The sequence below is a fragment of the Fopius arisanus genome, unplaced genomic scaffold (assembly GCF_000806365.1).
Source record: "Fopius arisanus strain USDA-PBARC FA_bdor unplaced genomic scaffold, ASM80636v1 scaffold00119, whole genome shotgun sequence".
Classification (NCBI taxonomy): domain Eukaryota; kingdom Metazoa; phylum Arthropoda; class Insecta; order Hymenoptera; family Braconidae; genus Fopius; species Fopius arisanus.
In genome coordinates this window covers 151,961-224,049 of record NW_011887858.1, presented here as the reverse complement: position 1 = coordinate 224,049, position 72,089 = coordinate 151,961, and the positions used below count along the sequence as shown (strand labels likewise).

The 72,089-nt window shown below is 41.4% G+C and overlaps 1 protein-coding gene and 2 long non-coding RNA genes across 6 annotated transcripts in view; 2 read left to right on the top strand and 1 right to left on the bottom strand.

The window, feature by feature from the left end:
- Window positions 1-4,420: 4,420 nt before the first annotated feature.
- LOC105271696 (uncharacterized) lies at window positions 4,421-5,859 on the top strand. Its single transcript, XR_892670.1, has 3 exons — window positions 4,421-4,676; window positions 5,154-5,293; window positions 5,375-5,859. It is a non-coding gene; the product is annotated as an uncharacterized lncRNA (long non-coding RNA).
- Window positions 5,860-37,672: 31,813 nt separating this feature from the next.
- LOC105271697 (uncharacterized) lies at window positions 37,673-40,508 on the top strand. Its single transcript, XR_892671.1, has 3 exons — window positions 37,673-37,781; window positions 37,900-37,997; window positions 40,175-40,508. It is a non-coding gene; the product is annotated as an uncharacterized lncRNA (long non-coding RNA).
- A 30,760-nt stretch (window positions 40,509-71,268) lies between these two features.
- Window positions 71,269-72,089, bottom strand: part of Abd-B (Abdominal B) — a 10,629-nt gene continuing 9,808 nt past the window's right edge. For all 4 annotated transcript variants that reach the window (XM_011313410.1, XM_011313408.1, XM_011313409.1 and 1 more), the window contains one exon: window positions 71,269-72,089. This exon is cut by the window's right edge. The gene's annotated coding sequence lies outside the window, so the exon portion shown is untranslated.

Sequence of the window (72,089 nt, the reverse complement as noted above, 5' to 3'; positions counted from 1 at the left end):
ACTGTCCCAAGTCATTTAATTCATTGAAATTAGTGTATACAAGTGAGAAGATTGAATCGCATCCGGCAATTAACCTCACCAGTGTCGGGTTACTCGGAAAAAAAAAAATCAGGCATGTGTGTGCAAACGTAAATAACAGGCGTGGATGTCCATTTCGAATTTTACCGCATTCGTTGGGGTCACGATAAATGAACAAAACAATTCCAGGTACATAAAAATCATTTTTACAGAGTCTTGAACTTGGCGATTGGAGAATCAAACTGGTGTTGTTGTTGTTTTTTTTTTATGGAATTTTTATATTCGATCGATGAGGAAGAGAGAATTGCTGAATCGATATCCTCATAGACGAGTCGTTTCCAGTCATTCATAACGGCGCATAATCCCTGGGGAATCGCGACGCCATGTTGTAAAATGTGGAGTAAATCGGGATATTTGTCTTGCCCACGCAAACCCGAAGACATGGAAAGGTGCATGGGTTAAACCGGATACTGCGTTACGGAATAAGATATTATAATCTCACCAGGAGTCATAAATATTATTGCGGTGACGCTGCATTACCCGTGCTCGTAAAGAGCTGAACGTGTTGCCCGGAGGGTTAAATCGTGGAGCAACCCCGGTGGTGGGGTACGGTATAGTGACATTTTAGGAAGCCACCTCCGGGCCTTATTACGCCCGTAAATATCATTGATATCCGCGTTCATGTACTCGTAATCGCTCTGGTACCCGCTATATACATCGCAAGCCGTGCTCCTAAGTACAGTCTACCCAAGAGAAGCATCACCAGAGGATCACGGACTATTTAATAGACTTTATTGTGAGGAGATGTCAGTGTTAAAAATAATATTGCCCAAGCAACATTGTGGGGGTGTACACACAGCGTCTCGAGATAATGAAATTTACGATCCACCTAATTAGGAAGAGAGGAGAAAAATTCTTTCTTTAACGACTTTTATCTCCAACTTCTTTCAAACCCCAATAAATTTTTCTCATCCATGGTAAATTTCAACATTGTTATAAATAATTTCCATATTTACGTTTTTCCAATGGAATATATATAGGTATTCATTGAAATATCCATGGGCACACACGGTCATCGCTATTTAACATGGCGCAGTCACGATGGCGCAGCTTTTTTGCCTATTCTGCCGTGAAATTAGACTGCGGCTCGTCGTCCGCCCAACTCGACTACTTTTTTTTTCTCTCCCTTTCATTCCACCACCTCCCTCGGTTTCTCCCTCCCTTTATCGCCCCCTCCCATTTACCCCCCCACTCGAGCTTTCCCCTTACTGTTCACCCCCTCCATCATGACCAAACTATATCTCCATCTTTCTCAGTTGCACGTACTGCTCTTCGTACATTTCCCCCTCCACAACTCGACTCGAATACATATTTTACAGACATTCATGATGGCCGCCGCGCATCTGTGCGGACCTGTCTGCTCCCCCTCCCTCCCCATGCCGCCCTTCCCCTTCGCGCCATTACATTTTCCATCCCCATCCCCATCCCGTCCCCGTCGGTGCTTCTTCTACTTTTTTTTTTTCTCTCTTTCATTTTCCGCATGTTTTCTTTTTTTTTCTCCAATGTATAGGCTATAGTACACATGAGGGCGTGTAATGCTCAGTACGTGACACCATGAGGCCGTGGTCCAGGGAAAAACGGGACTCTTTTTTTTTTTTCAGGAATTTACACGGGGATATAGAATAGCGGATTGGATGATTCAACTCGTACCACTTTTCTCAGGCTATTTTCCGGGGAGTTACCTGATCGAATACGATGAAAAGAAAAGCGTCTTTTCTATCTCCCGCGAGAGACATATTTTTTCGATAACGATATTGGGGAGATGTGTCCACTTGTACTTTTATTTTATTCAAAATTTCGTGCTCAACTATTCGATGAGACAATTTCGTACAACTTCCTAGATGCATTAATTATTGAAGACATGCTGATGTATGAAGGCCTCATGATTGCATTAGGGCGTAGTGACCGCAGGTGCCAGGACTGTGGCCTCGGGACACCTACAAGTACCTACAAGTACCAACAAGTACCGCCCCATTCTCCAGACAAAAGTACGTAATCTATCTGTGTATAATGCGACCAAAATTACCCAGGTAATTCCATAATGAGGGGGCCCCCAGTCTCGGTACAGAGTGTGCCCCATAGATTATTGCTGGTGAGTTTTTCTTTGTGGAGGCAGGTATGTCGAGGATAATGATTTTATACTTTGTCGGTGCGTGGGTAGCGATTTTGCTCGGTACCACGTACCTTTCCTTGCACTCCACGCAGTCATTATAATAATTATCAATGCCATTTTACTCTGGACCCGATGCCGACGGCCCCAGCAAGGACGTACTTGCCTCCTTCCCCACCTCCTCTCGTGCCCCCTCCGCCCCACCCCACCCTTTCGCCCCGCGATTCTGAATATGTACGTGGAAGCACACACGGGTGCTTTACGACTCCTTGTCACGGACGTTACGTGCCAACTTTACTGCCAACCATTTTATAGGCCAACTTGCCTCGCACAGGACTGCGTCACTCTTCAGGACCAGAATCTCCAGCTATGGCCGTTCATCCTCAACTCTTCAGGATTTTTATATCCACCCAATTCTCGCTCTCTCCAAGCTAAGTCCACTGTAATCCCTGCGTAATGAACTAGAAAGGCGGTGATGATGGTTTCTCACCGTTGAAAAACGACAAGTACCGGGGCATTGAGAAGTTTGGTGGAGACATGGCAGTTGGAGTTTTTCCGAATTAACGGAAAGTTTTTTTTAAAAAAAGTACCTGGACCCTTTTTCATTACTGTATCTGCTGTCGATGCTCGGGCCAAAGTCGAGAATTGTCGAATTGTCGAAGGAGTCGTAAAAACTCAGGTGCCTTTTTTTTTTTTCACTTTATTAGTCGTCCTAAATGCCCTGGTACCGAAGAGCTTGTAGGGTTGCTTGGCCAATGGCTTTATGCAGGGGATTATAAAAAATAGAAGTGCTCAGGGAATTTCCACCATTTTTCGATGACTCTATGTTTCCAGGGATTTTATTAAATTATTTTACAACTTACTCACGGCAATTGCTGTTGGAGAATTTTTTTTTAGTAAGCAGAAATGTTTTTGTTGCTTTCAGATGGTGTTTTAATGTGGAAACGTCTTCAGTTGTCTGACCGTCGGATCCAAGAGGATGATTCTATCACTGGGAGCCAGTGATTCCTCCGGCTGCCTCCAGGTGGCATCAGCCACCAAGCGATTCAGTTTCACTGATGAATATATTCCATATGGGTTTAATGATCGGGTTATCAACTCAGCTAGGTCACGAGATAAGAGGTCAACACTTGGCTCAACTACAAATGCAATTTTTCTGGAAAATTAAATATAAATGAATAATTGATTTAAACTCGTCATCCAATTTCTTTTTTCAAGGCTATCGCGTCTGAAACGAGATTCCGATAATCAGCATTCAAGACAGTGTGTTGGGATTAAAATAGCTGTAGCAATTCTCGTGACCCAACGAGCTCTAAAATCATAAAATCATGTTTTCACGACACGTTGAAAAAAAGCGAGCACGACCCGTTGAGATCTTGTCCTATACCAACAATTTCAAGCCTACAACTCAATAAAATGTAAGACACCTAATTATCCCATTCATCCACACTGATAATATCGTTGACTCTCTTCCCCTCAGATTGGAGAATAAAATGATGATGTGGAGGTAGTGGAGCAGCTCGCAAACCAGCCAATAATTTCATTGGATAAGAAGGAAAAAAAAAAGTAAGCATAACAAGGGAGTGAAAAAAAAGTAAAAAAAAAGGAGAATTGTGTCCAGTTTTATCCTGCAACCCTCGGGTACAACAGATTCCCCGGATTACCCCGAGCGACTCTCCCTCCCTTCGCCCTCGTGGCAATAAAAGCTCAGATCGTTCCCCCGAGTTGTTTCATGGCGACGGCGCACGGTGGCGCCAGGTTCCTGCCATCACTTCAACATCTGCACACACATACACCAACACCCGAGTGACAAAAGCCACCTCCAGGTTGATGTGAGCACCCACAGGGGGTGGATATGAAAGGAGTTACGAGTGAGAGAGGCAGTGGCAGACGTGGCTGCGCATGATTCCAGGAGCACGAGGCAGGAGGGGTAGCCGATGATCCTGCGCACAGCAGAAAACAGCCCCTCTACTTCTCATTTTCATCCCCCGCACGTTTGCCATGCCCGGGGGTAGGTTTTTTTTTTTTTTAATTCGGGGGTGCATGCTAGACAAGCAGCAAACCCAGGTCAGATCGTCTCCGCGTGGCACTCAGCTACAAACTCCCTCGTCTCAAACAACCACCGGGTCTCATCACCTCCTGTTTTTCCTGGTGATCATCAACCGATTTCTTTTTCACTGTCGAGAGGATATCATCCGCGTTCGTGGCGAGTGTGACGGTGGCTGAATACTAACGCATCCGTAACTCCACTGGTCTGGCCAGCACAGCGACTGTCCTCCCAGTCGGACACCAACCGCGGAGCTGAACACGTTGCACCATCCAATCGTATTATTTCATGTCTCGAGGCTGTCATCATCACAATGAGAGAAAGCATCATCTCATGACCAGCATCATGGCTCTCGATAAACCATCGCCGCATCCGACTTAATTCCACCAACGGAGGGAGAGACTCAGGGTGTTGAGGATAGTGGGGGAGAGGACAACTGAGGTTAGTACGATTTTTCCATTGAATTTACAGTGACATTCGCATGAATTGGTGATATTTAGGATGTGTTTGTGGTGGTTGTCGGCGGGAGTATCGATCGCTTGTCACTCGATAGGCTCATAATTTAAAGGTGGAGAATCCCCCGGACGACAACCGGTCGTAGGGTCCCATTGGTCTCTCGGGGGGTCGAGAGGGAGGAGGAGGAGGAGGGGGGGCATTGCCACGATCGCTTGTCTCTTTGTCTCTTGTCCTCCAATATTCTCCAATCTCCTTCGATATCCTCTCCTCTTCCCTCTCCTCATTTCTTCAATTTCTCTTCAGCATCTCTTCTTTTGTTCCACTATCACTGACCGCTCATTGATTCTCGGTTATTTCTGCATGATAATCCCCCTCCAATGGGCCCTTGTCACCAGTGCAGGGGACGCATGTTCCTAACACCATGGTGTCGTTAATAACAGGGAGATTGATTTATGTCCGCAGGCAGATGTGCCAGGCTTTGGGCTTGAGGAATAGCCGAGGGCTTCTGCACGTGCTGAACCATCACGAGAATTGACTCGGTCATTCACCCAACTCGACATTCAGCAAATGATGCTGCAGTCTGCACCCAAATAAAATGACCGGTAATTAACTTATTTCAGTCTAGACAATTGTTTGTAGCTGTTTGCAAGTATCACTCACTTGATTTGGCTGGTTGTTTTTAGGTCAGCTGGGAGATGATGATTCGTTGGAGTTGAACGAATTGTGGATGACATTGGCGAGTGATGTGGAACCCCCTGTACGTATACTGAATGTATCCTGAGTGTAATCCTGTCCGGTATACCTTCAGTATACGTAACAGGAGGCTACACCGTTCTACGATGATCTTCGCTGGAGCAACTAACCTATTTATTAGATCTAAATACTTTTTATCATTGGGTTATGTAAGATCGATTGTAAGTGATTGTAATAATCCTTGGCTTAGATTATTAGACATTTATTTTGTTAACCTTATCGGAGATTATTATCGGTTCGTAAGGTGTGCCATTAAATATGTGAGATATTACTATCAATGGTATTTTTGTTGAGCTCTTTTCATCGGATTGGCAAATATATTCTTCTTGAAATGTCGTTGCGCCGGTTGTTGCAATATTTGTATGATCAGTGGGTACTGAATTATCATGGAATAAATGAAATTATATTTATGGAGTGGCTGTCTTTTGAAATATACTTTCACACTCAATTTTATCAATTAGAAAAAATAATATAATAATAAACTTAAATGCCCCCATGGCATTAATTAATCGGAATTGTAGCAAGTTGAAATAAATAATTTTTGTTAATTAAACTTCGTCTAGAAATAGAAAGAAATAATAATTTTATCAGGAACAAATCCGCCATCGTTCTGAGTTTTACAAAGGGGGAGAAGGGGTGAAGGTAGAGAGGTAGAGTGAAACTTTCTCTCGAACTTTCTCAAGAAGGGTTGCGGTCACTGCTGGACTTCTTTTACAGCCGACATGTTGAAAGGGTTTGGTGAAAGTTCTGCTGGGTGCAATAAAAAGCGAAATTTTTTTGGAAAGCCCCTCAAAAGGGTTTACTGCCTGGAAAATACAACGGGGTAGGGGTAGAATTTCACTTTTCACCCAAAGAGTTGGTCAGTTTTTTTTCACCTCTCGGTGGAGCATCACCGGGACCTCCGAGATTAGTCAGTTTAACGTTTAGTGTGAGGTAAGTCAACTTTATGTGGTGTTATAAAACGGTTTATTGGGATGATAAAGTTGATGAGGGATTAAGAGGTAAAGTTACTTGGGGAGGGATATCCTCACCCTGTTGACTTGAAATCACTTAGTCGTCCTTCCGGTATATTTGATACGTATTAATAATTTAAAAACAATTTCACTCTTCGAGAGAATAAAAAATCATTTCAAATTTATCTGCCGCGTACGAGAATTTCGAAATTAGCAAAACGGAGATTTACCGTGACAGCCACAAATCACGTGAAATGACGCGAAATCATGTGGAATCATGTGAAACTCAGTTCCTATTTATTCCTCAGCGTAGTAATAAATTTTGAATGTCGAAATTCCCTGAAATTCCAGTGCAACTGTCAAAGCTGTCAACAACACCCGAATTAGCGAAATATAAAATGGCAAAAAGACAAAAGAAAATAGTTTAGCGGGTCGTAAGTTTATCCAATACCGGGGAAAACTTGGATTGGCGAGTGGTGATAGTAAAGTTCGCGGGGTAGATGTCTCTGGAGTCGAAACGTGTCAGTGACACTGGATGCTGGGGTTGGTGATGGTGGAGTGGTGGGACAGGAGGAAAAAGAGAAAACACTGGGATGCTGGGTGAGAGAGCGGTGAAAGGGATGGAGAGAGATAGATATTTGGGTGGCGAATGGTGCGGGTGAGAGGGAGACAGTGATATCGGTCTATCCAGCCAATGGGACTGCACGCCAGGTTGAGTGGCACAACCCCTGGGACAACATGGCCGCCACGTGGAAAAGGGAGATTTACCGAGGGTTTGGTTGGGTCAGTGCTATCGAACCAGCGGTGGGACAATGGGATAATGCGGGTGGAAAGGGGGTGGCAAGGGGGTGGTCTTGCTTTGTCAGCCATCATGGGAAGCTGCGGTGCCACGAGATGTGACTGCAAACTACCCACTGGATCAGAACCATTTATCATCTATTTACCTAAGCCTGATAGAACTAATCTCATAGTACATCGCCGCCAAATGGAACCCCAGGAGGCACGTATTAAACTTTTCACCGCGGTGTCATGTCTTTTTTTTTTTTTTTTAATTGAAAATTATCGGCTTGACGGGCGGGGAAATTCAACTGTTAAAAATATGATTTTGCATACAGTAGTTAAATTTAAAGGGACAATAATGGCGGCAGGTAGGGTAATGGGATGCTGCAAGTTTAATGACTCACTTGAGACAAATTTATGGATTGACTTAATCTCAAGTTTTGATGAAAAGGAGGGCCTGTGTATCTGTCGGCGACGTTTTTGTTCAATTGATTTTCGACATTCCACCGATTCCAACATTTTCTAGGGCTAATGCTTTCTCTTCGGTTTATCTCCCATTCTAGAGAGACAAGATAATTGATGGGTTTCTTGAACGCCCTCCGTATCAGTGGAGCTTTCAGATTTTCTTTTATTACTCTCGCAAGTACCTCAACTATCAACGGAAAAAGTGGATTTATGAAGAAAAATGGAAATAATAATTCTGGTGATTTTTTTCTACTGTTTTTCACGGGATCCCCCACGTATTGGTGGCCTCGCGTGCTCATCGATTAATTACGCACTAGTTTCCACCAAAATATCGAGCTCATCACTCCCCAGGCACGAAAAAAAAGACAAATTCCAATTACTCCTTGCGGAATGTTGCGCGGAAGCTAAATAGGGAAAAAGTTTTGCGGAGGGGAGCTCGAACCGCAATAAAGTGGGTCTGGAAAAAAATTCGGGGGGGTTCATTTAGTCATAACTGCACCCCCAAAACAGTAATAAACCCAGTCGGAAAGCCGGAGTTCCTGGGTAAGGGTTATTGAAGAGGTAAAAATATTCTTGTACATCTGCGAGTGACAGGGAAATCCCGATTGTAAAGTCATTTCAAGTCCATAATATTTTATGAATATTGCAGAAAGCAGTGCCAAAAAAATGCCCTTTGCTGAAAAAAAAAGGGACCGGGAGTCAGCGAATAGCCGTTTAAATACTCATTCCAGTGCAAATCTCGGTACTTTCTTGCATTGAAAAAAATCATGTTTGAATTTTTAGATTTACTCCTAATGAAAAAAAATGGTTGTCGTACGGGACAATTTTCCGCTAAAACTGCGATAAAATATTTTAAATTGTTGCATTTCACGTTCTCGGTTTACGATTGATTAAAAAAATCATTTATCCATCATTTATGGTGTTACATCGATGGGTTTTTAGATAGAAACAAATAGAATTATTCCATTAACATAAATTTTCACTTCAATTTGAATATCCAAGTGCGGGTCGCACTAACGTGGCAGTTCTGTCATTTCTCGAATTGTAAAGTTCGGAATATTTTATGAACGGGATAAATAATAGTTACACTCGTTCGTAAAGATGGAGAATTAATCTAAATTCCTTGCAATGCCGGCATTTATGAGCATTATTGGGTTTAATAAAATTCATTGCTCGGGTTTGTGATTGTCGAATGGTACATCTGCACCGAATTATCTGGATTTCGCTGAGGATTTTTTTCATCTCCTCCGACAATTCAATTCCCAATTGTTCATAATAATCATAATTTATTAACAATAAAACTCACATCATGATCGGCTGGCTAGCGGTCCGGCAGTCCAGTAGTAATCTGTAACAAAAAACCAAGAAATTAATAACAAAATTTTTTTTTTAGTGAAAAATAATCAAAAATTGATTTTTAAAGGAATTTTGAGAATTTCGACGTGTTTTTTTCGGGAATTTTTAAATTTTATGCCAGTGGAAAGGGTGCGACCCCCGGAGAGTGACAGGAGAAATTCAAAGGATTTTCTCTCTGGGATACACAACTCGAGGAGAAAGTTGCGGCGTGACTCGGCGTTGAAGGGTTTAGGAGAAAGTCTCTCATTTATAGCTCCTGTTGTAAAAGTGCCTGAAAGGGTTTTTCTGGAGGATTCCAAAGCCCAGGGTATCTTTTCCGTCGCTCTGGGCTTTCACTACCCAGCAGTCGACTTTCCCGGGTCGGCGGAATCATTCTCACCTGAAACGTGAGTTTTTTTTTCAAAATTTTTGTGTCCACCAAAAATTCAAAAAGCGATTGCTTCCAATAAATCGGCGATTGGTGCAGCCCCGCGGTCAATCAGTGGTCAATCATAATTATCAACCGCAAACCCATTAAAAAAAAACCTCAAATTTCACTCCATTTTTTGCGGTAAAAATCTCATTGTCATTTTTAATCCGAATTATCGGAATAAAACTACGAGCATCCACAAAAACCATTTCGCAACTCTCCCCATTCGCTCTGGGATAAAAATAAAAAATAATAATAATAAAGAGAGAGTAAATGAGAGAGAAAAAGGGAAAAAAACATGGTAATTGATTTAGAACTCCATCCATTCAATAATATACGGTCCACATTAATGCAGAAAAAGCCAATATCCTCTCGAACGAGGAGAAAAAAAAATGGCGAATCCCCGAGGTAGAATGAAAATACCACGATTTTACGGTAAAAACGTGTGGAAGCCAGTTTGTGTCCCGCCCTACGAGGGTTATTTGCATAGTCGGCCCGTCCTTTATCGCGGATTGCATTTAAAATCCCTCTCCAGGCACTTTTGCACTTTTGCATCGCAATGGCGGCCTTCTTGGTCCATGTGTAAATTGGCAGGCTCTGGGATTCTTGGCATCGGCCACCTCAATGTCGGGGCAGTTAAAATGAACGCCTTATGAGGCACGTACCGTTGCCAACTTTAATGCCGCCCAACTCTTTCGAAAATCCGATAAGCCCAAGGGCTCTCCTCCAAACTTATTTAATGGCCGATTTTTTGCAACATTTTATTCAATTTCAGGGGGATCTCGTCTCATGTCAACAGAATGACAAAAAAAAATAAACGTAATTGTTGTTACTGGCTTGTTTTTTAATATCGGATTAAAATCTAGATTTTCATTTATTCTATCCATTTGAGGATCAAATAAGAATCGTACTCAATATGCGACACGGAAGAAACCTACGAGAGGAAAATTTATGTGACCAGATTATATGAGGCTGTAAAAGTGAATTAAACTCGTTTTATATCGTGCTCCGGTATAATTTATTTATGAGAAAGACCACTGGTATCTATTATTCTTTCTCTCACCATTGATATCAGGGTAATATTGCCGTGTCCACCAATCGTCCAAGAAATTACAAGTGCAAAATGCGAAGAGAAAAAGAAAAGACATTTTTATTTCTGCAGTTCATAACGCAGGGTTTTATGCGCGAGAGTTATGAAAGGGAAAACCAGTTGTTATCAGGGAGAGTGAAAGAAAAAAATAACGGGAATTAATATTTGGTAAAGTACGACTCGGTGTAGTTCATTAATTCTCCACACGGATTTCTGATAAACATCTTCGGGGGAACGACATGTGACACGTGGTTGCAAAATGGTAATTAATTGCCAGTAAAAGATGCCAATGTCCACCATCACGCCATATTTATTTTAATATTCAGCGGACGTTAAATTGTAAAAATTGTTATATCCATTTTATCGAACGCTGCTCGATAAAGTGGATGAAGAGCCAGAGATGCGTCGATTATCGAAAAACGTGTACAGATTTTATTCCATCGCTTCACTGGATAATCTCAAAATTTTACGGGAATAAATACTCTGATTGACACCATCTTCTCGGCTCGCCTCTCATTATTCCGGATAAAGTGGAATTATATTTTTTGTTTTCTTCGGTGGGAGGATGCGACACTTGAAATTATTCACCTCGTTATTAATTATTTTATTGTGGACTCCATCGGAAAATAATATTCATCCCACCATCAGGGAAAAATCACCGATGATTATTGTTTAATTAGTTTTCATCTTCTTGCGTTCGAGAGTGATTGATCGGCAATTATCCCGGGAAGATGAGTTTCAAGTGATAGAAATTAATTTAATACCGCCATTAGCGTCGTTAACCGATTTTTCATATTTTTCCATTGAGAATTAAATTGAAGAATGAATATTCTCCAAGAGTCACGGGAATACTGACATTTATAAACTCGATCGAGTGGATTTTATCGTTTTCAAGATAAAAAATCGGGAGAGCGCAATTTTTTTTTCACAAAATCTCACTCTAATTTATTGCAATTGCTTTTGAAAATGCATGCACTTGTGTTTGTCACTGGGAGAAAGCTCTACACAGTGGGGGATGTAACGGGTTGGTAATACCGAGAATGGAAGCACCGGCCATTTCCTAGACCTAGACATCCACTTTCGCCACCCCTGGAATACAGTATAAACCGACATGAAACTCCCCGTTTAGATTTATTGCAACAACTCCAGCAGAACCATCGACACTTTGACGATTTGTTTTTTTTTTTCACCCTTAAATCTCTAGACGTGCCTGTTTACAGAATTCTCCCTCATATCTTCAGGCTGTACGTTTTTCATATTCCGCCAGCAACCCTTTATTTTTATAATGCAATTCACAACAGGATGCGTTTATCAATTGTCCGGCTTTTCCGGGAGTTAATGGTGCACGTTCCAGGATGGCTGTGAAAAAATCCAAGGATGGATTCTGAGATATTCTTGGTGCGTACCCGACGGTCCACGACACCTGATATCATCTGCGTCGTCTGGTTCATATTGATTGGATGCACGACGCCATTCGATTCAATCAGACAAGAATAAATAATATTATATAATTCCCCATCGGAAATGTGACCTTTTCCAAATTTCCAATTTCCTTTTCCAAATGAAAAAAAAAATATAGAAAATGGCGCAGTCCCGCGATGCAATAAAAATTTTTGGTTTGATAAGGGATTTCAGGGGCGAATGGAAGATGGAGAATGGGGGAAAATCGAAAAGCGAGGGGGATGAAGGTGAATCAGGTAGAAATATGAGTGGCCATTTGCAGGAGCCATCAGACATTTTTACCCGATCTCTTTTTCCGCGGGTTACCAGCCCCTGTGTGTGGGAAAATATTCTGTGTACGCTTTCTCCTAGTTGTGTCGTCGAAATGAATGTGAAAGCAGCCAGCCCTGGAATAATCCAACGGGGAAATTGGATTGCCGGGGGAGACAGGGTGGTATCAGACGATGTTAGCATCCAGGGTAGTCCAGGAGGGCTGATAAGACTCAGTGCCGGGTCGTGCCATTTTAAACGTACAACTTTGCGTGCCCGGCATGCACTTTCGGGTATAATGTATGAGCGCTGGAATGGGATTTACAAATTTGCACAGGTTCCAGTGGAAAATTACGTGAAATCTGCTAATTAATTCGGAAATTTATAAAATCTCTCGTGATTCCTTCGGTTCCAAATTTTTTTTAGATTTTTCCATAATCGTTAATATGATTTATGACACCTAGGGAAGGAAATCGACTTTTTTCGAGAATAGAATTTTCCCGCAGATGATATTCCAGCTGTGAAAACAGTGAAAAAAGCGAAAATAATTTTTCCCCGCCCAGCCCAGGGGCTAACCCATGACTTTCGGGGGAGGCAACAATTTTTTTATTTAAAAAATTGAGTTTTTCCTTCGACTGACTATTGATTCCCCAAAATATTACCTGAAAAGGGTGAAAAATGTGCCCATGAGCTCAGGCATGGAAAAGAATGACGAGCCTGCATTATCCCGGAGACATTGGAATGGTGAAAGCTGCGGGTTCCCTGGGATGGCTGGAAAATGGCCTCGGAAAATACTGGAATCCTGTAACGATGAGGGAGTAATGGGTGCAGACGCAGCTGCAACTCTTTCGAATTGTCGATGAGAAGGGGATGAGGGTGGATAAAAGGGGTATGGAGGGTGTAGGCAAGTGAGTGAAGGAAAAACGGATGAATTGGCACGCCTTCCAGAGTGCCTTCCAGCTACCCTGCCTATACTATTCTGGAATATCGGCGTAATGGCGGTGGCCAGAGATGCTCGTGTGTGCGGTTTAGGGGCTACAAGAGGGACAGGTCGATTCGGCTGGTTCGCGAGGGGATGACGACAGAGGCGCCGCCACTTTAACCCTCTCCATCCCCCTCATCCACTCCTTCAACGATCGATACCAACCTCCGGTCGACACCCCTGCCAGACTACTCCCTGCAGCTACCCAACTAAATCCTAAATCTCTTTGTCTCTCGCCATTTGCCGAATTTATCCAAAATCATTCGACATGTTCACCCCCTACCACCCATCACTTACGTAATTACACGTCTACCAGAAAAATTTTCATTTCATCGGTAGACTATTATTTTTTTTTTGCAGAATAAAAAAATCTGGGATATTACAGAATTTTCTGGTGTTTTCCAAGGAAAATGGGGGTGTTTCTTTTTTCAGGGAATTCTAAATTTTTAATGGGAAATGAAATTATGCAGGAATTCGTCCCGGAAAATTCAGACTTCCCGGAAATGGATATGATTTTTATTTTTACACGATCATTGGGTTGGATGGACGCAGTGAGATCCATTACCGAATCAATTCCGAAACGCCTCGAGAGGTAATAAAAGAAAATTCAAGTGGCACAAGCCATCGATTCGTGACGCCACACTCCGATGCACTATTTCCAATTTTTCTTGTCTACACGGTTAACCCATTGATAAAAATAAAAAAAAAAAGCGTTGAATTATCATGGAACCCTGGGTGGAGGAGGTAGAATTTATCTGTTTAGTTTGCATGGATTCAATATCGTGGTTTAGCATAGTAAGCGAAATCGCCCACCCTGTCTCAACAGGCCTCGCCTCATTTTCCCTCCCTCTTCCCCCAGAAACAACCGCAAATGGATGCTTGCCTACCACCCACACTATTCAGCAATAAAGACGAGTCTGGTTGAAGAGAGTTGAGAGAAATTATGCGGGATGAATCCCAGACACTAGATCACCACGAAACCTATTCAATTCAAGCCCACGAACGGTCTATCAACCAACTATTAACAATTTATTATAAAATTATGGACTTTTTATTATTTTTAATTACAGAAAAATTCGAGGGATCTGAAAAGGAGCAGGCATCTGCACTCGATTGCCTAAACACTTCATAAATATCAGTAAAAAGAACCCGACGTCTCATCACCCGAACTTCCACGAATTTTTACAAGTCTAGACTTCACACGTCACTAACACGTCACAAAGTCAGGATTAATGCGGGCCAAATTGAAGTGATTCTGGGAAATCTATTAATAAAATGCTCAACATTCGCGATAACCGTTATTTCATCGAAATTTTAACGGCGAAGTGGAAAAACATTTGCTACATCGTACCGTATTAAGTCTCTTTTTGGCAAGTAATCATTATTCTGTTATTCTTTGTGCTTCAGGACCCGACAGATTGAAGACGAGATACAACTTCACATATGTTCTGGGAGGATGTATTACAAGCTGTAAGAGGGTACGTGAGTACCGATGTAAATCAAGTGCCGAGTATAAATAGACGAAACATATTATGGAATGAGGAACTGCAGTCATATTCTGGCATTCCGAGGGGGAGACCGCAGTTAAAACATACGTCCTGTTCTTTTCATCTTCGATCCAATGACTTCTCGACTTTCTATTAATTTTTTTTTTTACAGAACAGAAAAGGAATTGCTGGAAAACTAGCTTCTGGAAAAATAATGGAATATTTTTTCCTCATTTTCAACAAATTTCGGGAAACATTTTCAGAAAAGAAAATAATTTTTATTTTGGAAAAGGTTTTGAATAAATTTTTAAAAATTTGAATAGGAAAATTTTTTTTATAATTTGGATGGCGTATTTTTTGAGAATATTTAAAAATGAAAAAAGTAAAAAAACAACAGTATAATTAAAAGAACAAATTATATTCTCAAAAATTTCTATAAAATTATTGAAAAAATATTTCGATTACAAATTTTTTTTACCCAGAAAATTCCGGAAAATTGGAGTTTTCACGGATTTTTATGTATGGACTATTGGAAGGGCGCAGGTAATATTGAACCAACCTGCTCGATTCAGGTAATCTCAGTGAGATGGAAACCACCTCCACACCACCTCCCACTCAGCTCCATTGGTGGAGATGAAAATACGAATAGCAGAAGTGGAAATGGCGTAAATTAACACGAGTTTTCAGTGATATACGTGAAAGCTTCTTACGAACATGGGGTGGGTGTTCATGACGATTGGCATTGCCACACGGAAAATTAACTCGTCCTCGAACCACTTAGGCGATGGTGTCGTAACAGGACCCTGGACATTTCCTTGAGTGATATCATCTCGCAATTGTCACTGCATTTGGCTTTAACATTTTTTCCCCTCACGTTTATCGCATTAAAATAACTATTGGTAATGTAAAACCAGCAGGAAGTCATTGTTTGTCCCCGTCTGTGTAAAATTACTCTTTTTTTTAACCGTTTATTTGAATTTTATTGTGGATATTTTGCCGCTGAGGTAATTGCCAGTGGACATTATTTAATTCTGGAATTATTCGATTGCATAATCGATAAACTATTACAGGTATTTTCTCGGAACCCGAGGAAATTTCTTGCTCGAGATATATTTCAGTGTGAACAATTACGCTGACTATTAAATTAATAATACGGTTGTACCGTACCCCAAGGAGACAAATCCTTGGCATCTTTTCAGTGGGAGAACGAGGGGGAGAATGACGGCCATTTTCATTTTCCTAATAACCTTTTTCCGTGTTAATTATCATGAAAGCCTGTCCTAAACACAATGCCCCGTATAAAAGATTTAACTCATAGGCAATCGTTTTATCCCGGTTTAAGGTATCCACTCGGTAATTTAACAGCGCCATAAACGACGACTGTATACCCCCGAGCTCACGTGCGCATTCAAGTATCGAGTTACGCCGACGATCATCAAATTGTCCTCTTACCCACAAAATCCGAGGGACAAATCGTGATCTCGCGTTAGTCAGTGAAATCCCAAGCTCCAAAGATACCCTCGGTTCTCCGATTTTCCCTGAACCACTGAAAATTACTCAAGAAATTTTTGGCGCCCAGATCCAATCACCAGAAAAAAAAAATTGTAAGAAAACGAATGGAAAAGGTGATTGAGGATGCAGAGATGGAGGGGTAACACATGCTAGCCGATCGGTTGGTGGAAAATAAATTGAAACTCCTGGTGAATGCGGAGGAAACCGGCCCTACTTCTTTATTCCATTCGTTTGATTTTCTGGGGAGGGGCAAAATAGCCGAGGGACCTCCCGAGATAAAAGGAATAATATAAATCCCTTGAGACAGTGAAGTTAGACAAGAAAACGACAACATACCGAGCAGTGGATTCCATTGACGGGAATTTCTCCACTAAATAACCAATTCTCCGGGTAAAAGGGGTCTCGGTAAACACACACATTGAAATGCTTAGATGATTTTGCAAGCCCGAATGCTCGTTGGAATTCAGAGGCCATCGGGTCCGGTTGGTTTTCCCCCCACCATCGATATTTCTCGACATTTTTTTTTTTTTTTTACAAAAACTGGTACATCCTTTAGTTTATTTTATTGAATACACCCGCGGGTTTCTCCCTCCATGCCAATAAACTCGGTAACGCGATTATCTGGATCCTTGAATTTGCAAGCAAGCCTGGAATTTGAGCAATGAAAAATACACAACATCGTCCTTTTTACGTTTTGTCTGGTTACTCGGATAGCCAGTTGACATGAAACGTAGATTAAGGTAATGGTCCTGCTGGATTTTTTTTAAAAGAACATTCTTACGAGACATCCCTAGCGCGAGATTTTTCGAATGAATTATTCCTCTCCAACTCTCGTTTCAGATAAGAGTAACGAATTTTCTTATCGGTTTATCGAGACTATAAAAAGCCGAGAGTTTAGAAATGCTACAATCTAAAGGAACACCTGATTTTGTATTTTTAATGGTCAATCTAGTAATAAAATTTAACACCATGTATCCTCTTCCTAAATCCCGGCAATTGGAAATGAAAAAAAAAATTGTTTCTCAGAAATAAAAGATTCGGCTTTTCTCCATTCGAAATATTGAACGCCATTGACGTTCAGGGATTCTGGAGATGGTGAACACTTGGGAAGCATCTCCAGGGAGCACCAAGGGAGTTGATAAAACGGAATGAAAAATCCTGCAGAAATCCCTGATCCGCGTTTTGGGGTGCAGCGACATCTCTCGAATGATGAAGGAACCCGATAGTCAAACGAGCAACTAAAATTCCCGCCAATGCGCAGACCCCGCCCATTTCATGATGGCCGCGTTGCTGAGGCATGGGATTGGTGGAGAGGCCAGCGGCCATCATGGCAGCCATCATGGTTATGCATAATGAGAGCCATGATGGCCGCCGAGGTAGCCAATCAGCTGGAGGGGCGGTAACCATTTCGAAGCCCGGGAATTTGAAAATTAACATGATGGGAGGGGTCAAGAGCACGTTTTAGACGAGGCCACGCCCCCTTTTCAACACCCCCTCCCCCACTGATTCACTCAATTATCCATCAATTCTTCAAATTAAAAATCATATCAATGATAATTGCGATAATTAGTGGTAATTGATGTGGTAATGAGTGGCGATGAGGCAGTATCATTACGATGACAATTCTATGTCTTCAATCAGCTGATTGAAAGACCTCTTGAACTTGATTAGCATCATCGTAAATCAACAGCTCATCAATCCATAAAAAGTAAAGGATTCAAATGCCCAGGTAATGACGTGAGAAATTGTGCCACTTAAAAAAAAATACTGGCAGAGGGGATATCGTGGGGGGGAAGGTCGCCGTAAGGCTGTACATTGGTGGTCTAGGCCCCCGCGTAAAAATTTTTATGATCACGGCCAATAAAGTGACGTAACAAACCGTCAAGTGGTCTGTAGGTGGATGTTTTCGTGACGTAAGCGAGCGGAAGTCGCGCATAAATGCCACGCAAACTGATAGACCTGTGGTGAAGGGGGATGGAAGGGGGGGAGGGGGGGGCTTTTTGCAAGACAGGGGGGTACGAGGAAGACCTGGGGGTTTCCCGAGGGGCGGAAGGGGGAGGGAGTGTTGAGGGGGCATAAGGGGGAGAGACGAGAGTTGGTCGATGGTTTACGGCATTCCGGTGATGGTCGTAGTGGTGTAGTAGTGCCGTTGAGCCCATAAAAATGTAACGAGCCTGTAAACGTTCGTTTATATTGCCTCGCTTTTACGCCCGTCTGGATTGGGGTAGGTCGTGTGTCTCTGCCATCAACCTGACTGACTTGTCACGACACCCATCAGACACCTCGTGGACAAGTTCATGGGAATTTTCATGAATGAACCCGGATACCAAGGACATAATCAGCCCTTTAAATACACCTCCAGTCACCATTTAATTAAACAGTGATTCTATGTTATTTCAACACCAACTGAATAAATAAATGAAATGCCCTATATCCTCTCCAATAATTGACTGAAATAATTGTTTTCCAACGCGTAATTACGATTTATGAAATAATAAGCTATTATTTGTTCTCTCCCACTCTCCGTCACTACAAATCATGTCCGCGATATCGAGTGTCCGATAACAACCGTCCTATTTACCAAAACAATTACTCAATTTTAAATAATAATTCCACCGCGTGATGGTAAACTCAACGCGACTTTTTCATCCCGCTACACATTCCTGCACGTAAAATTGCACTTTACGAGTATTACGCAATGGTAACGGTCTCCCTCGGTATTATATAGCGTCATTCGACACACGACCTTGGCATGATTTCTTGAGAAGTAGCTGGGATTCGCGTATGTATATACGTTGAACCTTCAGGTGCGGGGAAAAACCCGTAAATCCCAGCATCACCGTGGCCAACATTCATAGCAGAGGTGGCACGCGTGCCAGAGAAAAGATAACCCCTGGGCTGTGTACTATGTGGCTGTCTGGGCATTTTACCAACACTTAAAACTTTATTGGCCATCGTAAAAGCGGACAGTCAGCCCCATTCGGGGGTGATCCTATACGTGTGTGGATTACGTGTCGTATGGAGTCAACAGTGCATTGAGATTGCAGCTTCTGTTACATCTGACTTGCTATTATATTTTCTCATTCGTACACCTCCCTCATCTCCCTCATCTCCCTCATCTCCCTCATCTCTCCCATTTGGCATTCCAACAATCAAGTCGTCTCCATTAAAAATTCACAATTTCTCAATAAAAGAAACTAAAAATGTATTGCCCCCTCAATGAGTGAATACAACGCGTTTTAAACGCGCCATAAACATCACCATTACGTCTAAACGTCAGACGATTGTGGTAGGTTGAAAGCAGCAGTAAAATGACATCACTTGAAGGCCAATAATTTAAAACGATTGCGTGCTTGGAATCATCACAAAACCAGAACGTTTAAAGAGTGCGTACAGCAGTTATACTTCCAGGTATCGTAAAACTTTGGCACGTGTGTATTCACTCTTTTTACGCTGGGTATTTTCATTCATTCTGAATGGTGAAATCATTGCACCGACGATGAGTTGAGGTGTAATCCTGAATGAAGGTACCACCCTCGCTGGAACCAGTGTGGACACCGACTTTATTAGCCACATCAATGTCATCATCGGGGTCATCGGGTGAACCATCCACCACAGGCATAACACCCACCAATTCTCACAAAATCGATGTCTGGGGACTGTCTCACTAAACCGGGATACTTTCCACCGCTCGTAAAACCGACACTCTCCTGTAATCATTCATTTTCATCTCTCCTCCTCTCTCTCTCACACTAGATTAAATACATGTGGCTTTCATTCATGCACAGCAGAGGATAAATTCTAACAGCGAGACCTGTTCCTTTCATTCAACATGACATTTCAAATCACACCGAAAAAATACAGGAAAAATATCCGAAAAACATCCAAAACATCAATATATCCGCGATTCCGCGTCATTTCCTTTTTTAGATCCACCGTAAAATCGTGGGATATTTTTTTTGCCTCAGTGGGAATGGAAAAGAAATGGTTATTTCCGTTTCTTTATCATCGATTGGATGGGAACGTACAGTCACCTGAATCGCCTCAATTATCCGAGGAAAAAAATCATGGCGGAGAGAATGAGGAAATTGGGGGGGGACAGAGGGGGAGGAGAGGAAGGGGTCGAGCCACTCCTGAGGCGCAACCGTCGATAATGGCATCTGGCTGGATGATTGGACTGGGAATGCTGCCCCTTTGGATAATCTAACCTCCATTTATTTCTGACCCCCGTGTGAATTATTCCGGCATTTTTCCACCGTTACTTTTTATTTTCTTCCCCCCCCCCCACCTTTCAGTCTCACAGCGAAAAGCATCATTATGCCCCGCAAACATCGCCCAGCATCCATATTAATTTTGGATTGGTGGAGGGAGCTTGGGTTTTCAACCTGGGGATATCGTCGAAGGGGGAATAAACACAGGATTATACCCGACCGAGGGAACACACACGGCTCGATGTCCACGCCCTCCCCTCGATACACTCCGGTATTTTGCCACTTCTTTTTTTCATTCTTTCCCTCTTTCCCTCTTCTCGTTTCTCTCTTTTTCATGAGAACAGAGTTTCGAAACAGCACACGGATGCCCTCGAGGAAAATACTGTACTCCACTGTGCGTAGGCTGAACTCACCGTCGCGCCACATGAAGGCTCATAAATATTCCCTTCCGTTTAAACCCATAAAGAAACCGCTCGCGGCTCGCAAGGGTTAAGACTCCAGCTCCTCTCCTCGGTTTTACTCTTTTTATTTCCAACCGAGGAGAAAAAAAAAAACGGACAGCCCAGTCGCTCGTATAAACGGCTGAAGGACACTGGACCCGAGGCCTCTCCCTTATCCTCCCTTTGACGACGAAAAAAGGGTTGGCACCGTATTTTATTTATTTTTTTCTTTTCTCATTTTCCATTCCCACATTTTTGTGCGTCTCTCGTGAAAATCGTGTGGGAACACTTTCCAAAAATTCACAGTCATTAAAATTTTTTCAATCGATTTAGAGGGCGACAGGCAGTAGATTAATTGCCCTTGGTATGGGCGATAGTGGTCAGGGTGCGGGATAGCCCGCATAAACTGTTGGCAATTGATACACCGGTATCACCGTTATTCAGGTCTCATCTGTTTCTGAATAGCTCGAGTAATAATTTCATGGGGCAAATGCATGGAAGCTTATCCATCGACATGACGGGCCGCCCGCAGACGAGCAACGAGACGCGAAGGGCATACGTGACTGCCTTCATTGACTTTACGAGCCAGTAAAACGGGGCTTTATAGTTTGTGGGGTCGTTTGCGTCTCATGGCGTGTGGATACTCCCGAGGACTATCCAACGCCGACTATCTGACACGTTCAAGAAGACTCATTGATCATGTATCTGTGGCATGACGAGTTGACAATTGAGTGTAAACACTCGGCTCTTGTTCATCATCTCATTTTTTACCACCACCTCATTACCCCTCCATTACCCCTCCATTACCCCTCCATTACCCCTTGATTACTCCTTCATTATCAATTCGATGTTTAAAAATTACTTTTCAATTAATCTCGTTACCCACATGAAAAAAATATATTTATTTTTCAGAAAAAAAAATGATATCTCAGTTATAATTTGAGAATTACATATTTTTCCATGTGGATGATCTTCCGTTGGAGATTTTTCACTTCTCCTGGCTGGATTTAACGACCGGAGTAAATGACCTTCCGACCGAGACCTTGACTCCACCACTGGACGACCAAACTCTTCTACTACCCCTTTCTAGTTATAAAGCAATAAAATGCCGCAAAGGGTTGGTCGTAACGTCGCACCTCTTTCAATTTACCCCTGTTTGTCCTTCATTTAATCACCTAGCTTCCAAGGATTTTCAGTTAACGAGTTTTTCAAATAAACGGAAAAACTGCCAGTTCAGCTCGGACCTTGCGACGCGATGCCTCGGGTATTTTCAAGTATTTTGGTGTGTTCGGTGGGTTTTAATGATAAAAGTCATCGTTTCCACAGAAATTACGTGAGTCGTTCAATTTTGGAGTTGAGCCAAGGGGATATTATGATACCCCTTGATATTCAGTGGTTCCGTTATTTGGAGGCGAAAACTTTTGGGGCTCCTATCGGAGTTACTCGGTTATGAGAGATTGTCGAGTGAGATAAATATGATGGAACCAATATTCAGTGGAGTTTTTTCATTTATTTAATTCGTCAATTAGAATTTTTCACGAATTTTTTTAATCGCTCTCGTTTAATATCCAAATATCATGGAAATGTGACCGCCATTTCTGCGCGACGGCTAGTCAACATGTGGCGGCATAGCTCGAGCTCACGAACAACAAAATGAGCGGCAAGGTAATACCGCTCAGCTGTTCCACTCGTTCTATTTTTTTCTTCTTGATTATCCAACTATTTATTTTTTTCCTCACGAAAGTGTCGGCTAATCCTGTGAAAATCATTCGCTCCGATCCTTCAAAATAAATAGCTCTCGGGAGTGAAAAAGGGAGATGACGAAAAAAAAAAAATCCACTTTATTCTCCCCCATTTCTTGCGTTATGAAATTTTCAAGTATACTTCATCCGAAAGTTTCTCCACGTGTGGCTGTGAAAAATATCAGTATTCCTGGGGGGAATCCGAGAGGGAAAAAAAAAGGTCGACATACCGTCGTTTTCCCTCCAGAGAAAATGACAAACTTCTTCCTCTTTATTCTCCTCACCTCTTTCCACACGATCAAGAGGACATGGTTTTTCAATCAACCCTTTCAACTCCCGAGACAGTCTCCCAGCTTTTATTATCCCCTCCGCACAGTTCAATCAATCCCCCAGCTCTTTGTCTCGTTGAATTCTCCTCGGAATCCCAAGCTCAGAATACGAATCACCGAATTATCATTAAACAAATGGCAATTGCATCTCAAATTAATTCCCATACTCCCGACAAAAACATATTTTCCTAAATTTACGGTGACAAAATGTAAATATCGCGTCATTCGATCAAATAATACAGCGATAAAAAAATTTAATACCCCCATCAACCCCTACAATTCAATTATCCCTAATTGAACCTGTAGAAAAAAAAAAACTGCAATTTGTTTCACGCCTCTTCATAATCATATCCAACAAAATATCATTTCCATTACCCCGAGAGCCTGCAAACCCGTTTGCAATTCGAGATAAATTAGCGATTGTAAAGTGCACAAATTTATTCTCATTAGTTGGCGTGGCCTCCATCTGCATAAATTCTCCGAGTCATTAAAAATTGAGACATAAGACTACAATCAATAGAATTTCTTCCCCACTCCCAAAGCCGCCATACTCTTCTTTTAAAAAAAATCCCATCGATATAAATCTCCTATTGACAACCACCGAATGTTCTCCAACTGCAGTACTAGCATAATGAAGGACGAATAAATAAAAATGGAGTCTGCATAAATTATATTTACGAATGAAACCGGATTGGAGGTGCATCAGGGGCTCGTCCTGTCGGTAATAGTCCGTGTCTCGCCATCTAATCGCCAAATGTATTTCTCCTCGATATACCAAAACTCCAGTGAAATATCTCCAACACGCAGACCTCGACTCGGCAGTTTAAAAAAAATTCAACGTCACACAAATTCCACTGCACATGTTGCATTGGTGCATTATATTCATTATATTATAATGGCAGTGGGAGCTGGTGAAAATGTATGGTATGGAGTTGAGCTTGCCCGCCGGCTAATTAGGACCTGATTGCCACTCCACCCTTTTGCCTCTGTCTGCATTCAAACCAACACACCAACCGACTCTTTCTCTTGAATAATTTCACTCCCCTTCGTGTCTTGAAATATCTTTTTTTATCCCGGTTATTCCTGGGCTCAGAGAGCCCCAGCCCCGCCCAGTTCTCTCAAGATTCGATCTCGAATTATACACGCGAGCCGAATCCCCGAATTTTGGCTGCCGAGACTCGATAAAAATTACAAGTGGAAAAGTCAAGTGAAGTCGATAATTATAATCCATAAATAATGACAAATAATTATTAAATAAATCATTTATTAGAAGTGACTCGTCGAATAATTTTTTTTTGTAATAGAAAAATCTTTTTACCTAGTTCTGTCGAAATGGAAATAAATTCCAGGGCATTGAGAGGCGTATGGAGAACAAAAGAGCCTTCAGAATGAATTATAACAACAATCTGGACCCCGTTCCACATCGAGAGGATTATCGTGCTGCAAAGTGCACTGAAGGCCGAGGATAATCGATCGAATGTTCAGAGATGAATTACGACAGCACTCAACCCACCCCGAGACACTGACTCCAAATGCTATCACTTCAACTGCTGACTCACATATGCATTCGAGTGAGTGACGATCCCCAGCAAATGTGCAAATGTATAAATGTTAAATAACATTTTCCATGTATTGCCAAATTTTTATTTATTCCTAGGGGTAGAGCAGTGGTGCTGATGCTAGAGGGAAATGTACGAGGAAATACGCGAGATTTACGACTGCGGGGAGCAGAACGAGGGGAATAACTCGTGGAATCCTTCATTCGTCCGAGATTCTGGATTCTGGATTTCAAGATTTTTCAATCAAAGATTTTTCAAGTTGAACCCTTTTTTGTTATCCGTGTTGGATCTTCTGATAATTTTTCAACTAAAATTCAACACGAAATATGAAATTCACGGGAATAATCTCGACTGTTTTTAACTGGAGATATTTACGATCCTAGGACGGGGTCATAACCAGTGAAATGCACTTACTCGAGCCTCGAATACCATCGGCCTCAATCCCGCGTTTATCTCGAGTCAAACGCATGCCGGGTCTCTATCTCCTCGACATTACTCGCAATAATCCCCAAGCCGAAGAATGTCAATTTTCCTCGCCAATTTATCGCAATATTACACTCAATTTATACCAATAACGTAATAAAATCATCGAATTCACTTTGTATATGCAAATTGTTTATGTAAATTGACGATTGCACTGGCCATTCTTTCCATGTTTTTCTTTTTCTTTCTCTGAGTGGAAAAAACTATTCAAAATCCAATGAACATTTTTATCATTCATCCAGTGATGAATAAAAATTGTGGCATTAACATTTGTTTGAGGAATGTTAGTTTGAGCGATGAAAAAGTATTATCAGCGGTGATAAAGAGTCTGCAAAAGCCAAGTTTGTAATGACTACCCCATGTTGAATCGAATAAGTTGGAAATAGTCTCGTCTAGATATATTCTAGTGGTCCCCGTACGTTTATCCATGTAATAGTCTACCCGTAAGTGGAGTTCCGGTTACCCTGGAAAATGGGATGGCACTTTTAGCTCTGGAAATATCAGAGCTTTGGGTAGAACACTCGGGATATCACTGCGACGTTAAAACTTTTCTCATCTTTCGTTAATCTGAAAAAATAGACGAGTTTTGAGAGTTTAATGGACCAACCAAGGACGACGATATCGTCCCCCCAGGTATCAGCATCCGGGCATTCAGTTGACGAATTGCTCGTCGGTACAAGACACTCGAGACAAAATTTACTCTAGTGTTTTGACAACTGTGCACTTGCACGCCTGATAATAACAACTCGACAACTCACGTTTAACGTCTGTTAATTACACCAAAATGCTTTCAGCTGTTGTGACAAAAATTTAATGATTAAATTATTGGATTTTCTTGGAAGTGGCGTGCCATGTCACCGGTATATCACAGCCAAATGGATGATTCCTGAGATTGCGTGGCATGATGGAATTTGTCAATGATGAAAGTTTTCACGAGCTTGCGACAATCGTCCAATTGACGGAGATGGAACGAGAGGAGCGCCAGGTGTGCGATACCCTTTTTTCTTTTTAACATCAACGAAACCTAGACGAAATGCAGTTTCACTCGAGTTTTGGGATTTCCCCTGATATCGCAATCAAGCGACGGCTGTACCTCAGGGTGGAACATGGCGTGAATTATGGGGAGATTCAATGGACGACATCTGCGCGCGCAATCCCCTCCTCCCCATTTCCCTTATTTTTTCGATTAATCAAAATAAAACTCCCACATTTCCCTAAAATGAAAATTTTCTTCAATTTTCCATTTTATGAAATTTTAGGACAATTGAATTTCCGGGTTTGCGCGTTTAGAAAAAAAAAACGGTTGAAGGGAATGTTTTTTTGTCGCTTTGAACCTTAAAAAAAAATCCTAAAACGGTCAATTGCCCTGACCCTCAAGTTTATAACCCTTTAGCCGTGGTCATCCACTGGCTATTCGGTGCCAGACGTGGGGGGTGTCCCCTGGCACAGCTCACCTTGACAATAAACCTCGCTGGAAGGGTTTTCCGAGCCGAGCCTACAGCGGTGCAATAAATCGATTGTAAATGCCCGTAGTAAAGTGCCGGAGCGAAAGACTTGGCAAAACATTGTAGAAAGGTATTCCCTTTTTTGTCCCTTTTTTTCCATCACCCAGTGAAAAGGGGTGAGTCCCATTTTTACTGTTATCTAGTCATCCCCGAGGTCGAGAAAACCACGAAACTCGCAGGTGAGGACAGTCCACTCTCTCAAGGTCTCCGAACAACTTCAACGTGCTCTCAAGGAAAATTTCCTCAAGGTAAGTCCTTTTTTATCCGTCCACAATTAGTATTCCCGATCAATTCCCGTGGACTACATGCCCAACTTCCGGAAATCCTCCAAAAAATTCCAATTTATATTCACCAAAAAAATTACGGAGTCTCGTAATTACTCGACGCGAGTAATTGCAATAAAAATTGTACTTTAAATCGCATTAAAAATATACCCGGAGATAACACAGCGATGATTGCGCTAATTTATCAGGAATGATCCGGTGGGAAATTGAAAAAACCGCGGGGAGCGATTTGAGTCTATTTTCACATTAACATTACTCCCAGGATTATTACAGACTTGTCGTCTGATAATAACAATTTCTCTTGCGTTTAAATAGCGCGTGTCTACCTCTTTTTCCTTGGGGCATCTCCCAGAGGTCGAGTTTTCCACGATTTACCTCATACTCGAGTACTCGCAAAATGGTATCTGTACGCGCGGCAAACACCAAAAGGGTATCCTACGGTGAGACAGAAACATCATCGTCGGGTGTATGTACAGTATATGTACTGGTACTCACTGTAATATAACCCGGAGTTTATTACAACCTTCGCCGTGTCGGCAATCGAGCCCCGTAGCATTATATCCACTGCAATATGGCGGGAGGGAGATGCTGCCAGAGAAATAGAATTCAAGAGATGTCTTCGGATATTTCTTTCTATACCATTTCTAAAAATATCCATTTCTCCAAAATTACTCGCCATTCTTTGAAGATTAAAATAAAATTGAGGAAAATTCAACCCAATTTTCCTCACTTTCATTAATTTTAAGTGCTAATTAAACGGAAATTTACTGCCTCTATAAATTTCTCGAAACACGAATTTTCCAGAAATTGAAGGAAAATTGAGAGAAAATGTTTCAACGCGTGTTACTGAAATTGAGATTCAGCCTCTTTTGAAATTTTCAACTCTCACGATAAAAATGGAGAAATGTCTCGGAATAATCTCGACTGAAATAGTCGAGTCATCCAGACAACTGTCCCATCAAATCCTTATCCTCGAGTAGAAAAAACCAAAGCCAAATGATCACAGCATCGGAAATCCCACCCCAAAAGATGGAAAAAAAGGAAAACTTTTGTTATCGTGAATAGCCTTGGAAACTATCTGAAACCGAATGGAGATATCTCATTCCGGGATGCCCCGCGAATTCAAAGGGAACACCAAAGGTTCAATTTCATCTCGAATTTCATTCAATGACGCAGCATAATCCCAATGTTTTTCCTTCCCTCACCGCCATATTTTCATTTTTCGCCTGAGTGTGTACCCACTCTGTAACAACATCCGGATATCACGAGGGTGAGGTATCGAGGGGTCGAACTTAAGATGGCGTCATGACAAACGAAATGGGGTCGCCCACACACACGTATCCTCAATTCCACTTTCACGGTTCTTCATTTTCTCTCGGCACTTCCATCCAAGCGAAAGAAAAACTTATTTTCAAGTTGCTGCTTCATTTCCACTGTTTTCCCCGGATTATACTTCAATTTATTTTATCATACGTCAAAAGTTCAAGGAAAAATGGAAGAGCTCCCAACAAGATAAGATTCTCTCCCAGAGAATCGAATTATTCATAAATAAATTGTAATTTTAAAACTCAAACATTTTTAAAAAAGATTTTCAAGTGATAAAATGGAGGAAAGCTCTTTAAAATGGACTCATGATATTTCAGAATGAATAGTACATTCACGGAAAAATGTAGAGGACGCGGGAAGTACCTGATGCATTAGAGATTCTACATGCCGGAATTTGTGAGAGAGTATGAGGGTATAGTGATGAGGTTTTTGCTGGTAAAGCGAAGGAGGAAATAGTGTGCTGCATCAGCCGTTGGCATGCACAACCCCTTGGAATTTCCCCTACCACCGAAGATAGTTTACCCTGTTCACCGTGTTGCAATGAAATCGCCCACCCCCTGGGAGGAGGGGAATAGCATCCGGAGGGAAGAGATGATTTTAGCATAGAGCTACAACACAGACGGGAGGAAACGAGCCACCCAATTGGGGTGGAACAGGGCGAAGAGGAGGGAGAGAGGGTTGGGGAGGTAGTGGATGAGGGTTGAAGCCGTTACGAAAACTACCCTCTCGCGGATACCTTTCTATAGCGACTATTTCTCTATTTACCTCCTCCACCTGTATATTTTACCTCGCGTTAGAGTCATTTGCACGGTATACTCTCGCGATAGAGCCCCAGGATTAAAACTGGCAAAAGGGAGGATTCCGTTCTACCTGAGATGTAATGATGGGTGGAGGGGTGGAGGGATGAAGGGATGGCGTGAATACTCACAACATCTGCCAATTTATTTTCTGAAAATTGAATTTCACGGGATTATTCACACCAAAAATATTCTGTCGCGAAAGTACATTTTCTATTTCAATTTTAAATACTCTATTATTTTTTTATTATTCTCAAGAAATTCGGTGGAATATTTGATTTTAAAATAAATTGAAATCCGTAAAATTTTCTTTGAATTATGGTTGTCGCTGAAAATTCTGGAATATTTCGATCTCATATGATTTTTAAATGAAATTTACCTCGTGAAAAATGTAAACAACGCATATATTTTTTTTTCTGATACGGAATTTCATCTGAGAATATTTGATCCGTCTCGATACCAGATGGAACAGAATATCCGTGAATTTTCCAAGGTACGACATGGCATATGGTCCCAGAATGTGTCTGCCGAATTGAATAACTTATTCCGTTGCCTCGTACATTTTTCGAGGAGGAGGAAGGGATCCAAACGACGAACAGGACGAAAAAGTCGGTACCGAGGGAGAGAATGACGTATTTGGATGCTGGAAGTGTATCTGTACCCCGTCATACAGGGCGGGAGGGGGTGGAGAGGGAGAGGAGGAAAAATACATGAAATATCCGGAGACATATTCGTAGGCGTCTCCGTACTCTCCCCCGGGTAAACTCTATTTTTCCGTATGTGCCGTTGGCGAAAAAAAAAAAATACAGCCCTCATTTTTTCCCCAGGCAGTTGGCTGTTTTCTTCTCAAACAGACTCTATATTTGATGAGTGCAATTGTAAACTTTTCTTTGAAATATATTTCCCTTCATTCCAACCCAAGTAGGCGGTTTTTCCTGCGGGGGAAAAATTCTGAGGAGATGCGGCCACAGCATGCGAGAATTATTTGTTATTCAAACCCTCGATGTTGAAAATAATTTTGATTTTCTCTCGATTTTTCACGCGACAAGGACAAATAATTGATATTGACATTTCCGGACGGGAATCGAGGGGGAATACCTGATTTTTTTTTTTAAGTAACTGACAATAGAATTTTTTTGAGGGCGTGTTCGGTGGATTTGGCGTCTCACACGTTGAAACCAACATCAAACCAAGGTCTTTGTCATTTCTGGCCACAGGAGAGACTCGCAAATATCCAGAGCTCCTTGTCCCCCCGAAAAAACTTTATATATCCGACCGTAAAATACGGTATAGCAAAGGGGGCGGAGAGGATAAGGTGAGAAAAACGTGGGCGCAAGAGCCAGCGAATGCCGTCGGAACGCGCCGCGCATTTCTGATGGGAGAGTCCCAGCTGTTGGGATTATTTAAGCCGATGAAAAATTCTCCTGCGGAATATTCACCAGCATCTGCACTCTGTACACAACAAATATCCGTTATTTCACGGTGGAAAAGAAAAAAAAAATACAACTTGGTTATTTCGTTCCACAGCATCCTTTCCACAATTCTCTCGATTTCGTTTTCTTTTTTAGTTTTCGTTTCTCTTTGCTACGGAGAGAACAAAAAAATGGCATTACCCCGGTCTGTTTCCTCCCCCCACTTGCCCTCTCCTTCTTCGACAACTGCCTTCATCAACTACCCAGGCACCAGGTGATTTTCGACGTACCCTACGATGAGATTGTATGCCTTTTGATTTTGTTATTCCACTCGTTTACGGATACAGCGCTGTAAAGGGCTATAAAATAAAAAGGGAAACGCCCGTGAGGGGGAGAAAAAGCCGTGCCGTAAAGGACCATCGTCTTAACGGGTTTAATTAGGGGTAAACTGCCTGAACCTAGTCGTTCTGATCCTACTTAAGGAGGTGTTGTAAAAATTTTACAATACTTTCGTTTTTCATCGCACCAGGGAGTTATAAATTCTCGAAATAAACTGACAGCTTGGAAAAATCTCACCCCCATCAGCTTCCCCCTTTTCCACTACTTCCTTTCTGAAGAAAAGCCGCGGAATTCGATATTGAATTATCCAAATGACGGTTTGAGGAATGAGGGATGGATGGGGTGGATTTTTTTGGGGGTGAAAATTTGCTGAGTGAGTGAGTTGGTAGTGAAATTTTTTGGGGGCGTGCAGAGTGAATTTTCGGGAGGATGCCATTCGAGCATTCGCTGGACCACTCCGAAAAGGCCATTTACCTGAGTAACCGACTGGAGTCGCCATCTACCAGAGAATCATTGAACTTTATCATCAGGACCTGCCCTCCAGGGACGTAGAGTGGCGCACTAGTCCCGGTTATTCCCCTTATTTCATTTGTTGCCCTGTTACAATCGTACCTTTGAAAATTCAAATGAATAATCCTGTTATTTAAGAGCTGAGACTCACTCGGAAATCAGCCGACGACTTATCTGATACGAGTGGGTGTCCTTGTCAATGGAATGAAGTCCTCAAGTTTATTCGAGTCACCGTAATCGTAAGTGGTCAATTGATATTCAAATGCTACAATCGATTGGTTTTCTCGTCCCCTCGATTGACCGCGAGACAGCAACAGTATCAAAATGAAAAATCAAATAAAAATCCAGCGGTGTTGAGACTTGGCGCTGTTAAATATTGGATTTATGGAGATGCGAGACTGTGGTGGTGGCACCCGATGGCTTTTCGAATATCAAGATAAGATTACTACGGCGTGACGTTAATAAAGTGAAGAGTTTACGATTGAAATTTTATTCCGGGGGTATTATAATACTGTCACTGCGCAATTTCTAATTAGCGATCATGCGGTCAAGTCATCAAGTCGTCAAGTCATTATCCAGGGATAATCATTTTTTTCGGGGGAAGCGAATTTCTGTTGCATTGATAAAAATACTGGACTAGGTGTCATTTAGAATTGGTGTAACCTCCGGGGAGATCGATACAATGTCGCGGGTGAGAGGGGAGGTATACCCCACCTCTCACCCGTCGCCATTATCATCCCCCCACTCCTCTCTCAGTTATTCTCCCGCCTCGCTGTCTAACCCCTCAGACGGTGGACCAACTGCCAATTGAATGGCCATCCTCATGGCAGATGGCGCCAACCGTACCGACAGCTCCCAAGTCATCCTCCAATCCCCTGATCAATATTCTCCCCTTTTCTCATTTATTTTTATAAAAAATTATCACCATATCCTTATCTACCCCTTCACTTTCACTCGGGGTTCAGTGAACTCCAGGCAACATTTTATTATCCCGCGAAAATTAAAATTCATACGATTTTTTTTTTTCCTTGAAAAATTCAATTTCAGGGATTTTTTTTTGTGGAAATTTTACCATATCCCTTAGTTCCACAGATTTTTAAAACTTTAATACTGGCTCGTCAAAATCTAGTCATACTGGTTTACTGCATTACATAATTACACAATATTGAGTAAAAGTCGTGCGATAAATGATAATTTTTCGAATAATTGGATAAATAATTTTTCCTAATGCGTTGTCTCCAATTTTTCTCTTTCTATATTGAATATTGCGTAGTATTTTCACAGAAATGAAAAGAATTAACCGACAGAATGGGGTCCCGGAGTTCTCGGGAAAATACTGATGCATCTGGTTGCATAATATAATCATTCACTGTCACGTTCACATTCTAGAAAGTTATGCATAGCGCATTGTTAAGTTGGTTATCGAAACACCTATCATCCGGCTTCATGTAGTATGCAATTGCGTATGTACCAGGAACATCTTCTATTGAGATGAAACGATTTTTTTTTTCTATTCATATTGTCGAGTTAAAAATCACATGCGTATTCTATCCACGGGAGGGAGATTTCCATGGAGATAAGAATTAACTCGAGAGGAAGAAACTGTAGTGATTGGAAATATTTTGCAGCCCGAGTGCCTCGGGGAGATCCCATCTATCTGGTGAGAGCATACAAGGGCTCTATGGTGCAGATGTCAACAATTTATGCATGGGAGCGAGCCATTTCCTCGGTCTAGTGATATCGAACCATATATGAGACCACTCGTAAACTCCGCGGTATTTTCTCTATTTTTTTACTCCACTTTTCCCCTTTTTTTAGCTTTTTTCATCGATTTATTATGCAAAAGGATGATTCCAGAGGTCGGAAGGTTTGGGAAAGTGGAAAAATCGTGAAAATTCCTGTCAATTCAATTATTGTAGTCCAATTATTGGAAATAATAAAATGTCAGCCCAGGGGCTGAGCATGATTACGATTTTTGGGGGAGAATAATTTTTTTTCAATTTCATATTTTTCATCTAGAAATTATTTGATAGAAAAAAAAATTAATCCTCGAGTGTAACACCGGCTCTCGTCCAATACTATTACATAAAACAATCTTGAAAGACTGATCACATAAAATGAAAGGGAAAAACTTGTCGAATGCCAAATAAATTTAAGAATCTGACGAACGCTATTCGGATTTCACTGGATATGAAAAATTTATGAGAAACGCATCTATAATATGAAGCTGCAAGAATGTAGCCGATCAAGTGATTTTTTAATGCTGTCATTATCCATTTGAAATACTCGATTGATGGAAAAAAAATTTTAAATTACACGTGGACGTACAGGATACCTCAGTGATCAGAAATCAGACAAAGAAATGCCGACTGGCTCTTGCATCTGGAATTACCATACGGATTATCCCGGAGAATAAATTTTTTTTTCGGTTACTTCAGAATTATTTCCGTTAAAATTCCCAACATCAGAATTCCCATTCAACGTTCATTTCACATTATCATTCAAACTTCTGAAGTTTAGGACGTCCCACGCGCCTTTTTCTCAGACACTCAAAATCGACTTAAATAAATAAAAAAGTAAAATAAATATAAAAAAAAAAATGGTGGTTCTGCTTAATTAAATCGAAACGCTCCAACAATATTTCCCCCGAAATCCCCGATAAATTTCTTCATTATTCAAGTGAGAATCCCAAGAGATGAAAGTAACTCTTCATTACACCCATTGATTAATCCCCAGATTTAGCGATGGCTGGGTGGAAAATATCACCCAAGGACACGATTTCCATTTTCTTTCCCCGGGATCTGGTGTAGCTGGCCCTCTTCCTCCCACCCTATTCAATTTACGGAATATCTCTCTCTGTCATTTGGCCTCGTTCTCTCACCGGGAATTTTCTTGGTCCTGTCGTTGCCTCCCACCCACCGCTCCTACGACAAAATACAACGTTTTGGCGAGAGAAGTCCTGAGGAAAGGATCCCGGAGGGCTCCGGCCAATCAGAGGCCACGCTTTTCTCCGGCTGCCGATCAATGTAAAGCCCTTCGTACCGATGTGCCACCGGGGATAGTATGTAAGGTGAATTATATACACACAGAGCCACCTTTACCGGAATTCGGATAGAACGACGACGAGGAGAAAAGAGGAGAAAGAGGAGAAAGAGGAGAAATAGGAGAGGAGAGAGTTCTCAGTCCGCCATTTATGCTCCCTCGCCCTGGCATATGTAACCCAGAAGCTCTCGGATTCATCAAACTACCCAAAATCCACCATGGAAATTAACCCTTGGATCCTCATGCCCAAGACCCCTTAACCTACAGCTTGTGCTCTCCTATTTTCCAGCTTCATGGCAAATTGGAGAGGAAAATCGGTTGAGATCGATCTCACTGACAAGAATACCCACCCGATTAACTTGTTCTCGTCGCTTCATTGATAATTGACTAAAGACGAACCGTGGGAGAGAATTTTTCCACGGCGATTTTACAACCACTTACCTTTCCTCGGGAAAATTGAATTCTTCGGGCTGTATGAAAAGTTGGAAAATTGCATTGCAAGGATTATCCTTTCTTATCATCAAAATACAACTCTCGGATCTTTCATTTTGAAAAATTCATTTCTGTCATTCCATTCTACGAGTTGTCCACAGAAAATATTTTCTCATTTTATTTTCTCGTGTTTACGATAATCTCTGGGTATTTTCAATGAGCACAACCCAGTGTTTAACTTTTCAATCGCCGGAAAATATTTTTCCGGAATTATTGTAACGATTGGAGTGAACTAGATTTTTTGGTGCGCGAGTTCTCGTGCTATTTACAACCGAATGTCTGAGGTTCGTACGTCAGCAACTTTTTCGGAGGGAAATTCTGATAGAGACATTCTTCGGGCGCCCTGTATCCGGAAATTTTTCGGATGAATGAGCCAGAGCTCATTCTCATAATCCATTGATTCGATCCATCGGTTCAATGATAAGAATGCACTATCTAATTCCCTGGGACATGTCCATCGGGTTTTTCCTCCACGAATATATCGCAGAGGAATTTTTATTCATTTCAATTACAAGCGCGCTATTGTCTCGACATAATTAATGGCGGAAAGATTATTTTTTAATGAAAAATACTTGAAATAATTGTTTTTATTGGTTGAAATTTTTTCTCTCTCGACGAATTCCTCGGGGATACATTCCGATACTTGGGATGAACGTCTTAAACATTTTTTCTACTCACCCATTCACCGCCGGACCGCCATTGCCGCAGATGTCTGGAGCTTCTGTAACAATAAGAAGAGAAAACCGTTAGATTGCCCCAGGAGGTTCACAATTTTCTCGAGGCTGTACCACAAAAAATATTTAAACTACAAAAAATTCACTCTGAAATTCAGTGACATAAAACGATTTCAATGAGATCATTAAATCACTGAAATAATTGTTTTCCATGAACTTGCATTTCCTGGGATTATATTCGATTTCATTACGATTCATGAAATAATTTCACCAGTTAAAATTCCTCTCGGAATGAACATTGGATCTGATTACAACAGGGTAACACCTCGTAGATTCAGACGAGACGAGGCTGTAGACACCCGTACGAAACCTTTACCGCTCACAACGCATGATGAAAATTTACGATTGCGATCATACCCTAAACTCGTATCGATCCCAAAAACAATCTCCGTAAACTCCAATAATACCTTGAACATCGAGCCAGCGACTCTCATATTTTTTTGTTTTCAATTTGCCAAAAGGGGTTATCAATAAATAAAGCGCCATTCGTTGGAGAATTCCAGACGTAAATCTGAAGTACTTGCTGGGATATTTTTATGTTGCCTAGGGAGACTAAGAAACTAATAAGCTTGAAAGGGATTTTCCCCGCCCAAATAAGCCCTCAATATATATCTCCCTTTATTTTTTCTTTTATCCTGAATTTAATTGGAAAGCCGAGATATCACTGATATGATTTCTCATCAACATCCGTTTACCTGTCGTGCACGTTTGCACGTATCTCCAGGGGATCAGTAGTGCCGACGAATTTACGAGATATTTTCGGTCTCCACTCGCATACATGAACGGGAAAAAAATACTCTTTCCACTTTGGAAAGGTAAAAGTCATTTCGCTGAATCTATCCGCTACCATTTTTCGTAAATAGCGTAAAGGAAAAGTATGTATCTATCTAATCCCGGTTTGTCGTCCCTTTGGCAATTCAGGGGCAGACCTCACTCCACCTACTTTTACCTGCACCCCGCCTAGAGAAAGCTGATCGCACAAAAGGGACAATACCCCGGTGGCTGATGGAAATCCACCCCCGGGGGAAGAACGTGCTCCCCAGAACAGCCACTCTATTGGCTCCCATCGTGACGCCATCATTTTTCCTTATTCCTCTCCCACTCCCTTATCGTCTAAATAAAATTCCCTTTTTTTTCCATTAATCGCCATTTCAATAAAAGCAATTTTTTTATAATAAATTCCCAAACAACGCAATTTTTTATTCGATAAATAGTAATTACGTAAAAATTATTCAACTGAAGTTTAAAGTTTGTGGATTGAAGGAAACTTGAAGGCTCCCCTCAAACATGAAGAAACTTTTTTTTTCGATGGTTTCAATGTCAAGATCTCACGCGGGAAAAGAACAGATATACAATGTTGTTTTGAGCGGATTTAAATGCAAAAATAAATACTGGCATCCGCTATTTTTACCGCAGCGATACAGATAAATTATTGCAAATGAACCAGCCCGGCATGGGATGCAGACTGAAATAAAAGTGGACATATACATGTCCAAGAGATAATAAAATGATGAAGGCGTAAAAATATCGAGGGACTAGACATTTCAGCGAGACAGAAAATGAATTTGAATTGGCTCAATGAAAATAAGAGAATGATCTTGCCTTCGTCACCCATGGATTCCCCCGTTCCCTCAACGACGAGAGAAAAATTATTTTGACGTATTCTCACTGGCAATACGATATTCTTCATAGTTTATGTAACGAGGCGTACCGAGTCGTTACGTAGAAAAAAGATGACCCATAGATTTTACCCGGGGTAACTTATAAATGTTTTTTTTTTCCTCAACTGTTTCTCTCAGGAAAAACATGACCATTCGAGATACAGTAACTCCAACCTTTTTCCACCTCTAAAATCCTTTACTCAGAGTATTCCCCTGGAATTTCCACGGGTATCTCCAAAAAATCAATGAGGCAGGTACCGAAAAAGGCATAAAACCATAAAAAAAGGGTGAAACCACCGTCTCTGAGGTGCCCAACAATAAACGAATCGAAATTCAACACTTCTCACCAGGAAGTCCCGTCGAGAGAATACCGAGACAAAACTGACCCATCGGGGGATGCGGTAGCTCCCGGAAACACCGACAAAAATAGAGCAAAAAAAAATATGAGCGGTCCCTCCTGGTTACCTGACCGCCGTCATTCGAATCACTGCGACAACGAAAAAAAAAAAAAAAAGGGAAAATGCCTCGCAAAATGCGCGATACCGTTAGGTCGATTGCCTTTTCCTTCCCCTCGAGGCTTTTTTCTTTGCTTCCGTAGTTTTTGCGCGGCTACCGGCCGATACGGATCGCACGTCGAAAAACTCTTACTCTAAGCCTCATATTACCCTTTCATGTACGCAACAACATAAAAAAAAAAAAACGCCAACTCTGTCCCTGAAAATTCCGAGTAAGAACAATTTTCATTAATTGAAAATGCAGTGTCCTCTGTAATGACTAGGTTCTCTGGTGAAATGGGGATGATTGTTCTATCAATTAATGAGGGATTATCTTGTTTTAATTTTCAGCTTACCCTGGAGATGGTGGCGAACCAGGTGATTCCTTGGCAATACCCCAACAACTCACTGCACACCTCCACTACGAATTGAACCTCTTGTACATTCAGGTATGAAATTTATTTCACGAGTCTAGTTTATTACTCCGTGATACGGGTTATAAAGATTTGTTCCCTCTGTTTCCCTCAGTCCTTCAACCCTCGGCCCCTCATTGGGGAAAAAGTTTGAAACTAGAGCAGTAATAACACGTATCACTCAAGCACTGATTCAATCTCGATAAAATAATGAAACCCGTGTCCCACATTAGTTTGAGGTTATTGTTTCCCTCGGAATTCAAACACTTGAGCTCCGATAGCGATTTGATTGATCGGAGTTTGATTGGTTTCGATTTTTCGGGAGTCTACTGTACTCTGAGAGGAAAATAAAAGAGAAATTAATATCGGGAGAGGAATTTCGTATCGGCAGTCGTGCCATTTGCAATATCAATGGACGCGATTGAATTGAAATGTCGTTTCTTATCGATAACACCGCTACCCAATTAAATTCACAGGAAATGATGAAAATTAACCTCGTTTCAAAATGGCTGTTGCGATTTTTAATAGAACAGCCGTGAGGTTGATCTCGTGTTCCACATGCCACGCACTATCTTTGTCGATTGAAATGTGAACTAACCTGCAATCCCTACGCCATTTTTATTTCAATTTTCTATTGACACGTGGGTAATTCGATAAAAATTCAAACATCAATTTTATAATTGCAAAAAAATCCCTCCAAATGGATAAATATTTTTTAAATTCAACAAGTGATTAAAAATATTTGGAAATTCGATTATTATGGAGAAAATAATGAACGGAAAAATGTCAGGACTTGAAATATTCCATGGGGTGATAATAAAATAAATCTTTAGATTGTCGAGAGTCCATTGGGAAGATTGAAATTAGAGGAGTGATGATCTCAAGTTTTCTGGTTCGTCCCATGGAGGTGAATTATAAGTTCGAGTCTTTGCACGGCAGTATAACAGCACTTAAATGATCGTTTAACAGTCCCGTCGAGTGAGTCAGTGAGTTTTAGTGGTACGGTAAATACGATCGTGTATACGATCGCCAACGAAAAATCGTGGGCATCGCACGCGCCCTTAAACTACTGTACACCATATCTACTATCCGACAAACGGGAGTTATCCCTCCGTCGATTTATTGCCCCTCACCATTTACCAACATCTTTATGGCATCGAAAATCCTATAACGATTCAACGCACCTCATCAGGGCCTTTCGTACACCTAAATTATTATACCAACGAAATACGAATCAATCCTTTTATTCGTCTCGATTAAATCGTTCCAGGATTTCCAGGGATATCAATGCAATTTTTCTAGATGTCATCAACTATTTCGATGATTTCATTATCCAAGTGGAATTCGTTCAGGAAATCGCGTGAAATCTTTTATTAAATGCGCCGCACTTGGAAAATACGACAGTACTATAAAAATTCCTCTTTATTCACCGATCTTCCGACAATTATCCCCATAATCACATTTTTATCTCAATCTTCCTCTCGCCAAATATCCAATTTACCTTCCGCCACGTCAAATATTTTTACTGTAATTCTCCCAAAAATACTCTGATACTAACGACTCCCGTTTTCCATTCCTGTTATAAAATATCTTTTTTTTTTTCTTGACAGGAAGAATAAACGGAATTTTCATTTGCATCGCAAATGAGACAAGCGGGAAATTTGAATGAATGATGAAGATCCCGGGTGTATGGAGTCGTAACGCGAAATAGTTGGAAAAAAAAATAGAGACAAGGTCCAGATAGTGGAGAGAATGGAAGGGAGCATATGCCTTTATTTTTTATTTTTATATATCAAGCGGATATTGGATCTAAAATGGAGGATCCCTTGGGAAATGTAGAGCAAAATGGATATCATAGTGGAATCACCTGGTACAGAATTTCTTGTTTGATCCCCAGGTATCTCGGTCGAGAGCAGACGACTGGCTTTGGTGAAGCTCCATGATGGGCCCGTCGGACATCCGGAGATATCTCTGACCAAGGGCTATTTTACTTCGTTTCTCAGGGACTTTATTGATCCATAAACGAAAAAAAAATAATAATTGTCAAATCGGAAAAATTGATTTAATGAACCAGTAGAATTTTTATCGCAATAAACTCGATGATTTACAACAGATCATAAATTATGAAAATTGTTCCGATTCAAACAACTTTCTAAGAGGTCTGATTGATTTTATGTCGTTGCGGATTTTTATATCTCATTTTTTATTTCCAGGTTCATCTATCCGGATAAATCGTGATGGGGAAGAGTCGGGATGAGTTGGGACGTGACGAAGGTGTAATGAACGTCGTATTGGATGACTTGCACGAGAGGAATGGCCAACGCTGGTTGACCATGTCAGTCGCCATCAGGATCTATACCCTTGGAGAATATCCCTACGTATATATTGAGTCACCGCAGGGCTATACGTACCGCCATTTTATCAAAACGTGATCCACCAGCGAAACACGAAATTTCGTACGTGAACGCGCTGCATAAGTGGTAGCCTACACCATTTTATCACAGGGAAATTCCCAAAAAAAAAATTGCAATCTCGATTCCTCACGAAATTCACCACTACTCAATAAATTTTTTCTGCAAATAAAAATAACTCACAATCCACGCCTTTTAAATACCAATTATTCAAATAATTATCATCCCTTCAATTTCAATTGGTTATTCCATTCATCCACCAGTTCAACCGCAATTTTTCCCTCGACTTGAGTTGAGTCGTATATTCCTCTGAAATATTTCCCATGCCTCCGAGTTCTCCTAAATATTCCATGACTACAAAAATCCTCATATGGTAGCAACGAACAACAAAATGAGTCAATTCATTACAAAGTTATGTTTCAAGCTCCATAAATATACTGCACGGTCTCTTGACAACAAGTGCCGTGTGTTGATTGAAAATACGAATGGACCCTCGGACTCTACAATTTCTATCCATTTCTCGTTATTCCCTCCCCCAATTTCTCTGAGAGACGTGAGAGGAAGGAGAAACGAATTCGTGCCGAGTTTTTCGTCATTTTCCCGGGGTACGTGGTTCCCACAGACTTTGTAATTAAACCCCTCTTCCTCCCTCTTCCCCTGTAATCGAGTTTTTTTTTTTACCCAGCTGAGGGGAGGGGACTTTAAATGCCGGTGCTTTGGTGTCGTCAACACCGAGACGCCGAGCTCGAGTTACAAATTACAAAGTTCGGCAACATTGTACCTAAATTTTCGTGCACATGTGTGTTCTTGCTCTTGAAAGAGCGAGCCGAGGAAGAGATATGTTTATACGGATAACCATCAGCCGAGAGGCCACCGGTGGCCCCTAATGGTGGAGAAATACCGAAAATACCAGAGAGGGAGGAGATATTGCGAGGGCGGAGACGCAAGGTGAATTTCAAGAGGGGAGACTGCACTCACCGGTGAAATAATTTGTGGCCTTTTTGCCGTTCTCTCGGGCTGAACAAACTCAGACCACTCAATGATCAAAATCCATTTGATCCTGATGACTCCACGTGAATTCCACTTAAATCTCCAGTCCTGGAGAACGCTAAATTCTTTTTTGAGGGCAATTACGGTTTTACGATGAGAATTCTCAACGTAATTCGAATTGAATTGATCAATCTAGACCTGAACCTAGAACTCAACGACTCAATTGAGGAGTGGCTTGAGTCGTTAATGAGTCAAAAAATAATGGTGAGAAATTTGTTTGTTTACACTGGCCTCAGGCTGAATCTCAATGAATGACTCCTGAAACAGGGTGATAAATGAGTTCACAAGCTGCGATTAGTACTAACGTGACAAGAAGCACGTAATAAAGCAATGATCGTGGTTTATGAGGTAGTATAAAGCGCCGGATATACGTACACACGGTGTACCCCCCTCTCTTGTCTCCTCAAAACCTTACCTCACAGCTCAGAAGCACAAAACCCACGTGTGCGACGTCGTCCACCGTGAAGGAACAGAATGAAAAAAAAATATATATATATACACAGGGACAGATAGTCTGTTAGTTTTACCGGTAGCGATTCACCATTTATCGCACAAAGAAACACTTTCCGCTAAACACATGCTCGTAAAAGTAACGCCTTGTAAATTGTCACGAAAAACAACTCCAACTCTGACTTATTCTCAGCTCAATCATTATTTCCGTTTTGTTGTTGATTTTATTGCATATGGGTTTCCTGATTTGACGCTTGACGAAAAGGGCTTCGAGGGTCAAAACCAGTAATTTTGTTGAATTTACCGTATAGTCATGTCTCGTTAAATTTTTTTTTTACCTTCTGAAGATGCCATTGGTGAAACTCACGATGACGCGGAAAATGACGAGGAAAATATTCTCGGTGGAAAATTAAAATGTCGAGGATTTTTGCACCTGTAATCGATTTGAATAAAAAAAACAACGAGCAATTAGAATTTGATGGCATTCGCAAATTGAATTAATCCTGTTGAATTGAATTGGTCAAGTCCTTGGGAATATGTTCCAATAACTTTAACAAGTCTTCACCAACTTTTACCATAAAAAGGGATATGAGCTCGAGGAAAAAAAAAACTCGTCCGAAAGTGTAATTTCAATAGCGAAACTTCTTCATCCGTCAAATTGGAAGGGTTCGAGAGGACTCGTGAGGTAAGTGGAAAGCGAGGGATCACTCGCAGTATCCAATGATTGCTCATGGCAGGACTGTCCTCACAATTATCCAGAAGTTTCGACCGGACCTCAATATAAAAAAACGAAAAGAAAAATAAGGATAATGCAAAAGCTGCGATGAGATTTCTTCCCTTCCCTCACTCTATTCTTCATAGTCGCGAGTCGAAAGGGTGAGTTTTTTTTTTTGTGAGTGATCCCTCGGAAAATTAATAAAAATTTACGACCAGATTCATAAGAGGAGACTTGTATTCATGAATATCCACTTCTCTGGAGACCACTTGACGTAACATGTACGAAAACATGTTTTCCCTTGGATGACAATTGAGAGGAATACAAGGTACAGGTCAGAAAATAGTGAATTTGTTTGGAATGCCTTGGATTCGCTCGGACTGGAAAAGGAAGAGGACAATAGGAGCAGAGGAGAAAGGGCGTCATTCCATTTGCTTGATACTCCCCACCATTTTTTTTTCTCAGCGGTCTGTGTCTTTATGAGAATGGAAAAGCCAACCGAATCTCACTGGTGCCCCAATGTATATGACACTGCGTTTTTTTTTTTTTTTTCGTTTTGCCTTTAGTACTGTCGGCTCACCGGGTATATATTGGGACAAAACATGATTTAGAGTAATGCCGTGGGTCGGTGGAAATAAAACTCCAGAGCCGAGACCAAACAAATATAACTCGGTATATTCCACGCTCGAAACAAATATATTCTCCCTGATTCAACAGGACACACCTTTTTCACCTTCTGCACAAATCAAATTTATTCCCAAGATTTTTATTCTGTCAACACATTGCGGATATCAGAGTATTCCAATTTTCTCGGTACAATTTCAAATGCTCAGACATCTCATTGCACGAAATGAAAGTACATAAATCTTTTATTGAACAAGTTTGACTAGTGCCGGTGATTGTTAGGTTGAAAATATACATAAATATGGGAATATGGAGTTTGCCGACGGCTGGACCTTTATGGTGGCGTAGGTGGCAAATGGGTTAATGTTTTGTGGCAACAGGTGGCCGTTAATGGACCGCTACCGCATCGCTTTACAACCAACTTTGAAATAATACAGCAAACGTTTAATCTATCTGTGGAACAGATAATTAAACAATTAATCTTAAACGGCACCTCCACTGAGCTTTCCACTCCGTCCCAAAGAAAATTTCATACAAGAACGAAAACCACAATATGTCCTTCCTTAATTGAAAGTAAGTGAGATTAAAGCTGCCACACCTATTGTGCTCCAGTGAATTGTTATGAAAGCACCTAGTGCAATAATTTTACCTCCCCCATTCTCAATCCAGTCACGCAGCTTGTATTAGAAAGAGTTATACTCATGCTTGTCGCGTTGACGCATAAACCGAGACTGCTCATTTGCTCGGGATCTCATTTTTATTTTTATATTTTATCTTTTTTTTTTTTTTCTATATGAAGCTTATCGCGGTCATGCACTGTCGATCGGAAGAGTGTTGCGTGTGGCCAAAAGCACCCGCAACACCGGCTGTCACGCAGCCTCGATTCAAATCAGATAACAAGCCCCGCGAAACTTTTTCCCGCTTTTGTTCTTCTTTTCTCCTCGATTTTGCCATTTTTTTTTTTTTTATTTTTTTTCAAACTCAAATGCTGAGTGGGAATGTGAATTTATGGACGATACTCGGCCATCATGGGAAATACACTCGCAACTTTATTGGGATGCGCGCGCATCTTCGAGTTCGAGCGATCGTTATATCGCAGCGGCATCTGCATGACGATCATTGAAATAGGTCGTAGAAGGTATGGACGGTTGACTGGACCATTCCGCTAACGGTAACGACCGTGGGTTTGCGTCTCAGCTAAAAAGGGTATCCCCCCATGGAAAAACGAGTCAGGCGTGGCCAAAATATCGCCCCGTCCTGCGCACCTCAGCCCTCCACCAATACTATCGCAACGTGACGATTTAATGGAGCGCATGCGCAAGCGGAAGGGAAATGAGAGCATCGGGCGCGAGATTGAAGGACCGAGGGCAGAATTGAATGCCACCTTGCAGCGATATTACACGATATTCTCAAGGGCCATTCACCCCCAAATGTCTTTCATTTAACTAGATTGATCTACTCATATTTCCAGAATTCTCAAATACATATATTTCCAGTAATTGAGGAAATTACTCGATCTAGGGCGTGTTGACTCTGATCAATGGAGAGAAGAGTGACGCTGGAATTTCGAGGGAGAGGGGGCAATGAGTGTAATGAATCTGATTCCTGGTTGATGGGTGAATGACGATCCTCGGTAACTATTGCAAAACTACCCGCAAATTGTCCCTGCCGGTAACTCCGTTTCAGGAGGGAAAGTCACCCTCTTCGGGGGCTCGCTGTTACCGACCTAACGATCGATTCAACCTGGGTTTCGGCTTTAAGTGCCCATCAACGTTGCTTCAAAAATGGCGGCGCTAGTGTCCTCAATCTGTCCATCTAATCTCATTTGAATTTTCGCTAATTGATAGCGACAATAACAAGAAATTAGTACTCAATAAAATGTTCTTCAAGCGGGAGGTCAGCCTGATCGACCTGATATGCCTGATTTATCCACCGATTTATTCACCATGGATCAGCCCAGAACGTGGTGATATTTATGGACGATTATAAAAGAACATTCAGAGCGTTAAGAGCGTAAAAACAACATTTGAGTCACGTAAATGTGTTACAAAGTCGTGGGAGATTGTTAACACATGTTGGTGATTTTATTTCTCGAAAAATATTCAGAGAAAAAAGTGGAAGCCGATGATGATCGAAGGGTCGTTGGGGCGTGGAGGAAAGCATGAGGATAATCCTGAATGGGGGTGGGTGAGAAATGGTTGGGAAAGGACACCTCGGGGGAATGGCTGTATTACTTGGAAAGTGTAACGAGGGTGGGGCTTTAACAGTCAAATGCCTCGACGTGAATTTTCCATTTCATTTTTTCATATTTACCGGGTTTAATAATGTTTGCGGTCTTGGGATCTGGTGTTATACCATGGGTTAGGGAGAGTCTTCGTGTGTTCAGGCGAGCTATCTTCATTTGCGTTATGCGTTGTTGACCTACTTGGAAAGATCGCAAGGGTTAGTGCAGCAATAAACATGATGTTGAGGTTCTTGGGTTATGGGGAATTATTTGAACGCAGTGTGATGAACTTGATTCGCGTTATTTCAATCGGTTCTCGCAATATACAGCGCGTCAGCTTCTACATAACTTCAATTTTTAGTGCATCACGCACAATGCCAGAATTTCACTCATCTCCCCCCGTTTTTTTAATGCCTTTTTCCATTGAAAAAAAGATATATGAGAGTAAAAATTTTGGCTCACGTCCTGATCAACTTCGGATCAAGTTTGCATCAAAAAGAATTAGTACTTGATTATCGAAATCGAAAATGTTCATTCAAATATAAATAAAAAGTTGATTTTTTTTTCACTTTATATTAAATTATTCAATGCATGCGCCCACGCGAATTTCATCAGAATATTTACTAACCACAAGAAAATATATTTGGGAAAAAAAATATTTTCTCAATGTCGATCAGAGTAATGCGGGTCAGTGAAAAATATCGACCGCCATATCAATTTCCGATGAACCGTCAGACTCGGCTGACATAATTTCCACTGGAGATATAATTGAAATTTCTTGCGAAAGGCAATCCCGTGCAATTTTTCCATTACATAAATCATCAGCCGAAAAAAAAAGAAACGAGAGTACGGAAAAACAAGCATAGAATTACTTCAATCATCATTAGTACAAAATAATGAATGAAATACGATGAAAGATGCCATCAAAGGAGATAACAACAGGGGGAAAAAAAAAACCGGTGGAAAAAAGTAAAGATGAGAGCGAGAGGAAGAGAGATTGGTCCGCGTGGAGGTCCGAGATTACACCAGGGCGAAGCGAGTCGTTGACTTGCGTTTATTGCTCTACGGAAGCACTCTTTAAAAACGCATCGTACACTTTTATGGGACAGCGATTATGCCCCTAAACGTGAAGGCAAACTCGTGCTCCCGCTAGTACGTGTCTTGTACCCTCCGAGGCACATGCTAGGCATCTACTTACGGATTTCAATTTTAATGCAACTCCACTGACTAGTCCACCAAAATCCAAAATTATTGACATTGACATGATTCAAGTCCCCGGATTGACACTCCATAAAACCTCTCAACACTCTCTTTCATTATTTCATTAATTATGAATTATGGAGTCATGAAAATTATGATTTATCTTTTTAAATTTCACCCCTCGATTAATGTACTTCACTCTATTTTGTATGTTAATTTGATTAATCAATTTATCATCGCAAGTCGTAATCGGATGGAGATGATAAAGGCATAAATTTATTGATGAAGGCTCGATGCAGTTTAATTAATACGGGATTTTTGTTAATGATTATAAATCGAGTGCTCATCCTTATATATGACGATTCCAAAGTACAAAGTTGTTAAAGTACGCGAATACCGTGGGTTGTAATGAAATGGTGAATTTAATACGAAACATCGCGTTGTTTGAACAGGCAAACATTAATTGGAAAAAAACAACTCAGATGACTGTTTGATGAGAAAATACAGGAAATGAGACGAGAGATGATATCGAGTGTTTATATTAATTTGCATGGAGCGCAATCGTGAATTTTTTCGCGCAATTGAATTTTTTCGTCGGTGAACACTTGACGTTCGACCTATCAACCTCATAAATGATAATAAAACCCTCGAGACGCCATTTCAAGAGTTTTACTCCTCAGAAAAGCCAGTGGTCACACCTCATGGAGCCCTCGCTCCCTCAGGACTACCTGAATTTTTTTTTTTCGCACAATTTTCCGGGTAAACCCCAGCAAAAACACGGCGGTTTCTCGCCATCAAGTACAACAAAACCCATTGGAAAAAAAAATTAACAGTTAGATTTTTTCATCTCTCCCAAGAAATCTCGGTTGTGGATAATGCCCCAGTCGAGTCTATGTTAAAAAAAAGGAGTAAAACCTGGCCGTTATGTGGCCAGGACTAGGGAATGTCAGGCTCTTCAAAAGATGTTCATTCGCGTTCCACGTTCCTCAGTGGTTGCACTAAAGTGAGTATCAACCAGTGCCCAGAAACAATTGGATAAATAATAATCGATTCATCGAGAATTCAGAGCAAAAAGTGAAATCAACGGATAAGGTATTTTTTTATTGTATCAGCGGTATTTTTCCTGTAATCCCAGTGCCAATACAACTCCTCGCGATCCCTTGTTTGATTATCTTGGAAAAAGTGTTGTCAAAATTCATGGTCTCTCCGTTTATATCGTGCACACTCGGTCTTAGACACGTACGACATCGTGATAACCTACGAGGAAGGAGAGGAGAGGATAGTTGGAGGCGCCAGCAGTCGTGGATTATTTGACATTCGGAAAAGTTGGATGAATTTGGAGTTGAAAGTGTACGACGATAAACGCTAACCAAGGGGAAAAACGATAGTACGAAGAAAAAGAGTGAGATTAAATTGTGGGGTGGGAGGTGGAGGGTGAGGAGGGTTTGAGAATCCATGGGGAATGGGACAGCTATTTCGGTGATGCTTGGCAACCGACACGCGCCCTCATCTTCGTCGTTAACAGACTCCAGACATTGTACAGTATCATTATATGATGAGACATTGAAATCCCGTCAAGCCGTCCATTTCGATAATTGAATGAATAATTCACGCGAATTTTCCGCGGAATATTTCGCTTACAACTTCGTCGTGACGTGTGATTATTTGCGAGGAGAGCAGTGTCTTCGGAATTTCTAGGTCTCCTCCGCTCACACTTCATTATATTTTTGGATTTATAAACACGTGAAGTGTAGATTAAAAAACGGTCAAGGCTCCGAGGGGGAGTTGAAACTGGAGTGAATGCATTTGATTTTATTTTCCTGCGATGAAGGAAAAATGATTTCGACTTTTTCTTTTTTCAAGCTGAATTTAGATGAATAAACCTGGCGTTAACAGCTTCATAATTCTCACGATAGCCTTCACCATTCATTATGAATTTAGATCTCTCGCGGTGATTTTAAAGGGGATAATGGTGAATTTGCATGGCGAAAAACACCCCTGAGATATTCTTTATATCAGGAGTGTTGATAACCCCCAGTCACGAAGTTGCTGCGACCGGATTTCCGGAGTCTGCTTGTGGAGATACGTCCATGTTGGCATTCTTCGAAGAAAACTTGTTCAACAGATGTTGAACATATTTTTAATTAGACCCCAGTACATACTACACTTTTTAAGACATGAAACGCATTTTATTTATCATGTGCTTTTTCCCCCGAATATTTCGCGCAACTTCTGGGAATTTATTTGAAACTCAACGGTTTAAGAAAAATTTAATTTTCGGGGGGACTGACGGCGAGGGACTTAAGGCGAGTTTTAGGGCCATGAATGTGAGAATTTTGTAATTCATTCAAAATTATTACGAATTATAATTTTCGGAAATTCTGAATTTTTAATGTCGAGACGTTTTGAAATTTCGTAGGAGTTGCGACACGGCGACAATTCCCAAAATTCACCGCGGAAAATTCCGGCATTTTTTATTCCCCGGGAAATAGAAGGGGTAATGAATAAGTATGGATACGAGATGATGATGACCCATTGGAATGTGCCATGTACAAGAAAATACATTGTCCGAGAAGGGGATGGAACTATCGACCAGTCGACGCGCGCACACTCTCCCGAGGGGCATATCTCAGAAGAGAGAATGATGGCGGCGCCGTCGGATACTGAAACAACTGTCTCATTCTCCCCAGTGAAACACCCCAATTTTCCCCAATTACCCCAAAAAAAAAAAAATAAATGCCGAAAGTTAATCATCAATCTCGCAATCCAATCGCACCCAATAACAGCGTAAGTAGTATCTAATTGTTGTTAATTAACTGGATGCTGTAAAAGTGTTTATCGTAGCTCATCGAGATGGGCATTATCCGTCGGATGAAGTATCCCTGACATGGCTGCACTTGCCTCTTCAGCTTCTCATTTTCTCGGTAACTCTCTGATGAAATGAAGAAAATTTCATTGTTTCCTTAACGAAGAAAAAAAAAAATGGCGTAAAAGTACGTGTCCCAAGTGATGCAACTTTATCAGTGCTTCTTGTTTGCCCTGTCTCATGTTGTCTTGGCAATGTTGGTAAACCCCGCGTCACCTTTACGATGGCCTTCATATCGGGGGCCAACGGTCCACAAAATTGCAATGTCTCGCTCCACTATCTCGTCTCCTGCCCCCGCGAATCCTGGAGGGCTCCTATTGCCCTCCAGCGTGATTGTTCAATCCCGGGCAGACCTGCCTCGTTCCCGTTCTCCAGTCACTTTTTTTTTGCCCACTTTTTTCACCTCTTACTCCTCACCCTGCACCTCCAGAGTGTATTAGATTGGCTCCAGGGTACGTGCCTCGCTGGAGAATCAGCTTCATTCTGAAAGCTGTCCTTCTCCCCGCTATTATGCTGGCTTCCTCGTTTATTCCCTTCTGGGGATCCAATGATTCGGTACCTCCGAGGAATTTTATTTTTACATCTCACCTTTTCTTTTTCATTTTTTGGGAAAATGGTGGAGTACTGGAGGATAATTTGTTGATTATTCTGGTCGTTGAGTTACTTGGGAGAAACTGCCTCATGCAATTGTAAAATATTCAGATGAATTCAGTAATTTGCTCTTCCGTTACGTCTTTATCGTCTCCCCTTGGTATATTTTTTATCCATGTTTCCATTTAATAAGCCAAACACGCGAGTTTTATTCCCTTATTCAATTTTTTTTTTCCTCTCTCTCTCTTTTTTCGCGTGCACTCGCCCCAAAAATACGGAACGATGATCGCGATACAGTTGAAACAGTGCAAGCCAACCTGCGAATTTATGTTGCCGTGCGCACTTTTACGAGATCTTTGATCCTTGCGGCTTCTTCAGAAGATCCCATGCGTCAAAATAATTCTCCTCTTCTCCACGTGGATGATGAAAGAGTTGAACGGCTGTTAATTCATTACAAGCTCAGTTATGGACTCTAGAAAATCTTCTCGCGCATCTTCATCCACTGAATGATCAAAGTTGTCAGCATGAGGAAGAACAAAGTTGTTAAATCCATTGTCGAGAAAATTTTTGGTGGAGGTATTTTGAAAAAAAAAATATTCAACACCGGGATTTCCAAGTTTTCGCCTTAAAAAGTCGGTGTCCAGATATGAAAAGCCGAGTGTCGAGTCGGTTAACGAGAAACCCATGGATTTCCACCACGTAGATCGCACATAGTTCCTGGTCTTACCCGACCAAACCCAAAGAGCAATTTCTATTCCAACGACTCAAACCATAAAAACAACTCTCGAGTACACCGTCACGGCATCCTGCATATATTCATGGTTTACGCTAAGTGAAGAGAGCCTCTGGTACCTTATTTACCACGTCCCTACACGTGGTTATAACCCTTAATCTTCGAATTGAACATTAATTAATATTATGCCCAGCAATTGATGGTCTCTCAGTGCTCGGTGAAACAGGTGACTGTAAACACCGTGAAATAGTGCAAAAAATTCATCGTAAATTTTCATTTACCATCGATGGGCAAAAAAATCAATGCTGACATTGACGCTCGCTTGAAATACACCTCAATACATCAATCATTGTTATGTGTTTTTTTTTTCCTCTCCCTCTCTCTCACTCCCTCAAACTTCAAAACCTCGAGGAAAATTTATCTCACAAAAATCGCCACTAATGAACTAACAAAAAAATAAAACCTCCAAAATCCAGAGGGAGAATTATTTTTTTTTTTTTCATTTACTTTAATAAATGAGATTCCCAGCTCGATCATTTCCTTTTCTCGACTTTCAGCTGCAACTTTTCATGACTCATTCTCCACATCCCGAAATGTCAATTTTCATTGGTTCACCCTTTCCACCCCCTCCGGCATTTCTCTCATTTCCACAGCTAAGAACTAACGAGTCGTCCCTTTTCCCTGGTATCAAGGGATTCTGAAGGAAATTACTCTATCTCCAGAGTTACCGAGATGCATTCCAAACATTTCAACAGAGCGCAGAGCGAATCATACTTCTTTCTAATGCTTTTTTTTTTCTCTCTCTCCTCTTCCTCTCAAACTTTGTTCATCTCCATGGGTTATTGAGGATCGTTCGTTTGGAATGAGAGAAGGGGTATCTCTTGTGCTCAATTTTCTCGGTAGTACCGTCCGCGAATCATACTGGTTATATCGAGGATAGTTTTATCAACAGGATGGAGGAGAGTTGGAGAACAAGCATTCAAGGATTTTATGGAATTCGGGTTATGAGAATAATTACTGCAGCTTTCATGTCCGAAATTTCAATTATGCCTTCAAATTATTGATCACTACTTTTTTTTCAGCAATCTCCATGAATTTGTATTCACCTATTCCGTGAAAAGGCATGAATAATTTATTTTTCTCATCAGCGACAGAAAAAGACTCCGACTCGGTAACGAATTATCTCGACTCAAGGATTTTCTGCAGAAAATCCAACATTGCGTCACAAAAAAATTGTCATAATTATTGATAATTTGAATTAATTATCCCCATTTGCAGGATATAATATAAATATTTTTTTCCTCTTATTTTATGATTTTTGCATCAAATCCTTTCGGCAAACAAAACTTTCTAACCAATATAAAACGCGACTGATTGGCCCACGACACGCAATTCACATCTGTGTACACCTCTATGTACACGTATGTACACATACAACATACGGCATTTATCGCGCACGTGGCCAGCTGGTATTAAACCATCAGTAATAAATCGACAAACGCAAAACAACAGTTCATAGAGATTGGATTTTTCGAACATATATTGACTGGAGGAAATTCGACGAAGCAAATTGGAGATTTTTTTTTTGGTTTTTTTTTTAAAGGGGGAGGGGATCTAATCATGGAAGCTGGCCTAGGGCCAGATCAAGTGAACGAGTCAGTTGGCTGAGCGGAAGGTCTTCAAACTGGAAATGGGATGGGCTGGGGCTCGAGGGAAACCATGGCTATTGAGGCATCTAATCGAACAAAATCGAAAACTCGAACATCACCGCGAGCTATCCTACCTCCATCAAGCCAATTATCTACCTTATACGAGAATCATGGCGGCTTCAATATAAGGACTACGGAAAAATCAATCGGGCCCAATTATGCCCACAACAATTATGTTCTTCTATTTTTTCCCTCCACCAGAAGCGAACAATCCGAAAATAAATTCCTCTCATCGCACTAAATCCGTTATTTAAATAATTTTCAATAATTTGTTTACTGGTAAATTGAAAATATATATTTTTCTTATATTGGGCATCATAATGGAGGACCGTAAAAAGGCTGAGTAGATGCTGTACTCAGGAAACCGGGAGAGGTGTAAGATTGGAATGGAAAAGGGCAAAATCGTTCTGCTCTAGATGACGTGGTCGTGCCCAGCATATCGCCCCGAAGCTGTCACCATTTTCTTTCTTTTCTCGGCGATTCAATCTCCTGAAAGTTTTCTTGATACGTGAAAAAAGGAAAAAAAAATACTCAGAAGCTTTGACGAAAGTGGAGCACTCCGTAGTGGAATAAGATAGTGACGCCATTACGACAATAACTTTTTCTGATTAGTTCGCTCTCGTATCGGTGTGTTCCCAGGGGTCAACTTGCCAATTCATCCCTTCATTCAGGAAAACGTGATGATGGAGAAAAATTTCCAAACGTATGGGATTAAATAGTTTTCCGGAATTATTTTAGGAGCGGTTAGACGAGTTTTTCCCCGGCGAAAATTGCCTTTCCTTGAAAAATGAAAGGAAACCGACAGCATTGCTTCCACTTGGGTCATGGTGGAGCAAAAAAAAAGGGTTGATTTTTTTTTGTCTCACCCGGAGACCGGATCTCAGACCCAAAGCAGTGACCATTTTTTTTTTTCTGCACAGTTCAGGGCACCGACGACCCTGCGGTATATCTCGTCTGGAAAACCGTTCGTCTGACCGTAAAGTTTTTTTTCCCGTAACTTTTGTCCGCTATGTGGAAACTGCAAGGGGGAAAAAAAAAACGGGGTTGTCTGGCTGGAAGACTGAAAGGGAGAGGAATGCCATTTCGAGGAAAATTTTGAAAAACATGCCTGAGACATGACGCGAGATTTATTGCCTTGGCCTCACATTTCCGATCTGACCTTCATTTTTTTTTCCAGAATCCGTCGATTCTTGCGGGGAAATAAATCAAAAAGTCTTCAACATTTTTTGTTAATTAGCGACTCGCATTGTTCTCACTGCTTCCAAGATTTTCAAATAAATATTGGAATGAAGACAATGTGTCATATTTTCTGGAGTCGTCGAAGAATTTTATGGAAAAAAATTGCATTTATATCTGAGCGGTAATTTTATTCCTGCACCTCTCCTTCTTGATATTCCGCTATTTGAGAAAATTCACTTAAAATCCTCAGGTCGTGGAAGCGTGCATTAGAAACGGACGCATAAACATCTGGATATATTGACTCTTTCGGAGATAAATGCGTGAAAACAGAATAAAACGGCAATTGCAATGAGAAAATGGCTCTTCCCCGCAGGATCAAACGGCCAATGGGAATCGAGAGAGATTTTCATGGAGATGTACCGGAGGAGCGAATCACCAGGTGGTTAGCGAGTCCCTTCTTAATTTATTCACACGGGAGCGTAAAGCATGGCACGGGGCATTATTTTTGATTGGATTCTCAACTTGAAAGAAGAAAAAAAATTATTCAAACTTCGTATAAGTCGAGGGATACCATAAAATTCCGAGAGACCACACGCAGAATTCGATCCGCAAAAATTAGAAATAGTCTCCACAATGTTTCAGACTATCTCGAATAAAATTAATCCAACGAGCGTTCGTCGATTATTTAAAACGCGCACAATTCCATAATGTCATTAAATTATTATCAACTATTGATTATGAGAGTAGAAAAATAATTATGCTGTCTGACGAGAAGTGGAACATTTGAGGATACTTGAGACGCTATGCGTCATTTCTTGGCATAGGAAAGTAGGTGTGCCCTAGGACCATTATGGTTTTCACGCTTGAATAACCCGAGACACCAGTCGGAAGGGTGTAGGGGAAAAAAATAAAACAAGTGGAAAAGAAAAAAAAAGGACGAAGACATTCTTGTGGCCCCACCCGCGAGATATCGTTGACGGTGGGTGTGCTGGCTCTTGCAGGAGATTGTAAACTCTCTGCTCGATCAAGCGTACCAATGAATTTATTTTTCTTCAATCATCGCAATTTTACCAGTTGACACTCTCAATTATTATTCGTAAAAACAAAGTGAAATATCCATTAGGATATTTGTGACATTATTTTTTTGTGAATAATTAATTGCGATGATGCCGGAGAAAATAAAAAGTATTTTTAGTGTTGATTGGACATGACTTCTAGAGACTCGACAATTTGCAACGTAGTCAACCGTTTATCCCCGATATTTTCTGTAAAACTACCAAAAGTTTCACAAATTTCAGTCACGTATTGCCCAACCAACCATCTTCAAAGTAGTTTAGTTCTTTAGTTCAGTTGTGTGTTTTTCCTTGCTGAAAATAGGAGAGGAGCACTGGGGAAAACTCTCGATACCGATTCCCATCGGGCCAACATTTTATTTTCACAGAGAACTCACGACAATTCCAACACGTGTACGATTGCACTTAAATCGCCGTTGAAATTCACGTATTCTCACTGCACTTCCTAAACCGAGTAATAAAATTTGTCTTGGTGATTAACAATTTGGTTGATTTACTAATGAGTAAATGATATTTGTGTTTCAGATGAGACGATCCTGTCAAGGTCGAGGTGGAGTTTATCTTTTTTTCTCAATCTAGGATCAATAAAAGGAGCCACGTGGCATCATCTGGGGTGTACAGCAATTTTCATCAGCTGATTAAAGAAGAAAAACCGATAAATCACCGAATAAAATAATATTTCAAATATATTTGTATTGCTATATTATCGAAAATGATTTTCAACCAATGGGAATTGAGATACCAATCCTCAACATGGCGATTGGATGCCGGGACTCATTAAGCCCTGAAATAAAACTTAAAAAAATTATTTTTTAAATTATGAAGGCAGCCATTGAAATTCCAGAAGCAGAAACGGTGGGACCACTGCTAATCGAAATAAATATACTCATCCCACTCATCTCTCTATCTAAACTTCACGACAAAGTCCCGACGGATGAGGGCTGGTGGGAGGACGAAAAAAAAAAGGACGTCGGGCACAACTTTGTCCCTGAGCACATTTCACGCCTCTCGTAAACCAGCAAGTTTGTTGCACGCCCAATGCCCCTCGCTCATTTTCTCTCATATCATTCAACTTTTATTCGGATGAACTCTGGCTATTCTGGCTCACGTGGGAGTATCACAAAAAGAGATATCATCCGCCCAATATTAAAAAACCAGGAGGAATGAGGTTTGGCAAGATGAGGAAACTTTATACCGAGCGGAATTGCAATTATTTTATAAAATCTTTCCTTCAAACTTGACTCGCCATTTTTTATTCCATTCATTTCTATTCGTTAGAGAAAGATAAACCCTCGGTACCACCACGACAATCGAAATTTCACTCATTGGCACAGATTGTAAAAGAGAAAAGCGATTTTTATACGGATGTTGGGAATTTATACAATTAGTTGGGAGTCATTGAATTATTGTCAGACGAAATAATTTCGAGTCATAAATGATCCATTACCCAAATGAGAGAGTTGAGTTGGTGCAACAAACATGCGAACATGCCAAGGCACTCGAGGATTCGGTGAGTGCACTTGGCATGCAGGAATCCCCAAGGCAGGCATTTGCCAGTCTCATTGCCGACGCGGCATAAATTGTGCACATGGGGGGATAGGGGGGGAGGTGGATGGGGGAGGGTCTCTGGGATATTGCGCCTACGGTGGAGGGGTACAAGGGCAGAGCGATCGCACCCAGTGTAACCAACCTTGTCTCAACCTTGCTGCAACCACCATCTCCAGTCGTTCCACAATCCCCTAAAACCCTCTCCTCAACTTTTATTTTTCACTCCCATAGAGAACTCCGTCATCACTTTATCCATAATCCCGGGATAAATAGCCAAAACAAAAATCATCACGAAAAAAATAAACGCCAAGGCTCACGTGATTTCACGTATTCCCGACAGGTATTATCATAATTCTGATAAGGTATGCAGCTCGTGTATTCGACTGAGGCCGACCACTTAATTTTACTTGACGGCATTTGAAGAAAATACACAGCGCTCGTGATGAGGGCCTCCCTCCTACTGAGAGGCTCTCGAATTAAAACATACACTCGTGTTCATAAAATCGAAAAGCACATTATGGGACATATGAGAATGTCCCGAATAGGAGTCATTAAAACCACACATGTAAACTCGGGTAATGAGCAGCAACTATGGAACATTCCGGGACGTACAACGCCTGCGCGACACGCGTACACGTGTACACGTGTACACGCATACACGTATACACGCATGACTATGTCAATGAATTTCTAGAAGATCAGAGAGATTTTGGGATGAAAGACAACGGGAGATGGAGAAGGCGACGGACTCGTGTCAAAGTTGAGACTGACGGTTCCTGGATTCCGTCATATGCCAGGTTCCTCCGCGATATAAAGTCATATTGTCTATGTACACGAATGTTATATTCTCGGTAAAGAGCACATGCCAACGAGTAAGGAAATGGGGAAAGACGTCGTCACGGCGTTTACAGCGTTCTTCTGTATTTATCTGAGTTGAAATGGGGGACAACGGGTTTTTACATGGGTATACGGACAAAGCCGGCGGTGAAGATTTCATATATGAGAGGTTGCACTGAGGGCCGGAGGTGTCTTGATTTTGATCCTGGAACCTGTCGTACGAGAGGAGGATGGTGCCGAAGGGGCAGGGGGGGAGCCTTGTGGGTGGTGTGGGCGGTGTGGGTGATGGTGTGGGTGCTCCGGAGGGGAGGTTATCCGCATGAGGTAGTTTCGTGGTGCTAGGGTTAAGACGGCACCGGCTGGCGACACTACTCTGACGGGATAAACTCGGGTGAGGGTTTACGAGTTTGCATCCTATGTCCCTCCATCGTATCTTGAGGTTATGGTGTACTATACCAACGAATCCCCACCACCTAGTGTGTACATAACCTCACCATTCGGCTCGGGCCCGTCTTTACCCTCCTCCGTGGAGGTGAAGAGACGACCTTCGGACCAGGTGAGGCTATGTGTCTATGTATGTGTGAGGAAAAAAAAAATTATGACACTGAGCTTTCGTTGGGCTTAGGTTTGTATGTGTGAGCTTGAGTGTATACGGAGATGGGTGGAATTATCCCTCGTTGCTGATCCCCCACGTCGGAGTTGGAACCCGGGGATATCCCTGGAATATGAGGGGGCTCATACTTTCCGGAGTATATGTACGCGTTTTAACGAAATTGACTTGAGCTGCTGACATTCCCCGGTTTTTTTTTCTGTCACCAATTTCTCTATGACCCATCATTTTTTCAGGTAGAGCTGAGTTGAATATTATTATTACTCTGCATGACTTAATTTGTTAATTGAGTGAATTAAAATAAATTGAATTTTTTGGCAATAAAATAAAATGAGCACTGGACATGGTGGAGGAAATTGAATTTTTTTTTTTTATCGAAAAAGCACTTTTTTTCTTACATAAAAAATAAAAATCCTGACCAGGCAGATACCCACAGGTAACCCAACACGCGTGCGCGCGCGTATCCCCACACATACAATCGCGACTTGAAAAATGTTGAGATAATTGTAGAGGTCATGAGAAGTCTCGAAATCATGAAAATTCCAGACTGGACTTGGACTTGAAGAGTAATTACAATAACTTCCTCCCCGAGGGTTGGCAAGCGAAATAATAGTCGTTGACTTACTCAACAGCCCGTCGTCAAGGTGGATGTAAACATCGATTACACTAATATCCCAATCACCTCGGAACAATTCACTGTGGAAGCCGTGAAGTGAAAACTAAAACGGCAAAGTTCATACTAACCACGAGTGACACGAAGAGGCCCACGTAACAGCTCGTCGGTGAAACGATAAAAGTGGCAATAAAAGGCAACAATGTATACATACGATAACTGCTACAAAGTAGCAGACTAGGCCTATTATTCCATTATGATTGCTTTTATGAACCAACCGCAAGGTTCGACTGTGTCGAGTCTATCGTGGTCCAATAAAGAAGCCAATAATGTCGCTTATCCCCACCCCACGTGGAATGCTTTGTCGTGAAGATTCACAATGAGGATATTGCCGGGTGACATGGCGAGGCTTTGTTGCTATGGCACTACAGAAAAGGCGGGAAAAGTACCGCGGACAGTCGGTAATAAAGGGAGCTAACAGTTATCTGCGCAGCCGGCGCAATCCTTCAACGGCTAACCCGCGAAACAGCCCCTTGCGCACGCGCATTTACCAATTTTCAATACTTCGCGAGCCTGACGTAATTGCAATGATTATTACCAATTTATCCATTAGCTTCAGTCAATGCCGTCAGAATAATTTTCATCATTCACATACCAGAGTATTTTTATGAAGAATTGTAAAAAGCAGTTTTTAATTTAGGTGAAAAAAAAAATTAAGAAGCGGCGAAATTGATGCGATAAAATGCAAAAGTTTGGGATAAATGAAGAAAAAAGTGTAACACTATCAAGAGACCTTATGCATCCTCTCCGTGAAGATAGCCACGGAGATGAGATAGTGGTGCGTCCAGAAACAAGTGGTGGGGATTTTGTTGAGGGGAAGTTGAAGGAGAAACGAGGCGCGCAGCGGCCATGATGCCAGCACGACCAATCACGAGTCCCGGTTGTTGTGCTATAGCATAATGGCTGCGAGGCACCGCCCCGTATAAAACCTGGAGAACGTAACGTTCATTGGACACTAGGGCGTTAAAAGTTTTATTGCTGGAGTGGCAGTTACACCCCGCGTCCTAAGTTTCCCCACCATCTCATTTATTTTCAGGTTCTGGACCTAGCTAAATAGCTAGCCCCCTGTGGCTGCCCCAAAATCCACTGATACCGATTTCTACTGCTGCTTTGGGTGCCCCCTGGACGATGCCCTTTGAACCCAATCAAATCGTATCGATCTCAACAGCGCGTCTACATCAAAACGATTGATTGAATTTTTAATCGATACCTCGAACCGATCAATTCGATAACCACCCGATACATGCCAATAGATGAGAGGAATAAATAATCGATTGGTATGTATTGGTATAGTTTTACTTGGATAAAAAATTCTGGGAAAAATTTTGCTCTTCTGTCGACGCAAATCACATGAATCGAGTAGAGAGTCGATCGGATAATCAGGCACGTCGCATTTTCTCCACAAACTGCCATTGATTATAGCTCTCCCGTCAAACACCCGTTACTCCCCCTTATCGGTATTGCGAGGCGTTCGTTTTTTCTAGGACGCTTCCGGAACAATTAAGCTATCCAACGGACCATGTAGGGAGCCATTATCTCTTCGCTCTGAATAGTTCCTAATTGAGGGCCTCATTCAATTCTCTCGTGATCTTGCATCCCATTTAATATCGATCATTCCGAACACGAGATTTATTATCTGATATATTTATTTGTCACTTCTACCATATACTCAAGGGCTTCAAGTATGTAATATGTGTAGGGCTTGAATTTACTTCAAATTGTGGATAAAATTCAAGTTATCTATCGGGAAATAAATTTCAATTCCATGGGATTTCCTTGTTTACTACCCATGATTGTGTGAGATAAAATTCAATTCCCACGTTCGCAATTCGTTGGTGTTAATCGACTGTACTTTCATAAAAAATTTCTACATTTGATATTGAAATGTGATACGGCTATCAATGAAAGTCATGTGAATAAATCGAGATAAATATACGCAACACTAAAAGCACTTTTCTCTGAATACTAAAGGCAAAAAAGCTCATGGTCAGCGTTATTTACTCGTAAACGTGCGATTTTTTATCCGCAAGACCTTCATTGAATTTAAAATAAGGACGTTTGTCCACCTGTGATTGCCATCCCCCCCACAAACTGATCTCTCAACAACATACCATTTTCAACGAGGAGATAACACAAATGTGTAATGGCTAGCCTTCCTAACGGCGAAAATACACGCCTTGTGGCATGACGTCATGCCATTCACTTGCCACCATAACAATAGCTGCCGATTAATCTCAAGGATACTCCGTGTTACAGAATGTAAATATGCATAATACAGTGTACCAAGTTCAACATCCTCTCCAGAAAATAAATATAAGTCACGTTCGTCCCTGCAACGAAACCATAAATAAATTCATTAGAAATTGACGAAAGATCATTGAGGAAAAAGCTCATCAGTGCAAAACGCATAGTAAATATCATTAATAAAATACTGAGTAAGGACTAAATCCCAGAAAGTCATCCCACGCCAATTACCAGAGCACATCCCAACCCACAAGTGGACTCTACCCAAGACTCTATTAAAGATAAACTCAATATATCATTCCGAGCACTTTGAGCCATTGCCGACAGCCAAGTCTGATCAGATACAATGATTGCCCAGTAAAAAAGAATAACCCCAATAAAATTGGATGAAAAAAATAAACACCTCTGACCCTTCGGCGTGTTTGACTCCTTTTACCCCAGGAAAAAATTTTTAATTAGCTACACTCACCTTGGCATCGAGACCTGCTAGCACTTCTATCCCGCATCATGGCTGCCTCGTCATTTGTATTCCGCACCATTACATCACACAACCACTTGAAAATCACTTTTAAAAAAAAGTCTAAAGTTCAAAATGTCACGGATACACGAGCCACAGTTCACAAGAATTTTTCACAGCAATTTATTTTGATATTTACATCCTCGAGTCCTACGGTAATATTGAGCCGCTCCGTCGCTCACACCTTCGTCCCTTAGTCACTCACAATAAATAAACACTCGATGTAAACACTGAAAGACCAGCCAATTGACGTGACTATTTACGTGTGGGAAAACCCAATGACGGGAGATGGTGTAACGAGAAAGCCGAAGGTGATATCGCGAAATAGTGATGGGGGGCACAGGACCATGTGCTTCCAGCAGCTCGCAAAAATCACTGCGCCTGCGCTTGTCATATGTATTGCCCTGACCCCTACATTACTTCCCCTAGTCCCTATGATTGTGTGCTGCCAGAGGGAATACGCCGTAAAAACCCATGGAATCAACTGTTACAACCCCCGCGTGCCATTGCATTCCGTTTTTATATATATATTTTTTTTTTCACTCGCCCCTCTCCGTACCACCGGCATCCATCTTCCGGTTCAAGGAGTCATCTGTATTGGCTGGAAGAAACCATGGGAATTGGTCTCGAGTTGTTCATGTGCGAGAAAAACCTTTTGTTCAAGTTATTCTGGAGTTCTCAGGGCTGTGAAAATTCTTGGTAATTCTTGGTATGAGCCTTTTGGGGAATCATGGCCTCACATGCGCACTCTCCTCCATCAATTGGAAAATAATTGACAAAGTGTGGGTGAAACATTGAGGAACGCTGATGACCAGGTGATTGACTCGAATCTTTCTATAACCGATATCTTGATTTAATGGTCGACCCTTCTCTCATTTTCTTTTTCAATTACATGTTTCATTGCTAATAGAAAAAAAAAATATTACGCAACGAAAAAAAACATCCAGTTTATCCACAATATTAATCCATTATCGACGAAATATTTTCTTGAATTTATTGATGTACTTTATCAGTATCCTCGAATACAAACTCGTATTAAATAATTTTCAAGCTCATAATTTAGTAGCTCGTAAAGTCTCGGGACTTATCTATCAGAATAAATAAACAATATTTATTAAAATATTTAGAGAATCGATTGAACTTTAATTGAGAATGGAGTAATTTACGATCATGATGCTGTGATCCTCATTTACTGGAATTAAAATAGTGGACAGTGTACCGATAGCCTCTTTAAAATTCATGATGCAGTTGCAACTTAGACTGATAATGCAGTGTCGATGACAGGGAGAGAGAGGTATATCCTGTTCTGCAGCTAAGGATCCCTGATTTGCATGCGACATGTCAACGATAAAGACGTGGATAGCTGGAAGACAGGACGTGTTATTCCTGTCAAACCGTAGACTTCCAATGGAGTATCTCACTCTCAGGGGTAAGGAATCATCAATTCCATATGCAGGTTATAATACCCAGCATTGGCCAGCACACGACGTACATAATTTATTCAACCCCTCTCATTGTGCTACCAGGTATCAAGAAGTATCTTGCAACAATGTAGCATCCACGGGACATCTCCAGAGATTCTTCGAAACCATACACTCCACATTGTTTATGACTATACTGGTTCTCCATCTTTTTTTTTCTCTCCACCCCTTTTCCATGCATTTTTTTTTCCTCGCAATTGATATGATAAAAAGTGCACGGATTAATTAGCCACGGCGGGGCAATGGGAAATCCTTAAATCATCACTTAGAAGCACTATTACGGGGATAATAAAAATCACATTAGTGGGGGCTCATGAATATTCTCATTAAATTTCTAAACACAGTAAATCATCAGTACTCACTCGGTGCACGTACACGCAGGCTCTTTGCCGGTAATTTATAGATAACCATTTCACGATCCGTTAAACAAGCCGTAAGATACAATCGGACGTTTATTGTATTTAGCGACCGATACCGTCGTCTAATGTCTTTTCTGATGCCTGATTTAGCCCTTGGGAGTGCCTTAATCCAGTTAGAGGCGTCATTATTTGAGGTACCCGATATATGAGTTGAAACAGTGCATTCCAAGCATCTCTGTCAACTCGTAAATTTTCCAGTCGGCATTTTCAGCAAGAGAATCATATTTTTATTTCTTCTTTTTTTTTTTGGCTGTGAACTTGAGAATTTTTGAGACAGTACGAGGGTGCGAAGGTTTTCCTCTTAATGTTCAACTTGGCCTACTTTCCCCTAAATCTATCGCTGTTCTCGAAGAGGCTGTAGAAAAAAAAAATTACCTCCAAAAGTGAAAGCTACTACGGCCTCCGCTTGTTGACTATTTACTATTCCAGAATTGTTGACATTCTCGGGCAGGTAAACGATAATTACCAGATGGACCCGAAGGGTTCGACAAAAAAAAATTGGACTGCCCCAAAAGTGAAACCTCCAAATGAAACATTTTCCATTCTCCACAATGGACGAGATTTTCTCTGGTTTCGAGGGAGAAAAAAAAAATATACCCTCAACAGCCACCGGATCCGAATATTTAGAGTGAAAGCGGGTTAAGGTTGCTATTCAATGTCAAATTGACAAGTTTTACGATTTTTAAACCAATCAAACATCCAATCAATCATGCAAAGTCACTTGAAAAAGCCCGACATGTGTTATACACACATTTTTGCGGAATACGTTGGACTTAACGAGTGAAAAAAACTGGAGAAAAAGCCTGCACATCTCCATTTCTCTGACTCCCATGTGGGCGCAAATGGCCGAAGTCACCGAATGTCGCGTAAAAATAACCGAGACATCGTATCGAGGGACTTTTAAAAAGAAAAAAATCAATTACTTAACAAATTGTCATATCCCCAGGACCTGAATTGCAATAGCAGGTCAATTAAAATTTTTCTACAATGTTAAACGCCAGCTAACCGAAAAATTTACGATCCCCTCTGTATTACTGCCTCGGAATATTCAGCCTAATGTAATAAAATGTGTATTCAAGTTTAAGAGTAAATATTCAGTTGGTCGGCGGGATAAATAAATAAATAAAGAGGTGCATGAGGGAAAGAGGGGGAAATACATCTCGGGGAGATGTATATCTGGCGTCGTTGGCAAGCGTCGCCGTCTCGACGATGGGCGGCCCTGGGGCTTTTTACGAGTCGGGGGCCAATCGATACTCGCAACTCCCCACCATTATCCCCTAACTCCCTCTCCCCTCATACCCCCCCACCTCCCTTTCCGCCTATCAAACCAGTGTAGCCTCGCCCGGTATTCCTCTCGGTTCTTCTCACACTCGGGGTAGAATAAAAAAAAATATATGTACTCTTTTCTATTTCGTATCCTCCTTCATGAAATTTTCAGACGCCAATTTACCCTCTTCTCTGTACCCTAATTAATTATCCCGTTCGTTAATCCCAGATGGATCAAATACTCGCGAGGATATTTAACTGGAGACTATTTTCAACCCCCTTCAGATGGAGACTAATTACCTCTATCACACGGACATTTTGGCGTGTACCTCAATTTTCGAGTTATAGCTGGAGTTAAAATTTTTTGGGGGCAATGGATTTGCCAATATTTTTTCATTGGGAATTTTGGCGAATGGGAATAATCTGGAGGGTTGTGCGTTCTGTTGGGAATTTAGTGGTGATAATGACATTTGCGCAAAAGGTAATGACGTACTTGTTTAAAGGTAAGAGCTTTTTCTCCTCGAGTGACCGGTGATAGGCTTATCTCCTGCCTCCGCAATAATCGAGGCAAATGGAAGGGGAAGTAGAATTCCTAACCTAACCCAACGAGCCACCATAATCAATGGCGCTAAAGCAGAACAGTCTTATCCAGAGGGTAATTGGCAATTTGCGCGGTTTCTTGTAAGGATTTTGAAAATGTTGGGGCGCGCTATCGCGAGATAGCGGTATTTTTGATGGTGGTGAGCATGCAAGAGTGAAGTAAAAAATTAGACTCACGTGTATCGATGAGGAACTTCTCCGTCGGCTGGACCCACTATTTCAGGTGGACATGACGGTTGATGATGCACATGGTCACGAGGGCGAACATATCAACATCACGTTACATAAACTGATTGAATTTGAATGGAAGACCGGACGACGAGGAGAACGAGGTAAAAGCGGCAAACACGAGTGACTGAAAATGACGTATAAATAAAAAAAGATAATAAATAAATAAAAATTGGCAAACGCACGCACGTGTGAACACAATTGGGCCATCACTGGGATTTACCTTGTCTCCCTCTCTACACCTCGTGTTAAATACGCCGAGGGAATATACATCAGGCACATCAGATGGAATGACAACGTATGGTTAAACCGGCACACAAGTTACAAGGACGTGTACAACCCGATGAAAGCGGTGAATGCAGACAGGGAAAAGAGCGGAGCCGAGAGGTTGGTTGTGCTGATCGGCCGGTGTCTGGGATTTTGTTAGTCAAGTGAAATTGATTGGTCGGAGTGGATTACATGGGTGAAAAAAAAAAATGGTCAAGAGATAAAAAGAATGAAATAGAGGAATTAATTGGTTGGGGGGCCACCACTGATGCCACAAGACTCGAATACACGGTGTTCAGGTACTATACGACGACGGGGTTTTGGTATACTATAAGGTAGTGAAGCTCGGCCGGACCCCTACCGGCGCAGCCGTACATCTTAGTATTATGGGCAACTCACATTGGAAGATACGCCATCAAGCATAGGCCCTAGCGGAGCGAGAAGACCGTGCGGGCGAGTGAGGCGAGCGATTGTAAAAGTTTTAGGGACACTTTGCCAGAGAACACCCCCACCCTATCGCCAGTTTTGTGCCTCTGTCTCGGTCTGACGTGTGGCATTTTCGCCGAGAGGCTGCTTGCTGCTGCTCCTGCCTTTCGCTCGCATTTTCCGCTACCACTCCCTTCTTCTTTCCATCCAGGCATTGCGCTACCGCACAACCCGTCCATCGCCTTTATCACCACCATCCACCCATCCACCCAATCCACCCATCCACCATACTCCATGCTCTATGCATTTTCTCCCTCTTTTTACCCCCTCTTGTACCCCCTCTTGTACCCCCTACTTGCGTACCCCTACTCGTATCATCCAACACCCTGCGACCGCGCCCTCACTCATTTGTCCCCTCCTCATACACCTTTCTTTCTTCTTTTCACCTTTACCACCCACTTTTTCATTTTCATTTTCATCATTTTTCCACCAATTCCAACATTTTTCACCATTTTTCATCCTTTTTTTCATCCCCCCGATAGCATCTTATTAATACCCCCTTATTAATACGTTGTCCCTCAGTTCTCCATTAGGAGGTCAATAGGAAAATGGGAAGAGAGCGAGAGACGAGATTTATCGAGGAATTGTCGACACCACGGGGAAGGGCGAAGATGAGAGGGCATAGGGTAGGGAGACATTTACTGATAGGGGAAGTTTGCAACATCGACTGGGCAGTGGCGCCCTCCGATAACATTACGAAAATATTCTCCTTCGGAAGAGGGAGGAGAGTGACTCCGGTGCAGACTCTCCGGGTGTGTGGACCTCCATCGAGCACTCCATCCTCACTTTCATTCCTTTTTTCTATTCTCCGCTAAAATATTCTCCATGAATTTTTCAAATCACTCACCTATCAATCTCCTCGCATAAATATTATAATTTATCTGTACGATTTCTTGCGCGAAAATAACAACGGAGAATTGGAGCATTCCAATAATATCTATATATTTATGTATTTAGATGACTCTATTCTACTCTTCGTGGATTACAGTTAGTCGCCATTGAGTTTACGACGCGACCCGTTAGTACCTGGTGGAAGGCCTGCCAAGGGGAGAGACTCTGTAATTTTCGGAAAACTTCTTTCACAATTCTGAGAAGCTGTATTTCCGTTCACCGCGATTAAAACCAGACCGCTATGCAATCTTGATCCATTCATACCTTGGCACAAGCGATTCAACCAACTTCATTTTTGATTTATCTTCTCTTCTATTTCTGGAGTGGTTGGACTCGGGCTCGGGCTGGAGAATTTCGTGAGAATAACTCCTCTCCGAAATGTAATTGCTTCATCAAGGAAGGGCTATGGCTAGGGCTCTTCCTATAATAACGACTCGACCTAGAATAGACGAAAATTCAAGGGATAATATTGCAATGGAGAAGTGGGAGTTGCCGGTTTCTAATCCTCAAGGGACCACAAGGTTTTTCGACAAATGAGAAAGCCGGAGAGAGGGCCCGAGTTAAAAAAGTCCCGGGCGGTCCGCTCCACCTCCACTCCATCGGCTCTCCTCCTTCCTCTCTTCAATGCCTCATATACTCGTCAATTTATGCCCCAAAATGTATTAAATACCCGAATATCCACCGAACAATGTGTGCGATCCGGCGAATAACATTTCTCTCCTATCTATATATGGGGGTTTAAATTTTCGACCGGTTCCGATGTACATATACATTGTTAATGTCTGGTGTATTTTGTCCGACCTATTCTGAGAATTTTCATTTCGCATCGTTGTGCAGAAACATTTCAGCCAGAACCATGACGTATTCGGATATTTGTGGGAATTCGGTGGAATTATACATCAGCGTCATGGGGATAAATGTCGAGAGGAAGATGTTGGCGAGACCCCGTCTCAATTCTACATCTGACAGTGCGGCATTCATTGTTCTCCTCTTCTCTCCACTCTTTCCTACCGTTTATTCATCAAAACTTTCAAAACTACTGCCAACTTTCTCAACAGGGTTAATCCCCCATTCTCCGCTAAAAAATTCGGTGAAAAAAAAAAATGATCCAGTCGAGAAAAACTAGTCTCCGTTTTCCTTAACCCTTCAATTATTCCAAATATTACGATAAAATCTATAATCTGAGTCCCACATTTGCCGTAATTTACGACGCATGATTGGGGCCTGCAAATTAATGCTTGAATGCATAAACAGACGGCCATATTTCTACCACCGTTCATGCATAATATTATTCATATGCATTTATCCAGACATTTTGTTACAAAAGTATTATTAATTACTCGATTTCCATAATATATGCTGACTTTTTGATACAACGGCCATTTTACGCCGCCGATGAATACAAAATGATCACTCGCCTGTCGGTCAACCAGTTTAATTCCACCTGAGGACTTAATGTGTCATACTCATTCTCTCTTACTTTTCTATTTGAGGTAATTTGAAAAAAAAAAAAAAAAAATCAACGTACGCAGCTGTCACTGCGCCGACTCACGGACGCGGGGGATTGGCCGTCGACGGCTCAATTCCAGTAAACGCGATTCAACCTCTCTGGACTGGGAGAATTCCCTCCTTTCGCCCTCCACCACATCCCCATCGTCTGCTTCCTAATGGAATTGCCAGATAGCTGACTATTTAAATGCCATCGGCTCTGGAAATACCTCGGAAGTGTTGCGCCCTCGGAATGTATTCACTGGGAAAAAAAAATTACGACAATCTCAGAATTGAGTCTTCCAAGAAATTAATTCAATTAATTCAAATGCAACGAACATTTTTTTTCGACGAGATATTTCAAGTGTTTAAGCTATCCGCTCGACGATTCATATTCCCTGGAATATTTTTTATTATTGAGAAAAATAATTTTCACTGGTGAATAAAAAGAAAAATTCCAAAGAAGTTCTCGGCAGAGACCGAATAAAAGTAAACGGTCCGTTCTCACTGCCCCGTGGGTAATCCATCCGCCCACCCTTGAACGAACCAGAGAGAGGGTACATATACGCTCCACTACGTTTCACTCTCATCCGCAACGTTTACTCGGAATTTGCCCGCCCAAAATCAACTAACCCCCTCCGAAAGGGTGGCCGAGGATGGCCCAAGGGGGATAAAACTGCGCTATTTCACCGTTGACTCGTCCCAGACGAAATTCAATCTGCAGGAGAAAATGACGAACTCGGGCTTTCAGAGGGATTTCTAGCGAGAATGTTTACCACTTTTGGGGGTGCATGGGGTGTTGAACATGTTGAGTGAGCAATACACTCTCATAGTTAGTGTTGAGGGGGAATGGGGAGGGGAGGGAACAGGGCGGTGGGATGGGCTCCAGGGTAATGGCATAAGTGGGATATCAAAGATTAGAAACAACATTTTCGGGAAACGAGTTTACTCGTGTTATCGGAGAAAGAGGGAACCGGAATATTTTTTTACTCGATGCCTGAATATTCGATTTTTTTTTTTATCGTCAATTTATTCTCAAGGAATTGATATGGAATTTTTTTTTTCCCGCCATTTTTTACTGGATTCCGAGGTGTTTTGGATTCTCGTCTCGATTTTAAAAGAAGTGGATGGTGTGAACGAGTGGTTTTGTCAAAAAAAAATTCAATGGGGAACTTTAAGAATTTTTTTACGCCACGCGGAGATAAATTTTTAGAAAAATTCTACTCATCCACCATTTTTCTGTTGATCCGTCTTGATAAATTCTGTCTGGCGTCCATAATCCATGAGGGTTGCCCGACAAAAGGGGATCTCGCATGAACACACTCTCCATTGGCAGGAATCCGTGCGTTATTAGTCAGGACGGGGTGAAAGGACATTTATGAATATTTCATTCCCGTATTTCTCTGTGTCACGCGCACATCAAATTCAAGATTTATATCGTGGAAATTTCATATGCACCAAATTTGATTTCACTACACGATTTGTCGCCTCCCCTCCCCCTACCCAATTACTTTTTTTTTTAATAAAATGAGATTGTATTCGTAACAGCTCTTGCTCATGTGCTGAATCGTGATGGACTGAAGATCCTGAAGGTCCTAGATGTACCTAGCCCTAAACCGAATTAGAAAGTTCGGCCGACTTTCCGATTTTTTTTCGTCATTTCCTGAGGGATCAGAGAGTTAACATCTACGAAGGGTTGCCGCAACAATATGGCACCCATGGCCCATCGACGAACCGTCCGTCAGGCAGTTACAATTTTTTTTCATAGAATGGAAAGTTAGGATCGACCTAAATCTTCAAATATACGAACCCTGGGTGGTCCTTCTGCAGGCAGCAATTGTATTTGAACTGATTAAAAATTTTTCGTATGCCTCGTTGAATGACAATTATGAAGCGGAATATTTCTCTTTAAATTGGAGTACCTTGGGGGTTCGACTATTACAAACGTGAGGAAGCGGAAGATACAGCGGGACGCTCCACGTTTTTACGATTGTCGTTTCTCCCGAGCTCAAGAGAGCTAGACAATTATCTTCTCGGGCCAACGAGTTGCCTCCAGAGTTCTATTGACACGGAAAGAAAAAAATAATTATACCATTTCACCTTCGCTTTTTGCAATTTTATTTATTCGTCACCCTATCATATGCCGTATTGATTTTTGATTTAAGGAGAATTCAATAAAATTGAGTGGAAGTTTAAAGACGGCTGGGCTCATCTCCAAATATACCACTTGATTGTCAAAGTTGACCCGACGTGATGGCTAGAATACTGTACTTACCCCGATTCGATAATCCTTGGTTTCTCGAGCCAAACTTTTCCGTGTCAAGCTTGAAAGATGAAAATAGTGCGACATGTTCGACTCGAAATATTCTTACCTGCGTCGAAGTGAAATCGCAGTGTCACATCTCGATTAAATGATTTCCTAAATCGAAGTGAAATCGAATGTATAATCCCATAAAATTCCATAAAATCATGCGGAATCATATAAAATCGGTTGAAATCATATGAAATAAATAACAATTCATAACCGCCGCCGTTGCCTCATTCGTAAAAAAAAAATATATTTGATAATTTTTGAAAATTTAATTGTATTCGTTTGGGAAGCGTGAAATCTCTTGAAATTGTGAAATGACGAGAACCTTCCGGTGGCAATCAATGATTTAATGATCTCACTGGAATCATTTTATGAAATGGCATGAATGGTCCCTCGGCAGCAACTTGTTGATCCTGAAAAGGGCCCATAATTACAGCGATATGAGTCTCTTTGCTCAATTTCTCTATTCATTTCTATTTAATATCTTCGTGATAAGATAATATGCCTTTATTTACAAAGATACACGTACATTTATACATACATTATTCGGGACAGCTACATAGGCTGGAGTTTGTGTTATGTCATTTCTTGATTTAATCATATTTCGTGTTTTTTTTTCTTCTTCTTCTTTTAATGGATTAATGGGAGTTGAATGCTTAATTGTCGATGTAGAAAAAAATAATAGTTGGGGTTTGATTCTCCTCTCTGGGTGAAAGATGAGAGCAGAGAGGATCGATTGAAGTGGTGAGGCTATACGAACGTGCATCGACGTCGGACTAATTCCATTATTTACACAAGAAATAACTGATAGTGAGAGAGACAAACGGCAATTATTCTCTGGATTCTACTGTCAACTGAGAATATATCCGACTTGAATTGAGTAATAGGCTATCCACGAGTCGAGTGTTATTTCCTCAAACAGATTTATGAACCTGAAAATATCCGTGAATAATTGAAGCTTCCAGCCACGTGTAATGATTCTTGAGAGCTCGAGCTTCCTCACTTGCTTTCTGTACTTTGGCACTCATTAAACATTTCGTTATTGCACTTCGATACAGGAGTAATATCGTCTCGTTAATTAATAGTCATTATTCCTCACAATTTTTATTTACAAGTAGCATTTACTTATCCTAAAATGTTGAATCGTACGCGTTAGAATTCTAGTTGAGGAAAATATTGGTTTCCATACCATTGATTGCAGAAATGACTCGGTACGATGAAATCTTGAGAAACTCCCTTTCGCGATTCATTTTTTTTTCTTTTCTATCCTCTACTTTAAACTTACTATAGTCCTTTCGTTTTCTAAGAAGTAGTTTAGTTTCAGTTATAGTTACCCAGATTTACTCTCGAATAAATTCGTTATTAGAGGCTTTCGTTGATCGATTAACGGAGAAATATCAATTTTGTGGGAGATCAATTTGGGGAGAGGAAATGATG